Source organism: Apodemus sylvaticus, chromosome 21 (assembly GCF_947179515.1).
Source record: "Apodemus sylvaticus chromosome 21, mApoSyl1.1, whole genome shotgun sequence".
NCBI lineage: Eukaryota > Metazoa > Chordata > Mammalia > Rodentia > Muridae > Apodemus > Apodemus sylvaticus.
Genome location: NC_067492.1, coordinates 15330288 through 15402376, shown reverse-complemented (window position 1 = coordinate 15402376; position 72089 = coordinate 15330288). Strand labels below are relative to the sequence as shown.

Below are 72089 nucleotides of genomic sequence, written 5' to 3'. Positions count from 1 at the left end.
CACACTCTACTCCAACAGCAATCAGTTGGCATTTGCAGACTTCACAATGAGGATGAGACCCAACACTCCCAAACCCGTCTTACTCATCCTTTCTAACAGACATTTAATAAGTGTTTACTGGGTGAAAGGACAATTTTTCCAATGAATCACACAGCAAAATCAGCCTTTCTTTCTGTTCCCTCCCTCCACTCCCACCGCTGTTCTGATGTTGACGCGATCCTCAAAGGAGTCTGTGGGAAGCAACGTGATGTTCACTATGGGACATGAGACTGAGTGGAGGTAGATATTTTAACAAACTTCCATGCCTTTCAGAGAAATGACAAGAAAGGCAGGCACAAGAGTGATATCCTTAGTGTCCCAAAGCACTATAAGGAGGAAGTAAACAGTGTTATTATTCTATAAGCCTGAAGGGGGCGCCATCATGAGTTACTGAAAGCGCCCAAATGCCAATGGCAAGTGTGGTCACGTGGAGATGGGGGATCACAAAATGTCCCTTAAGACTGGGCACCTGTCTCTTCTCCCCTGTCACATCCTGAACACATGGGGTTTGTTTGCAATGGCTCTGCCAACTGCATTGCTCTCTTGGACAACTTCCAAATTCCTCACTGATAATAGTCTTCATGGCTAAGCCACCAAGGCCCGGGACTCCTCTCCAACTCATGGCATGCTGCTTCCCTAAGCTGTATCACTGAATATGTTCTAGACTCTTCCTTCCTGTGTGCTTTCTGTGCCTGAGGATTAGCCCCCGCCCCGGGTCATTTTCTAAGCTTACTGCAGTGAGCTTGCTTATGTGTCTCCTGTTGCCCTATAGAAAAGAATGTCTCTTCTCATTTCTACATCAACACATTCTAGTGTTTCTTTATCACTTTGAAAAGTACCTCTGTGCTATCTTTTTTTTTTAAGATTTTAATTATGCGTATACACAAGTGTGTGTGTGTGTGTGTGTGTGTGTGTATGTGTGTGTGTGCGCGCACCTGCAGAGACCAAAAGAAGCCACTGGATCTCTTGGAGCTGGAGTTATAAGCAGTTGTGAGCCACCCAGCATGGGGTGCTGGGAGCTGCACCCTGGAATTCTAGAAGAGCAGTATGAGCTCTTAATCACCAAGTCATATCTTCAACACCCATAACATCTTTTTAAGTCCTTTGTTTTACATGTTTAAGCCAAAGAACAGCAGCTGTCATCAGATCCTTACTACCAACCCTGCCTACCTTTCTGAGTCCTATTTCAAAAGAGTAACTCTTTCTCCTTCCTATCCCTGTTTTGGGTTCTGGCAAAAATCCTAAACATGCTTTTCCTGACCTTCTAGGCCTCCCCGTCCTTTCTATGAATCCTCTCCATCCCAATCACACCCCACTACCACCACCACCACTGCCACCACCACCATCACCACCATCACCACCATCACAACCATCACCACCACCACGATACCCAAACACCACCACACGCACAAGCCACAAAAACACACTACTACCTACCACACCACACACATACACACACACACACACACACTACACACAGAAGCTCATAGACCTCTCACTGCTAAACACAATCTTTTTCTTAGACTTCCTAAACTCAGAAAGGCATATCTTTCTCCCTTCCTCTTATCTCTTTCCTCTCAACAACTGTCAAGATTTATAGCTACCTCTACTGTTGCTTTTCTCCCAACCCCTCATAAAATGGTCCCTGGGCCTCAATAAATAAATCAACAAACAAACAAGAAGATGGATAATCTGTCCAAAACTAGCTCTCTGTTCTGCTCCTAACATACAGGTCAGCATCTGAACCACCACAGAGACATGGTGTGTATCTAACGGGAGGGAAAGAATGGGTGAGAGGAACAAGGGAAGGAGGGAGGAGGGAAAAAAAGAACAAAACCGCGCTCACCAGGACTCTGTTTCTTCCACCCACATCTGTTAATTTTGTTAAAACTTGTTCTCTAGAAGTTGAGAATTACCAGAAAATATGTCAGATCATTTGAGGTAGAGGAGAAAGTGAGGTAGAGAGGTACATTAGGGTTTTCTCAAGAAACAGAACAGATAGAATAAATATACACTAAATGAGGAATTTTTAAAATGATTTAAATAATAGTCTGAGTAGTCAAACAATGGTTGTCTCACAGCAGAGATACCAAGAACCCAGTTGTTCCTCAGGCTATGAGACTGAAGGTCTCAGCAGTCCCAATCTTGCTCTTTAGACCTGGAGGATTCCTGGCAAGCTGCTGATCTTCAACTCATGTGGGAGGCCTGAAGCTGACATCTACTATCAGTAACAGAATGCAGAGGTGGAAGCAGAAACAGCGTAGAAGGATTTGCCAGCAAGAGTGAAGGAAGCTAGGCAAAAAGTTTCCTTCTTCCATTTCAATTATCCAGGCTACCACAGGCACACATTTAGAGTGGGTGCTCCCACTCTAAATAATTAGATCAGGAAAATTCCTTTCAGGGGTGTCTATTGGTCTGCCTTTCAGTTGATTCCAGAGACCATCAAACTAACAACTGAGATTCACCATCACAGAAGGGCTTACTTGTTTCCTTTGGTAACAAAAGTTTTAGATTACATAAATGAAATTGATTTGCTCCAAACATGCATGACCATCATGCATTAACCACGTCTCCTTTACCTTGTACACAAAGATTATATGGCTACAACCACCACATCCACCTACAAGGTTTGCCACTGTCTTGAGTTTCACCAATCAGTCATCACTAGGTCTACTGTTTCCAGTGACTGTCTACCTGGGTCCGAGAGAGAATTCTTTACCAAAATGCCATGAGTACATCTGAGCACCATTTGAGGATACAACAATCACTCCTAGGCAGTCCTAGACTCTAATTAATTAACCGAGTGTTTCAGAGTGCTTCGTCTTGATGAAATATACTGCACTGTGTTCGCCCAGGCCTTCCTGTGTGTAGCATAAGGGCAATGTCAATTAGGAGCACCCCGGGCTCAAACTGCCTTTATAGGCACGGGCTCACTCTCCCCCAGCCTGTGATGTCACCCCACTACAGATCCCCTCCTCAGCTCCAGTTGCTTATTCCTACTCTGTCTCCTCCTGTTCCATTCAGTCTTTCATGCTGACATTTCCCGAGGCTTACTCCTACACGCCATCATTTTCTCAATGAGAGTACCACCAGCAATGTAACAACAAACACGTCCTGGGAGCCAGACACACTTCCAAGCAGTTTTCTCAAGTTTTCACATTCATCTTGCTAAACAAAGTGACGGCCCAGCTCATGCTATCTTCGGTTCTCAGTAGACAGATGGAGAACCGCAAAGAGGAATTCAATACCTCACCCACCTAGGTCACAGCTGGGCCAGAGCCAAAATCAGACCAAATACCATAAACCTAGCTCACAAATGTTCTGTTCTAGTGACTCTCCACTCAGGGAAGCTTTGCAAAGGTAGACATGGTTGGGAATATCTTGGTTGTCACAGTATAATGTGCCCCTGGAATCTTGTAGTTTATATAGGTCGGCTCTGATGCTGAATAGCCCATACCACATAGATCAATCAGCCTCACAGTATAGAATTAGCCAGCCCAGGGTATGCCCATCCTTTTATTCTCCAATCTTTGAGCAAACTTCAGACCAGCTGCAAAACAGATGCTTTCTAGGCAGGGTCTGAAAGACAAATTGAGAGACACAAGTACTCCTTAGAGACTCTTCATTTCTGCCAGGCTGGTAGCAGCTTTGTGACCAGGGTGACCTTAGTAACTTTCCCAGCCACAGATTTTTGTCCACTGTAAAATATACCTATCAAGGATATTGTACATACAAATCCTCTTTTTCAGCCTAGGTTAGTTACACTGTGCCTAAAACACAGCAATCCATTAAAAAAATTTTACAATAAAGGAAGACTTAGGATGCATCAGGAACATTTACCGAGTACCAGGTCCTAGGATAAGGACTGGAATGGGATTGGTGGGAAAGGTATATACTGTCCTGCTTCCAGCAACCTCATGCTTAAACCTGCTCCTATCACAGTGATCCACAAAGACCCTCATTAACGATTATCACAGAGGAGTTTTACATGTTTTCTCATTATTTGAATCAACGCACAGAGTTTATTCTTCACCTCTTCAAACAATATCACTGGGTCCCCTCTCTGTTTCTTTAGTTTTTGCACAAATTCTTCTTGCTCATTCTGACATTTGAGAGGAATATTCTATAATCCTCACTTTTTTGTTGTTTATCCCTCTAGGACTGATAGCCTGGCCAGAAGCATTGTGCGAGAATATGGAAAATCAATACATTGTGCTCTGAGTATCCCCCAAGAGAGAGATGCTTGCTCCATTAATTCAATGGACCACATTAAAGCCCCAAACTGAAATACTAGCAAATCCTTCCAACTACTGTGGGTTTTATCCAGCTACAGAGCTGTCTTGCAGGCATTAAACTATAATGAAATCTTGCAGCAAGAACTTCTGGTTTTGGACAGCTCAAACCATTTTATTTGGATGAATCTGGTACAGAACGCTGCAGAGAATTATTAACTCGTGTCCTACTGCTTTGGGAAGCACAGTACACTCTAAGACACACTATCTCATGAGAATCATACATTGGGCTGGAGTAACAGAGGGAGGCCGAACTGGGAAATCTGAACGTCTGTTCTTGCTGCCGGAGACAGTGTGAGTGCTAAACACTTCAATGTTACCTAAAGGATTCTTGAGCCTTTGGCACTTGATGGAAGACTATCTCTGCTTGACTCTGTATGTGGCGTGTCCTTAACGCAAAGTCTAAGGCTAGAGAGATAGGTCGGTCAGTGAAATGCTTGCTTTGCAAGAGTAAGGACCCGAGTTCAAAGCTCCTAACCAATGATTTTTGAAAAATTAAATAACATAAAAAAGCAGATATGACCATAGCATGTGCTTGTGATCCCAGCAACAGAAAGGTAGAAGTAGGTGAAGCCCTGGGGCTTCTAGACTAGCCATTCTAGCCTACATAGCAAGCTCCAAGACGGTGAGAGTTCTTATCTCAAAGTAATAATAATTGATGATGATGATGATAATGATGATGAAGAAGAGGAGGAGGAGGAAGAAGAAGAGGAGGAAGAGGAAGAAGAAGAAGAAGATGGAGATGATAGTGGTGGTGGTGGTAATAGATGCTGGAGAGAGACAGCTCAGTGGTTAAGAGCAGTGTCTGTCATTCCATATGATCTGGGTTTGTTTCCCAACATCCACAATGGCATCTCACTATAGAGTCAATACCAAGGAATCTAATGCTCTCTTAGGGCCTGTGTGGGCACCAGGCATACATCTGGTGCACAGGCAGTCTGTATAGGCAAAATACCTGTGAAATAATAGAATCTAAAAGAATAGAAATAATGCTAATAAAGTGGCACTTGAGAAATGATACCTCAAGTCCTTTGACCTCAGCATGCGCGTGTGTGTGCATGCACACTCACACACATGCATGCATGCACAGTGAATATAAAAGTAATGGAATAGCAACTTGGGGTGAGAATAGAAACTCAAAGCAGGAACCTGGTTTCCTTCTCAACTCTCCCTCCCTCCCACTCCCTCACTGCCCACCTGCACAGAGATGTTAGTTTTCCCTGGGTATCCCCTGCCTATAAAGTCAGGTAGCTAGGCTAGATCAGAACCACAGGTCAATATGGCCACTGGAAGGATTGGCCTGCAGGCATGCTTTCTGTAGCTGCCCAGAAACACAGGCACCAAAAAACAAAACAAAATAATAAAAAAAAAGAAATAAACAAAAAAAAACTAAACAAAGAAATGCAGAAAAATTAACAAGAGTCGTGGTTTTTAAAGTCAAGAGACTGCCAATCAAGTTAGAAATGTCCAGCTTTTGGGGAAAAGAATTTCAGAAAATGTTATCTTCTGTATCAACAGTCCCCAGGAACCTTGCTGGAAAGCCTGATCCTTATCTGACCGATCTTACAAACCCTGTGCTCCTGGACCACCCCTCTAGTCCCAATCCTCAGAAATAATGTTCATATTGACATTGATTTTTTTCAGTCTGCTTACAGTGAAGAACTACTGACTTTTCCAACCAGTGGTGGAGAAAGAAGATGTAAGAAACAGACAGTGTGCAAGCTATCTGCTTCCATAAAAGTGACACACAGAACACAAGCTTGTGCCGCCAACGAATCTGAGTCCATCACCGGCTCACAGATTACGTCCTTAAAACAATGTGGCATATACTGGCTGTTCCCATGGCTGCTACCCAGCTAGGATGTAGGCTTTGGGGTTTACACCTCCTCATGGGATGGGCTGAAAGACTTGATTTTCGTTCCATGGTGTATTCTAATGTGTGCTGTTCATCCTCTAAGGACATGTGTACAAAGAGGATTATTACTTTGGGTGAGTCAGTACTTACTATGAACTCCAAAGGACTGAACTTTCATTAGCAGCCTGCCAGAGCATTGTAGTCTGTCAGTTCACATATTCATAACAATCAGCCAGCCTGACTGCAGCTCCTATGCCAGCCCAGAGACTTCTCTGAATCACCAGGAGAGTGCACAGGTTTGCCCCAGCCTGAATAAGGACCTGGGCTGCCTTTGGAGGGGTAGGGGTGGAGAGAGAGGGACAGGAGTCAAGACATGATGAGGTATGTAAGGCCTAAGTCATGTTGTTGCATTTTTCTGACTCCGTGACAAACAAACCCTATCGCCTCTCTGGGTCTTAGATTCTCCACCTGTTGGCAAGCCACAGCCCCACATACTAGGGAGGATGCTGATTTTAAAACAAAGTACAGCATTGGGTCCGAAAGCCATAAAATCATAATTGCAGAACCAGGCATGGTGGCACACACCTTTAATCCAGCACTCAAGAGGAGGAGGCAGGGCAGACCTTTATGCTTTTAAGGCCAGCCTGGTCTACATAGTGTGTTCCAGGACAGCCAGGGTGACATAGTTAGACCATATTTCAAAACCAAAATAAACAAAACTATAGTTGCAAATAACCTTGGGATTCAACTGTTACTGTACAAATCGCCCTTCAAACTTTTTTTATTTCATTTAATTGAGATTGTGTCTCATTCTGTAACCCAGGCTCGCCAGCAATTTACAACAATGCTTCTGCTTCTCTTTTCCAGGTGCTAGGAATATAGTTGTGCAGCTAAAACCATGCCCAGCTAAAACTCTCATTGTAATTGATTAAAGCTGTACATATCGTATGGCTCGCTGGGATGATTTGATGTATATATTCTGGAATAGCAAGGAAGTGAGGTCAGGAAGGTGGACTCAGATTACACAGGCTCAGTTGTTGTCTGTGGTACAGTGTCTGCGAGTGGCCTTCTGTCTGATGGGAGCACCTCTCACATTTGAGGATTAAGTATTTCGATATATAAAGGGCAAATGTCGGCACGGGGACCCAGCGTAAACTGTCAACAAAATGCCATCACTGTTCCAGGATGGCACTGCAGATGGGAAGATGGTCTTCATTTCCAGGCAGCCTCATGAGCCCATCAGTCCTAGACTAATTACAGATCTCTCTGATGGCCTAGTAAGGAGCTCCCCAGGTCCTAGTTGGTGTCTGTTGGGACATCGCATCTCCAGTGTGCTCAGAGAGCAAAGCCAAGAAGCCTTTATGAAGCCTTGAATTCACTGTGAGCCTTGAAGCCCACTATGTGCTTACAACATACTCATCGTTAATCCTGCTGTTGTACCGCAGTGACCAATTCTAATAAATACCAGAGGTAAAGAAAGATGATGGATCTGTTAACAGAATTTCCCCCATGTCCTAATTGACTGGGCAATACCCATTCTGTGCAAATTAAAAGTAAAACACCATTTTCTGGGGCCACTGTGCTTAAGGAATGAACATGAGTATTTACATATATCAGCATACATATCTGCTCATACAGTTACCGCATGAGATATGTATCAATGGCATTTGTTTTTATGCATGGTAAATCAAAAGTTCAGGAATATAAATGTGCCCAAGGCTTCAATCCCAGCAGCAGGAGAAACAAGGACCCTGGAGGGTGAGATTCCAAAGCCGTTGCCCTTTCTTGCATGAGCAGCTCTGGTTCGATTGTCTGTTTACAGTCGAGGTCCAGTTCACTGAATCTCTGTGAGAAAAGAGTGTGAGGACCACCAGGGAGATTGTCCTGTTGCATAGCAACCCTGTGCTTGAGCGTGGTGACAGGAGATAGGCTCCTCAAGTTTTTTTAAAGCGAAATCACTAAAAATAGCCCGAGATATGACAGATAAACTCGGGGTCTGATAAGAGAAGAAAAACCGCATCTTGCAGGACTGAATGCCATGGTTGTGTTGTCCCTGGGGAACACACAATTATAGGACACTGGATGCCCGCCGCTATCCCCAAAAGCACCCTGCCACATTTCGCTCTCTGCTGAGACCCACCATTCATACAGGTCTTAGGAAATCTCTATCTTCACATTTTACTTTCTGATTCTGCTGCTGAATTCCAGGCAAACACTCTACTTGATTGCAAAACATGGCCTTCAGCTGCACCATATTAATCTCCTAGAAATTAATCACCTTGGCAGGAATCACCTGAGGTGTACACATTTAGAATGCTTACATTCATCACTCTGAGAGAGACTGTGCCAATTACGGTAGCCCCAACTATAAATCTCAAGCCTTGTGAAGAATATTAGATATTTAATTAGATCCCGAAGACCCTCTTCACCTAGTACCTGAAGAGTCTCCGGCTCCTCTTTGGAGACTAATAATTAAAGGAAGAACTTGCCCACACGGCCCCTCTCCTCCTCTGGGAAACTGCACGTGCCCATCAGAGTAATTACTGAACCCGAAGACTAGCCTGGCTGCAGAAGGCAGCAAATGCTGGGACGAGAGAAGTAACTAGAGGCATTTGCCCACAAGCAACTTCCCAGCTACTTGGCCATTTCTGTATTCAAACATTCCATACATATGTATTAACACAGAGTAATGGGATCCCACGATGTCCACTTCCTAATCCCCTGAATTTGTCTATTTAATTACATGCCCACAGAGAGAATAAGGATGGCATGTGGAATTCAGAACATTAATCCATTGGCTTTCGACTGGAAAGATTAGCCTGGATTATCCAGGTGAGTGCAACGTAATCACAGAGGTTCTTAAAAATGAAAGAAGGATGAAGGGGAGGCAGCAGTGGAGAGGAAACAAAGGTCCACAGAGATACATGTCTGACTTTAAAGATAGACAAAGGTGACCCAGGCCAAGGTACCAGGGAAGCCACTGCAGGAGTGTCCAATGTTTTGATATCACCCGTGTCATCATCAACAATGTTCAGCCAGGTGGTGGTGGTGCACGCCTGTAATCCCAGCACTCTGGGAGGCAGAGGCAGGTGGATTTCTGAGTTCGAGGCCAGCCTGAGGTCTACAGCATGAGTTCCAGGACAGCCAGGACTATACAGAGAAACCCTGTCTTGAAAAAAAACCAAATCCAAAAAAAAAACAAAAAACAAAAAAAAAACAAAAACAAAAAACCAATGTCCAGCTTGAGAACTGGCAATATATATATATATATATATATATATATATATATATATAAAACATTTGTAATTAAACCACACAATTCTGGCAGGAGAGTTGGCTCAGCATGGAAAGACTTTTGGCACACAGCCTGATGATTGAGTTCCATCCTGGGACCCACATGGTGGAAGAGGAAAATCAGCTCCTACTAGATGTCATCTGACCTCCACATGCACAGGTGCCAAACACACAACAACCACAAAATCATAATGCTTTAGGTGACTTTACTATTTTGTGTTAAGCCACATTCATAGCTACCTTTGCCTAGATTCAGCTCAAATGCCATATGTTCACAAGAGGAGCAAGGAGAGAAACTCTTTCCTCTGGATCCAGAGCCCCTAGCACCTACCAATGCACAGTGCTTCTAGGCCAGTGGGATCCCTTTTAAATATTTACCTTCCACAACTATATGAGAATAAAGGTGTGTTGCTTAAAGTCACATTTGTGGCATTTTTTCTAATACCAGAAATACATAGTTAATAGTTTCATGTCCTGTCCCAAATTCAGTGATGATGACACCTTCCGTCTCTGTAATCTGCTCAGACCAAGTACAGACTAGGGGAATATTAGATCTCCAGCTTTGACACAGACAGTTGTTTTAGATAGCGTTCTTTCTATTCCTGCAATGAAATACCATGACCAAAAAAGCACCTTGGGAAGGAAATGGTTTATATGACTTATACTTCCATGTCACTGTTTGCCATTGAAGCAAATCAATACAGGAACTCAAGTGGGGCAGGAACCAAGAGCAGGGCCTGATACAAAAACCATAGAGCGGTCCTGCTTATGAGCTCACTCTTCCTGGCTTGCTTAGCCTGGTCGAGGGATGGTGCCACCCACAATGGGCTGGACTTGAATCACTGATTAAGAAAATGTCTGGAAGAGGTAGCACTCTCAGCTCCTCTTGCACCATGCCTGCCTGGACACTGCCATCTCACCTTGATGATAATGGACTGAAACTCTGAACCTGCTAAAGAAGATACCACTAGCCAGGCGGTGGTGGCGCACACCTTTAATCCCAGCACTTGGGAGGCAGAGGCAGAGGCAGAGGCAGAGGCAGAGGCAGAGGCAGAGGCAGAGGCAGAGGCAGAGGCAGGTGGATTTCTGCGTTTGAGACCAGCTACAAAGTGAGTTCCAGGACAGCCAAGGCTATACAGAGAAACCCTGTCTCAAAAAGAAGAAGAAGAAGAAGAAGAAGAAGAAGAAGAAGAAGAAGAAGAAGAAGAAGAAGAAGAAGAAGAAGAAGAAGAAGAAGAAGAAGAAGAAGAAGAAGAAGAAGAAAAGGAGGAGGAGGAGGAGGAGGAGGAGGAAGAAGAGGAAGAAGAAGAAGAGGAAGAAGAGAAGAAGAAGAAGAAGAAGAAGAAGAAGAAGAAGAAGAAGAAGAAGAAGAAGAAGAAGAAGAGGAGGAGGAGGAGGAGGAGGAGGAGGAGGAGGAGGAGGAAGAGGAAGAGGAAAAGGACAAAGAAGAAGATAATACCACTAAAAAAGTCTTAGAAGACAAATTGAGAGATGACAAAGAAGTATGCCTAAAAACTATGTCATAAGAATCATTTATATCAAATGAAGCAAAGGAAAACATAGGTGACATAGATGTACTCCCTGAACATGCAGACTTTCTTGATTCATTAGCCTGGTAAAGCCACCAGCTCCAAGAGCAGAAAGTCTACAAACTAACATATTAACCCTTAAACAAGATACCTTAAAAACATCAATTAATCAAGATTTAGATGTAGTTGGATTTTGTGCATCTTCTAAGAATCTAAATTCTACAAGTATGGCTTTGACAACTTCAAATTCAGAAGACATCATTACCAATCATTCTTGTTTATCCAAACTTTACAAATAATTCCATGGAAGCTGTGTGAGGTCAGGAAAATTCATCACTCTTAAACACAGTTAAAGAATTAAACATAAATTACAGATCTTTTATAACCATTTTATGCCTACAGAAAATTCTAAGCCTGTCATTAATTCTTTTATACCAGCTCCCAAGGAAGTCATAGAAATGAAAGACACAGACATTGAAGAGTCCTTGTATGAGGATGGACACCAAAGTACTTCATTAGTGATTAGGGAAATGCAAATCAAAACAACCCTAAGATTTCATCTTACACCAGTCAGAATGGCTAAGATTAAAAATTCAGGAGACAGCAGGTGTTGGAGAGGGTGTGGAGAAAGAGGAACACTCCTCCACTGCTGGTGGGGTTGCAAATTGGTACAACCACTCTGGAAAGCAGTCTGGCGGTTCCTCCGAAAACTGGGCACCTCACTTCCAGAAGATCCTGCTATACCACTCCTGGGCATATATCCAGAGGATTCCCCACCATGTAATAAGGATACATGCTCTACTATGTTCATAGCAGCTCTATTTATAATTGCCAGATGCTGGAAAGAACCCAGGTATCCCTCAACAGAAGAGTGGATGCAAAAAATGTGGTATATCTACACAATGGAGTACTATTCAGCCATTAGAAACAATGAATTCATGAAATTCTTAGGCAAATGGATGGAGCTAGAGAACATCATACTAAGTGAGGTAACCCAGACTCAAAAGGTGAATCATGGTATGCACTCACTAATAAGTGGTTATTAACCTATAAAACTGGAATACCCAAAACATAATCCACACATCAAATGAGATACAAGAAGAAAGGAGGAGTGGCCCCTGGTTCTGGAAAGACTCGGTGAAACAGTATTCGGCAAAACCAGAACGGGGAAGTGGGAAGGGGTGGGAGGGAGGACAGGGGAAGAGAAGGCGGCTTACGGGACTTTCGGGGACTGGGGGGGCTAGAAAAGGGGAAATCATTTGAAATGTAAATAAATTATATCGAATAAAAAAATTAAAAAAAAAAGAAATTTTACAAACTGGACATTCATAATTGACACAAATAAAGGATATCTTTGGCAAAAAATGTCTACCCTACACTCAAAGATCAATGTTCTTGAGCTATAAGAGCAGCAAACTATAGGAAGATGAAAGTCTGTAGAAGCACTTATAAACCAACTACAATAGGAGAACTGGCTATCTGAAGAAAATAGCAAGATAATAAAGAACTATTTCACAATGTATGAAGTCACTATGATATAAAGAAGTGTTTAAAGCTGCTGATTTTTGCGTAAGCATTTTTCAGCTAAATCAAGTGATGTGAAATGAACTTTGTCCTGTAGATAAAGTTCTTTGAAGATATTAAAGTGCTCTATTATTACAAACAGCATATTGTTCAGACCTTCCAGAAGAGGGTGCTGGATCCCATTACAGATGGTTGTGAGCTACCAAGTGGTTGCTAGGAGTTGAACTCAGGTCTTCTGGAAGTGCTGTTAACCACTGAGCCATCTCAACAGCCCCAGCATACTGTTCTTAAAATGCTTGTTTAAAAGGGAGAAACTAAGCACATTCCTGTAATCCCAGCACTCTAGGAGGCAGAGGCTGGTGGATTTCTGAATTCGAGGCCAGCCTGGTCTACAGAGTGAGTTCCAGGACAGTCAGGGCTATACAGAGAAAGCCTGTCTCAAACCAAAAAAAAAGGGGGGGGGGGGAGAAACTAGAACAGTTGTTTGGCTGAATAAACAGTTTTATTACTTGATAATTTTCCTATTATAGTTAAAATGGTAACATTTATTTATAAAATAATGTTAAAAATAGTAAAAACTGCCCAGACTACATCAGTCCTATAAATGCTACTTGCATATTACTTGAACAAGCTAGTATCTCAACCCTTAGAAGGCTGGGGATATAGCTCTGTGATAAATCACTTGCCTGGTTTTTAAAACAAGGCCTTGGTGGTCTACCCTCAAGACTTGGAGGGAAAGGGAGAGCCTTGGTTCCTAATCTGTAAACTAAGAGAATTTACTATATCATTAATATTCTGTTTCTTTGAAGATACTTTGTTTACAGCAGATTTTCTGAACAATAATGTACACTAGTAGTTATGATGGCTAGAATTTAATATTAACTATTAGATTATACTCAATATAGTTTCTGTGTTGTGCAACCATTTAGCTCTAGTTATGTACCTATAATATAATGCAAAATACCACTATTAATTTCAGTACTTTACATATGTAATTCATTATAATATAGTCATTTAAATATCTTAACACCCTGTGTTTATGAACCCATATTTATAAACCAAAAAGCTCATTGACACTAATAGCTGGATCTTATAGAGGCATTTTCTCAGTTGAGGTTCCTTCCTTTCAAACAACTCAAGCTTGTGTCAAGTTAACATAAAACTATCCATCCAACAGTGAAGAAATGTGGTCAGGAGAGATATCACCACTGACCTGGAGACAATAGAGGTGAGGTGTCTCTGCACTGGCGAAATCCCAGGGAGATGAAGGAATTGGGGGAGGGAATTCCAGCCTGAGACAGCAGCACATACAAAGGACCTGAGGTAGAAGAGTGTGGTGATTCAAATGTAAGAGGCTCCCTTCTGCCACTAACAGAGGAAACACATTGAGGTGTACAGAAGCTTAAGACATCAGTAAAAGGGCTGTGTTGTTCTGCGTGTGGGAAGACCGTGGCAGCTTTAGAGCTCAGCGGTTCAGGATGAATTCCAAGAACAGAACTCACGGGGGCACATGCGTGTGTTTGTCTCTGTTGGCTTGAATATTTCAAGCTATATATGCTGAAAAGGTATAGTTAGTTCCTATGGCAGTTCTATTTTTAAGTTTTTGATGAACATCCATATCAGTTTCTACAGTGGCCGCATCAGTTTATCTTCCTACCAGTAGGAAATAAAGTTTGCGCCCCACCCCCTTGTCCTCACCAGCATTCGCCATTCTGTGATTTCTAGATGATGGCAATTCTAACTGCAGTAAGATGGAATCTTGGTGTAGATTTGGTTTACATCCCCCTAATAGTGAGAAGGTGGGAAGGGTAGGACTACAATATGGTCCTCAGCACACACCAACCTTAGCATGATCTGCTGCAGGACTCTTTGCAGCACCTATTTCCATGTGAGCAGAGAAGAGACAAGTAAAAATTAGACTAACAAATTGGCTTTAGCCAACAAGACCGGACAACACATTTTCTGATGAATGAAGTTGGAATTCATCTACATATCATCTTTCCTTTAAAGCTCAGGTTTTATCAAAATCAATGAAACTATACCGCTGCCTTTTAGGTATGGTCATCACAATCACACACACACACACACACACACACCCACAACTGTGGCTACCTGCCACGGGGGAGGGGGAGCGGCCTGAGAAGAAGAGAGACAGGAGTGGAACGGGGATAAGAGAAAGTCATGGTGGTTTTGCTCACAAAATATTCTGTACATGTATGTGATGATCAAAAGTAAATAATTAGGAAAAGAGTATCTCAAAACTTCCACCCATAAAAAATGTAATTTTCATCTGACAGTTGAGTATATCAAATACATTTAGAAAAGAGTTGGCCTGGAGAAAAATTTATGATATATAAACTCTTAGTATTAACACTAGATACAACATTGTATAAATTTTAGCACATTTCACTTTGTATGTAGGAAAATATTTCTTAACCTATGTTTGAGTTAAGATGAGCTATTCACAAATTATAGGAAGACAAAGAATAATTATTTCTATGTGATAATACTTAGAATTAGTTCTGTTTTCTACTTTAATAATCCCTGGCCTTCCAAGTTTTCTAGAAAGATCTGTAATATTGCTTTATCTGGAAAACCTTAATCTTAATATGTGAATTAATATATGACTACAGACCTTATATTGAAAAATCAAATAAAATTATAATAATGTCACAGACTAAAAAAAAATGTTAGAAGCTCATACATTGTATTAAAGAATTAGGAAGCAGTGAGGTTGTTTCTCCTTTAAACTTAATCTATAACTCCATTAATATGATAAAAGACTATTTTCCTAGTTTCAAGAGAGTGTGAAATAGATTTCTCTCCCTTAGGCGAATGACCTTTAAATGGAATCAGAGATTCAAACATAATAGAAAAAATCGCAAACACTCCTAAAGGCTTCTTCGCCTTTCACTTGAAATCCAGGCTAGAAGGGAAAGGAGAAATCCTTGAAAAGGAAGAGAAATGAAACCTTGGTGTATGCTCTGTGCGAGACAGGGGTGCGTGGATGAGAGAGAAGAGATGGCTATAGCTATTGTCCCCATTCCCAAACACCTGCAGAATCAGTGCCTTCTCTCGTGTGCTCAGAAGAGGACAGGAGCTCCTGCCGGGATCCAGCAGCCTCACTAGGCACACTTTGGACAGGTGCAGTGCTATTAGCTCACTTTCCAAAAGCATCCACAGAGAGAACCCCTCCTGTTAAAACACTAATCGTCTCAGGAATGACTTGGCAATGGGATGCCAGCAATCCAATCCCATGAAAGATAAAGACATAGAATTTTTGGCTGCCACAGTGCTTCATGCATGGTCAGATGTTCCAAGATGGGAGTGCCACAGGCACAACCAACTTCTCATTCACTTATGAAGCCATAGCTCCATGCTCTGGTGGCATTCATGCCGAGAGTGTTGAGATTCCGACACTGTTATGCACACACCGGTGTGGTGCCTTGCTTTTGAGCATGGGTCAAACGCAAGAAGAAATATGTGGAATGATTAGTACAATCTCATAAGAAATCTCAGGCTCAGGATCTTGGACTTGGGCTGATGTTATAATAGAGTAACACTTGGAAACTATAAGGGGGGTTACTTCTTGGGGACCAGAGTACAGACTACGACACATAGATGCCAAAGGTCCCTGTAACCCAGTAGTGTCTGCCTGTGCCTTCCTAATCATCTCTGTTTGAACATGCGATGTTAACTTATTGGTCAAGGGACTTTACTCAAAGGGGATATTGTTCAAGGTGTGTCTGACCTACATACACGGGCCTCTTTGAGTAGGCCAAATGTCAGAGTTATGGCCCTGCTGGCTTAAAGAAAACAAGGAGTCTGGAGATACTGCTGAACTGATGCTTCAGCAGTTGAGAGCACTTCCAGGGGTCCTGAGTTCAATTCCCAGCAAACACATGATGGCTTACAACCCTCTATACAGGGATCAGATGCTCTCTTCTGGCATGTATATATACAGACAGAGCACTCATATACATCAAACTAACTAAATCTTTAAACAATAACAGAACAATAAATCATGTTGTGAATGAAATGCCTAAAGTAACTGATAGGGACCCTTGGCAGTAGCCATAGGGAAAATGACAACTTTCCACCACAGGGAACTGAGTTCTTCCAACACCTTCAAAATGAAGAGGACACCAAGCTAGAAATCAATCCTGGAAGACACTGTTACTCTATTAATATCCTCTTTGCTGGGATGAAGTACCTGACAGAAGCCAAATTATGGGAGTTTTACTTTGTCTCACAATTAAAGGGATACAGTTCATCACAGTAGGGAAGACATGGTCAGTGGCAGAAGCTTGCTGCAAGGTTCGTCACACCTCACATGATCAGGAAGCTGGGAGTTTGGGCAGAAGTAAACCCAGAAAGCAATCCTTCCCCACTGTCACCTCCACCAGCCACGCCTCTTATCTCAAAGTTTCTACAACATACCCTCCACAGTGCCAGCAGCTGTGGCCATGTCTGTGAGAGATTATCTTGACTGATGATTGACATGGGAGGGCTCAGCCCATTGTGGGTGGCATTACACCTTATTATTCCCTAGGCAAGGGGGCCTGGGCCGTAGAAAAACTCTGAAACTCTGTGTTTCCAGACAAACTTAGATTCTAGGTCTGGATTCTCCTTTCTATTTGTGTTTGTGCGTGTTTGTGGGTGTATCTGTATGTGTGTGAGTGAGTGTGTGTGTGTTTATATGTTTGAGTGTTTACAGGTGTGTCTCTGTGTGAGAGTGTGTGAATATGTGTAAGTCTGTGTGTGTGTTTGCGTGTGTTTGTGGGTATGACCGTGTTTGTGGGTATGCCTGTATGTGAGTGTGTGTGTGTGTGTGTGTGTGTGTGCATGCACACGTGTGCTTCCACATTCAATAAAGTCCAGCTGAGTGCTGAGACCTTGCTTTTCTTGCCTTCTTATTCTCTAAATCAAGAGAAAAGAAATCCGTTCCTACAATTCTACAGGGCATCCCCCACGACTTCGCTAATAAATCTCTTGCCCTAAAAGACAAACTGCCTCAGTTCTCCTGGTTGAAAACCAATCAAGACTTTTGGGAGTTAGAGCTGCTTCCCTAAGGGCCCACTCAGGCCAGCTTCGGAACAGGAGCAAGAGGGGGAGGGAATGGGAGGGGCACAGAATGGAGGAAGGGACAGGGTGACCACACCTTGGACAGCTGCTACATGGAGAACCAACAATGATAACTACGACTGTGCTGTACTGGCAAGCACCAAGCTGACCAGTTCTCGACCTGCAGAAGTTTCAGCCTTGCAGCCCGTGACAGATTATTAAAACAGTTCATCTAAAATGACTTTTGAATTGCACAATAACATCCTAGCCTCTCCGCCTCCCTGAGTTTCAGGGAAATGTTTAGAAAGTGTCTGTGAGTCCTAAGAGAAAGACCCAGTATAAAATCTTCAAATCACTAGCACTTGGGCTGGCAGGATTATCCCCCAGCAGGGCTGACAATCACTGGAAACCTGCTTCTAATCTGCCAGGGGTTTTCACAGCTGGGGACCTTTCATGCTTTACTCTGCGATGGAATGGAAATGAGCTTTGTGCGTCTTTTCTTTTCCCTTTCATGGCCCATTTATCATATCAAAGCCCATTTGTCTGCATACCAGCCTCACCAAATTAGGTAAACAGGGTTCCCAGGAACAGACAGCTGTTAGCAAGAGTAATCACAAAGCCAAAGCTTCATTGTAGCAGCTGCCTCGTAAACACAGTCTTCACAAATATGGCAACTAAGATGCAGGCTGCTAATGGAGAGATCACCGGGGATGCTCTTATTGCAATAGAAACCAAAGCCCTAAATTCTGTAACTACCCAAGGCGGCCTTCGCGATATGGTCCCGCCTTCCTCTCCCAGCCCCTCCCTCCCTCCACCTCTCCCTCCCTACCTTCAGCCACCAGCTTGCTAGGGCTCCAAAGGAGCTTAATAGCACTGGTTCTTCCCTCAACCAATAGGACCCATTTGAGTTCTGCTTTCCTAAGGTCTACCTGTTCTATGTAGCCTCCATCTTGTGTCCTGTTTTAGTGCATCTACCCACTGTTGTGTAGTCTTATATACTTATTTCCCTGGAAGAATTGATGAAGGAGAACCATTCTTGGGTTTGATCTCTGGGTCTAATGTCTTCTCCACGGTTTGTGCCTCCACCACCCCGCCCCCTTTTTTACTGTGCTATATGAATAAATATACAGTTGTCCATTCAATTATTTGCTGTATATCTTGGGCTTAACAGCCTCTTTTCCATTTTGTGTGTGTGTGTGTGTGTGGGGGGGGGGGGGGGAACAGGTTCACAGGTGACACAATTTAGCCAGGATTGTGAAGCTACCTAACAAATAGTTGTGTGAGATTAAAACCCAAGTCGAATTGACAATTGTGAATTTATTTATTTATTTATTATTTATTTATTTATTTATTTATTTGGCTGAGGATCTATGGGAGGGTCTGGTGCATACTAGATGATTTTCTTTATATATATAAAACTTGGCACCAGACCCAACATTAAATGCATTCCATATGTGATTTGTCTATTCACTCCCCCTCCCCGTGCCCCCCAAAAAAGCCCAACTAGTAAAGTCTAACCATCATCTCTATTTTCCAGACAAGGGAAATGAAGCTCAGACAGGTAGGACTGGCAGAATCTGTCCAGGGCTGCCAAGCAAGAAAGGGGAGAGTCCCCAGATCTGAACGCAGCACTGTTCCTTATTGTGCGCCTTCATCCTGTATGTCACTACATCATGGCCACTTACTGACTCACCTCTATTTTGCTGCATGAGTCACATCCTCACTCAGGATGGCTATTAATGTTCTGTCCCTTTAGCCTAGTGCTGGGGATAGAACCAGGACCCCACGCCTGCTTAACAGTCTACCACTAAGCTACATACCACAGCTCAAGCCATTTTCTAGGAGAGCCCTGACAGAGGCATGTAGGTTTCCAGTGTTTCTGTCAGGTGAGGCACAATGAGGAAATCAACATTAAAATAATTAAAATGAGGGAAACAAACAAACAACCAAAATGTATTACAAATCCCAGAAGGGCTGAGTCAGCCATAGGATGCTTCTAGGTAGTGTGGAGACCACAATGATCTAAATGATTGTAGGGATGGAGAGAGAACATCAGAGAAGGGAGCCTTACTATCTGTTGGTTTTTCCACGCAGTTTGTCTGCCTACACTGCAGCACAGGTCACCTGTCTGCCCGCCACGCGGGACACGGGGATGCAGTGGAGATTCGAGCCGCAATGAGATCACACCAGGCCAAATAGTTCCATGTGGGGCTTTATTTAAGATGGGGAAAGGTGTAGTGGGCAGGAAGAAGGAAGGAGAAACGCTACCCAATTATATACGACTGATGACCTAAATTACAGGTAAAGGTGGGCCATTGAATTCTGGTTATATGGCGGCTGTTGCCTTGGCGACAGGCCTATAGTCACACTGTACTAATTGTCGCATATATGACATCACAGGTCTCGCAGGTCTTACTACCAACATTCCTACATTTCTTTCATTAAAAAGAAAAGGAAAAGAAGAGGGGGGAACCAATGGTGAAAAGGAGTGAGGGCACCGTGTCTCTTAAACTGCTTCCTGCTGTCTGGAGGTGTTATCAATTTCAGGGTGTAGCTGACTTTCACCATCCGGGTCCTCTTGGTACATGTTGGCATCAGGTACCTCTGTGGACAGCAGCTCTTCTATGGACAGCGGCTCTTCCGCGAACAGCGGCTGGTAATTCTGTAACAAAAGCTGATTGATAGTTTGGTTAGAAATTTTTTGTATTTCCCATTGGAGGAATGTAGAAACAAGATTAATTAGGCAGGGAGCAAACAATAACACCAGGAAGATAACTAGAAAAGCCGTTACAAAAGGGAGTATCCATTATAGGGTTTTCGAAAATGCCAAAACTGGAGGTCTCACAATCTCTGAAATTCTTTATGTCTGACTGAAGCTCCTGGATTTTGTTTCTCACTATCCCAGATTGGTTGACATAGAAACAGCATTCTTCTTGAAGGAACAGGCAAAGACCACCTTCTTCAGCTGTCAGGACATCTAGGTCCCGTCGGTTCTGAAGCACCACAGCTGCCAAAGACTTGATCTACTTCTGGATAGTAAGCACAGTTTCAGTCATTCCCTGGAGATTGATTTTAAACTGGGAAGTGAATGTATTGTATTGGGTCAGAGAAGTCGTTATTCCTGCCACACCAGTACCAACACCTATGGCTATTCCTGTAGTGACCAAGAGTGGCACAATCTGAACTGCCCTTTCGTGTCAAGCAGTTATCATATCTACAACTGGAATTGCCAGGGGCTCATTTCCCTGGATTACACCCAGCTCAGGGAAAAGGAGTACCAACGTGCAAACTCCTGACCAGGTAGCAGGTAGGCGATGATATACCTGGGTGCCGCAAAGAATTGGCATGTTCTGGATTGCAGGGCATTGCGGCAGAGATGATATATCAAGGCTTACGGTTTTATTACAGTCTAGGGAGCATAGTTTTCTTACAGAATATGTCCCAGAGGTCTTAAAGCAGTTTGGCATGCCAAAGAGAGGGACAGAGGTAAGGGACGGAGCCATGGTGACATCGGAGTCAGGACAGCTAACAAAAGGTGAGGTAAGGTTATTTGGAAGTATCACTGGAGAAGCTGTAAGTGACAGTTTTGAACCAATTCCTGGGGGTACACATAACCAACAATCTTTAAAGTGACCAGGCCTGGTGACATTAAGGAGCTGGTATGCTGAGGTCAGGGTTTGAAGCAACAGGCGAAATGACAAGTCAGTGCCATTTATAAGGGGTGCTGTCAAAGAATCAAGGACCTCAGAGAAGTGTTTAATTATCTCCCCTACTTTTCCAATATCTAGGGGTTGGGCGATTGAGATATATTTTCTCTGAATATGGATGGTACTTACTGGGGAACTGGGCTGGTTTTTACGATAGAGCTTACCAACAACTCCTGTCTCCCTCCTGGAATCCTACAGGTCTTGTATGTAGAAGAAAAGTGTCTTGCGGTGTTGATAGAAGAAATGATTGACCCATGATCCTAGCATATGTATCTGACAAGACCAATATGGGCAGCCCCCATATTCGTCTGGCCATTTTTACAATAATCCTTTGTCTGGTCAAAGAGAAAGCAAGTATAGAGATCATAATACTTAGATGGGATAACAGATACAGGGATGATCACAATTTGGATCGGTTCCTGGCATCCAACTATGGAGCAGTTTCCTGACCCTATTTGGAAAGACTGTTTGTTATCTGTGGGGGTTTCTTGAACCTTGAATCTCCAGATGTAAGGACTGCCCTGGATGGAAACGGAAGAACAGCAGGGGTAGGACAAGAAACCCATGTCTAATCCAATGAGGTTGAGCTCGGCTGCCAGAGTGGAGTCTCATATTCTGGAATTGGGCACAGGCTGACCCTTCATTCCAGGCTGACCCTTAGGACATATGAAAACCCAACACAAATAATCACCAATTTATATCAGTAAATGCTTTCCCACTGACTGCATGTGAAATAATAAGCTGTCCTTTCCCTCTGCAAACAGATGCTCTGATGTGTGAATATTCAAAGGAAGGTGTGATTCAAGATGATGGCCGGGCTGTTGGGAGAACTGAGCCATCACAGCCATCCTGGGCTTGAGGAGGCCTGGCCTGGGAAACCACCACAAGGATGAGGGATTGTCGCTAAAATGGGGGCTGGGAAGAAAGGCAGAACCAGATACCTGGCTGATGGAGCACTGTAACACAGATTCCTAAGGATTCATCAATGGACCCTGAAGAATGAACATTGCCTCAAGAGACCTATAGGGGGAAGGAGAAGAACAGGTTGAAGCCCCAGGCTCTTGGGAAGAGATTCTGTCAACTCACCTCATAGCTGAATCAACACCTTGTGTGCTTTGCCTGGCTTTGAGCTCATCATGTCTATGAAGTTGTAACACTGCCACAGGCAAGATGGAGAAAAAAAAATGAGAACTTTGCTTTCCTCGTTTCCAGCCCTGCTGCGACTGAATTCATTTTCCTCTAACCATTTCTGTTTACAAATTTCTTGTGAGATATGGGGAAACTGAGGTACTTTAAGCAAAGATGAGAGTGCCTAGTAACATCTAGGCCCAGCAGAGAGAAGGAGGCTGACTAACTGGGTGGAGTGGAGTTTTTATTGGGATCTGGAATGAACCAGGGAGGCAGTTCCCTGAGCACAGAATTAAAAAGTGAAGTTACCAAGTCATGGTGGGTCACAGATCTCCCTCGGGTTTTCTTTCAGCAATATTTGGCCAGAATAATAGGAGATGGATTTGCAGAAATGAAGCAGGAAGGAATGAGAGAATACACAACAACCTGTGTAAGCAAGTGACCCCAGGAACCTACTAAACACAATCAATTCCCCACTTGGAGAGGGCTAGTGCAGCCAGCATAGAGTGTGGGTCTTGGCACACTATATCTGGGGGTATCTGGCTCTTTCTTTGATGTCTTGTCATGAGAGCATCTTCTAAGCCTGTTCTGCCACTGCCATTCAGACATCACCTTGAACTTGCTTCTCTCTGAGAGAGAATTGGCTCTCAAGGATGGGGAGGTGAGGAGATCATTATCTGCTTCATCACAGTTTGTTCTCTGTCTTGCATCCCTTTGTCTGGTCCCAAGACTACTTACTTCTTGACTCGGGTGAAGAGAGGACATTGGATGCCCACATACTTCTGGGCATCATATTGAGTAAGAAGAAAGCTATCTTAAAATGGTTACAGATGTAAAGACTGCTATGGTTTGAGTCTCTAAACTCCTCCAACAGGCTTGTGTATATTAAACATTAATCCCCCAGCTAATGGTGCTCTTGTGGAAGGTTGTAGGACCCTGGAGTAGGAGGCATGGCTGGAATAAGTAGGTCACTAGGGACAGGACCTCCTTAGGAGTGTATCATCCTGCCTCTTCCTGTTATAACCTGACTAACAGAGATGGGGGTATTTTGATGAGACTCTTGAATTCCTTATCTTTGCTCTCAAACTACTAAGACGTTGGACCCTAAGGAACTGGAATTCCCTCAGGAATCTCAAGCTGGGAACAGAAAACACAAGATGCCTGGGCCAGTCACAGGGGAAACTGGGAAAAGATTTACCATTTGTTAACACTACCATATAAGAGACAGTGAAGTTCATGATGGGTGGGGCCATATCTTGACTGGGGTGATTAGCTATGCAGCTGCTGGCCCTCTATTTGAACCTAAATCTCACTTCAGGATCCTAAAGATGGACTTGGAGGCACTGTTGAATTTCCATCTTCCCAATGTGGCCACATTGAATAAATCTCCCTTTCCTGCCTTTTTCTATTAATCTGGCTGTTTAAATTATGTTATTGAGGATGGGTAATCAAATCTGGCTTCCTCTAAGTTTGCTGACACTATTGCACTCTGCATTCTGGTGTGCCAGGCTGTGAATGAGCCATGAGAGATGCTTCTATGGCTGTGGATGGAGCCATTCTGTCTGTTGTACCTTGATGTATTTTGTCACTATGAGGAGAAAAGTAGCCCATATAGAGGGAAATTGTTTCTATTCAATCCATTAGGAACCTGCTTTGCAATCCAAATTCTTCTTATATATCCCATGGTCATCTTCAAAAGCACGGAGAAAAGCTCACCTCCAAAGTGGGCTTTGAAATTGGCTGTAAAAAAAAAAAAAGAAAGAATCCCATCAATACAAAAGCAATGAATGTGGATGTCCTACCCTGCCTATCCCATGTTTCTGTAATATATGTTACTGTTGCTAGTAATTTGCTGTTGTTGCCTGCGATATTCACATGGTATATGGAATGGAATGCTTGGTGGACTCTTTCAGGGCATTAGAGGAAGGAAAAGTAGTGTCTTAGTTACTTTTCTATGTGACAAAACACCATGGTGAAGACAACTTACAAAAGAAAGCATTTCTTTGCACTCACACAATTCCAGGGGGTTAAGCATTATGGTAACATGAAGACATGGCAGGAGGAACAGAAAACACATGGGAATAGCAGGGTCTTATAAAACCTCAAAGCCTTCTCCAACAAGGCCATGCCTCCTAATCCTTCCCAAACAGTTCTACCAGCTAGGGGCCAATTATTCAAAGATGCGAGTCTATGAGGGATATCCTCATTCAAACTGTGATAAGTCATAGTCCTAGGGCTCATCTGGAGAAGGGGAGTTTGCTATGGGGAAACACCATTTCACCCACCTTACTTTAAATTGCTACACAAGTTCAGAGGAGGACAAGGCTTATGAAGGAAGCTATAAATACCTTGTTTTCCATGGGGCTAAACTAATTAGTCTGGTGGCTGCCCTGCACCTATTTGGGGAACAAAATGTTACTTTCAAATGTGAAGGATTACATTCAAAGAAACATGCTCCGGTTTTTATCCCTGCCTTAGAAGCATTGTCTGTGAAACAAAGCAGGAAGAAGATGCAATTGGACAGCCAGCCAGGGGTCTTGCTGGAAAGATGACTCACCTCCTCTGAGAATACCCTGCTGACATCATTTGAAAGGCCAGCATCCTCACAGAGCTTCTAGTTGCAGTGTGTTGTAAAGCCTTTTGTTCCTATGTAGATAACACTGAAGCAAGCTCATCTTGCAGGCAAAGCCCTTTAAAATTTGTAGCAGTAGATGTCATAGATGTATGTGTGTGCTTGAGCTTGTGCATGTGTGCCTGCCTCCCTCCCCCTCCCCTCCCCTCTCCCTTCCCCCTCCCTTTCTCCTTTCCCTCCCCCTCCCCTCTCCCTCTCCCTCTCCCTCCCTCCCTCTCTCTCTCTCTCTCTCTCTCTCTCTCTGTGATATGCATTGAAGAGTGTGGGTTGGTAACTTGACCATAATTCCAGTAAAGATATTAGCCCACGTCCCATGCTACCTTTCATCAGTAAAGAATGCTTCCCTCTCTGGAAACACAAAATATCTATATCACATCCATTCCATAAGTAGCTCTCCTAACTTGAGGCACCTCTCCGCTCTGCTTCCACATGCTGACTTCAACGTCTTGCAGACTCATCTCCCAGTGCTGGGTGCCCACTCTCTCTTGAGTCATAGTTACCTCCCTCCTCCTGAAATGACCCCCTTCCTTCTAGCTCAGTCTGACTGGTTCTTCACTTCCATATTCAATCAACAAATACATAGTCACTACCTGGGTGCTGAGGCTACAGGAGAATGGGAATGGAACATAGTTCCTTCTCTCTTGAAGCTAAATTTTGGGTATGTGTTGGGGAGGGAGATTAAGGAAAATTAGGTATGTATTGTTTTATTTGTTTATGAGCATTAGTTAAAATAAAATGAGGCAAGTAAGGACGTAAGAAATGAAAATACAGATTATTTTTGGCTTACTGTAGGAGTACCTCCCGTAAGCTCATCACAAACTGGGAATACTATTAAGTCAAATATTCATACACAGGCCAGGTATGATGGCAGACATGTATAATCCTATAACTTGAGACGATGATACAAGAGAGTCTTGAAGTTGAGGCCAGCCTAGGCTACTTAGTAAAACCCTATCTGAAAAAATATTTTTAAAATTTGGCAAACACCATTGTTTGGCAATACAGGGCACCATAAAGCTTTGGCTGTCTGTTCTTGTGATCAGGCAGGTCACCGGGATCTTTGTCTCCCCGCCGGCCCTAGCATAGAGAATATATTACCAGTTATCAAAAGGCCAGAAGAAAAAAATTCATAAAACTCAAATGTCAAAGTCCAGTTTTTCCTGAATGTGCACAGTTTTTGCATCATTATAAAGTTGAGCAGAACAATTTTAATTTGGAGACAGTGTATATTTCAAATTCTGTCTTAAATAGCAGCATCAGGCTCTCTGTGAGATGTTCCTTGGTTCTCAGAGGCAATAATTCATGCTAACTTCCTGTCCCTATCCATGGCTCTCACACAGTACTATCCAAACCCCTTCACCTGTACTGTGCACCAGTACAGGTTGCCTCTGGGTTCCTAGGGACCAAAAGAATTCTGCTAGGTACCTGACAGGAAATTCACGCTGAAACAAAGTCTGCTGTAATCTTGTATGTCTCTCACACAGTACTATCCAAAGTAACCCCTTCACCTATACTGTGCACCAGTACAGATTGTCTCTGGGTTCCTAGGGACCAAAAGAATTCTGCCAGGTACATGACAGGATATTCACCCTGAAACAAAGTTCCCTCTATTCTTGTTGTTGTTAATTTTATGAGTATTTTGCCTGCATCTGTGCATGTGTACCACATGTGTGCCTGGTAATTGTGGAGGTCAGAGGAGTGTGTTAGATTTGCCTACAACTGGAGTCATAGATGGTTGGGAGTTGCCATGTGGGTGCTGGAAATCACTTCTGAAAGAGCAACCAGTACTCTTAACAGAGTTAAGAGAGATGGCAGAGCCACCTCTAAGTGGTTCTTAACCTTCCTGATGCTGTGATCCTTTAAAACAGTCCTTCATGCTGTGGTGACTCCCAACTATAAAATTATTGTTCAGAATTGAAATGTTTCGAATGTTATAAATCACAACATAAATATCTGATATACAGGATACTGGTATGTGACCCCTGTGAAAGGGTCACTTGCCACCCCCACAAAGGGGTCGCAACCCACAGGTTGAGAACCACTGCTCTACAGTCACACAAAGTCAGTTCTAAAGCTGAACGTTTTAGAACAGACATACAGATTCCGAATGTGCAACAAAGGTTATCACATGCAACTCTGACACAATATACCTCTCCATTGCACAGGTAGCCAGAAGACATTTTGAGAAACAAAAATGTATTTTCCCTGCCACCACATCCGTAAATTAAATTCAGCTCAGACCATGGGGTAAGCACACAAAAAGAAGAATATGTGTTGATAGCAACTCATGGTCTAGGTTAAATAGAAAGATCTGTTTTATATAAGAAAACCCTCACGTAATCTGGTATAGTGTGGAATCACACAGGGGACTCACATGGCAGGATGTGTATTAATTCTTGTCCAAGGGAATTTTTTTTAAGGATGGAGAGATGAATTCATGGCTAAGAGCATCATACTGCTCTTACAGAAGAGCTGAGTTCTGCCCTGTACCCATATCAGAGGGCTCCCAACCACCTGTAACTCCAGATCTAGAGGACCCAGTACTCTTCTCTGGCCTCTGCAGGCACCTGTACCCACATGTACCCCTCTACACACACACACACACACACACACACACACACAATCTAAAGCGTCTTCTTTTTGATGAAGCAGGGTTTTTGTTTGTTTGTTTGTTTTTTTCTGATCTGCATTCCCTCACCAAACACTGTGGAAATGCCTTTAAGAATTTGCCCCCCAAGAGGGAGTTTTTCCTGAGGTCTTGCCGTCCTCTGTGGAAGACAGGAGCAGCCACTCTGCAGAGAACTTCAGGATGACAGGAAACTTTGAAGCTATAATATTTATATTGTGTTACTATAATAGCAACTTTATCACTTGTGACTGTTTAAACATAAATTAATTAAACGGGACCAAATTAAAAACTGAGTTTCTCAGCCATTCTGGCTTCAGGGTAAGTGCTTGGAGGCTGCATTTAGTCCATGGCTGATCACCTAAGCACAGATGGAGACATGGTCGTCATTACACAAAGTCCCACAGACTGTGATACCGGCAACAATACTCTTCCATGACAACTGGAAATGACACCAGGGAAACTCGCAGTCTCACCTGTCTTCTTAGTGATAGACACCACCTTCCTTACCCAGCAAGACTGTTTCGTGGCCATTCACAAAACATAGGCTACACAGGAAGCCGGAAGCCAGCAGCTAACTGACAGCATCCTTCCCCAAAGGCTGGTCCAACTGTCTGCCTACAATGTGATGTGATTATTGAAGTTATAAAATGAGTTGGCGCACATCAAATGGCATTCCTGGAAATAGACCAAAGATGGTGTGGTCTTTTACTGAGGTTCCATGTGACAACAAACTGGACAAGAGGTAAAGTCTAACTGCAGGTAGGAATGTGGGCTGTTGCCTGTGCTGATTTGCTCTCTGATGCTGTGATCCAGTACACTCACAAGAAGCAACTTAAGTGAGAAAGAGGTTTTTATGGCTTGTAGTTCCAGAGGGGATGCAGTCCTGTCAGAGTAGGAAAGGCATCAATCACTACAGGGGTATAAGCATGGAGGCAGGAGCAAGAAGCTGAAATAGAACAGGAAATGGAACCAGATTATAAAACCCTGAAGCCTTCCCACAGTGAAGTACTTCCTCTAGCCAAGACTCCACTTCCTAAAGGTTTCATAACCTTCCCAAACAGTTCCATCACCCAGATGTATGTATGTATGTAGTGTGTATCCAAATACACTAGCTTACAGGGGCCATTTCTCATTCAAACCATCACATTCCCTATTTCAATTACCTATGAAGGTCAAAGGGTTCAACTGAGGTTGAGTTAGGAGTTTGTGGGAAGCTGACTCCAAGACCAAGGTGAGATCACAGAGCACAAGCTTCCAGTGAAACAGCCTTTGTTTCTGCTGTGAAGCTGAGCTGTCCGTGAGTCCTGGAAAATCTTAAGCCAATTTCACAACTAATTTCCAGGCTAATTGGGAGCAGAAGGTGCCTCATTGGGAGACACAGTCGTACCACGATATGGTTGCTAGATGGAGACCTCCCTCAGATGACAAACATCCCAGTACACTCATCATTGGTAATGAAGTCTTCTTAATTGTTCTATTACACAAAGATTACAAGACAGAGAAGCAGTCGGACATCACCAATCTCTATCTTGTTTCCAAGCATGTACAGACCATTAATGGTGTGAATTGTGTGAAGGCAGCACGCAGAGGTGTGTTGGTCTGTGGCAGACCTGGCTCAAAGATTTAAAGCAAGCATATGTCTGCTTTATTATAACATGTGAAAATTCAGCACTCTTGGAAAAGTCTATGCTTCAAATCTCATTTGAAGCACCTGGAAATAAATCTCCAGCCTTTTGTAGCCCACATCTGTTCTGTGGGCATTTCCTTTATAATTCCTTTATGACCCATACTGCCCCATTTTATGTCAACTTGACACATGCTAGAGTCGTTTTGGAAAGGAAACCTCAATTGAGAAAATATCCTCACCGAATTGATCTGTGAGCAGACCCTGTGCTGTATATGCTTCATCGATGATTGATGTGAGAGAGTCCAGCTCACTGTGTATAGGGGGGGGTGTCACCTCTGGGCTGGTGGTCCTAGATATGTAGGAAAGCAGGCTGAACAAGCATCACTCCTTCATGGCCTCTGCATCAGTTCCTACCTCCAGGTTCCTGCCTCCAGGTCCTTTCCCTGACTTTCCTGGATGATAGACTTGAAGTTGTAAGATAAAACACACCCTTTCCTCACCAAGTTGCATTTGGTCACAGTGTTTATCACAGCAAGAAAGACCCTAACTGAGACATAATCTTTGAAAGGTCATTCAAGTTCTTTCTCCAGAAGTCTCTTTTCACTGAATGTTGGATTCTGATATCTAGTCTACTCATTCTTTTCTCTGTTCTTCTCCTCCTTCTCTTCCTCTTCTTTGAGATAGAGTCTCATGCATTCAAGACTAGTCAAGTTTGTTTTGCAGTCAAGAATACTCTTGAACATCCGATTCTGGTGCTGTCACCTCCCAAGTGCTAAATTGCTGGGATTACTGCTCTGGTATGGTAGAGGTCAAACCCAGAGCTTCATGCATGGTAGTCAAACACTCTACCAACTATGTATTCCCAACTCATTCTACTCTCCACTCTTCAAAGAGTACTCTTTGATTCAGAATCACCTCAGGGTCTCAGGGCAAACACAGATGCTCCAATGGCTCAGGGTCAGTAACCCTGAGGCTAAAGCCCTTCTGCCTCAGTGCAGAGATTCTCTTGAGAAGTGTTTGACTCCAAGATTTTTGCACCACCAACATCCAATGAGATGTCTCACCAAGAACCAGCCTTGAATCAAAACATGTGCTGGACCAAATTCACATCTTTCCTTTTTAGTGGGTCTCTAAAAGTAAGAGAAAGAGAGACTTCTGCCTGCTGTAGGCAGCAGTTAACTCAGAGACTCATAGCCAAACATAAGCATAGGTGACCACTGAATGCTCAGGTCTATATGAGACATCTTTATCACCCTTCCCTGAGGCTCAGCGAAAATTGAGGAAGAAGGAGCAAAAAGAATGTAAGAAAGAGCAAGTGGAGCATGTGTCCTTATTGCATGCTGGGAAATCCTCTGGGTATATGCCCAGGAGAGGTATAGCAGGGTCCTCCGGAAGTGTCATGTCCAGTTTTCTTAGGAACTGCCAGACTGATTTCCTTAGTGGTTGTACCATCTTACAATCCCACCAGCAGTGGAGGAGTGTTCCTCTTTGTCCATATCCTCGCCAACACCTGCTGTCTCCTGAGTTTTTAACCTTAGCCATTCTGACTGGTGTGAGGTGAAATCTCAGGGTTGTTTTGATTTGCATTTCCCTAATGGCTAATGATGTTGAGCATTTCTTAAGGTGCTTCTCGGCCATCTGAATTTCTTCAGGTGAAAATTAGGACACATATTCCACTATGTTCATAGCAGCCTTATTTATAATAGCCAGAAGCTGGAAAGAACCCAGATATCCCTCAATGGAGGAATGGATGCAGAAAATGTGGTATATATACACAATGGAATACTATTCAGCAATTAAAAACAACGAATTCATGAATTTTTTAGGCAAATGGATGGAACTGGAAAATATCATCCTAAGCGAGGTAACACAATTACAAAAGAATACACATGGAATGCAATCAGTGATAAGTGGATATTAATTAGCCCTGAAGCTCTGAATACTGAAGATACAATTAGCATATAAAATGATTCCCATGAAGAAGGAAGAAGAGGGCCCTAATCCTGGAAAAGCTTGATCTAGCATTGTAGGGGAGTACCAGGACAGAGAAAAGGGAGGGGGAAAGATAGGAGAATGGATGGAGAGAAGAGGACTTATGGGACATATGGGGAGGGGGGAACTGGGAAAGGGGAAAGCTTTTGGATTGTAAACAAAGAATATAGAATATATATATATATATATATATATATATATAAAATTTAAAAAAAGAAAGAGCAAGTGGACAGGGAGGGGCACTGTTCAATGGTGTCTTTTGGACACAACATGGCCATCGCACCTGTGAACTCACCACGATTGCCTATAAAAGACCTGTACACATGCATGGTGAGCCAACATTCAGCAAGCTATATTATGTAAGAAGCTCTCCACTTGAAGCCCACAACAATCCATTCTCCAACCCTGGAGCTTCTCCTAAGTTGGGCCTCCCTGTGTTGTTAGGGAATGGTACATTTTACTCCTTGGTAGCTAACCATTCTTCTTCTCTCTGGGGCTAACCATAGCACTAAGGTGTCAGGTGGCTCTATCAGTGCCTGTTGGACTCAGCAGGTTACAAAACAATAGGAGAAGACATGAAGGTGTAATAAAGAATGTGGGGGATGTGTCCTGGGGCCTTGGAGGGAGGGGTGGAAGAGAGGCATTGTGTGTGTATGATCAAGATGCATTGTTTACATGTATGAAGGGGGTGGTCCTGATGCTGAGGTCCTGTTCCCCAATTGGTTCTTGATTTGTCAGTAAAGAAAGCCAGGGCTAATTGTTGGGCAGAGGGTACAGGTGGGATTCCCGTGTGCCAGATGGAAAAAAGCAGTCGTAAGGAAGGAGAGGAGAATTTTTGACATGCTTTGAGATGAAAAGACCACAACACCCATGTGAGGTCTTGCGAGGACCTGGGGATTGTGGCCACTGCTACAGGTGGGTGGCCAGGGATGTTTGACAGTGGCTAGGTGTTTAGGGCTAGGTCTTTAGGGCAGGTGGAGAGATGGGGATAAAAGTATTAATAAGGGCACCTTTTTCCAGGTGGGAGACAGAAACGCCCAGCAATTGTGCCAAGAAGGCAAGTTGTAAAGGAACAAACTGTGTATGTGTCCTTTTGTCCACAGATTCAAGGGATGCTGGGTAGGAGCTGATATTATGGCAGGTTCCAGAGCAAAATAGCAAAAAACTACATGTTGCACATGTATGAAATGGTGAAAGAATAAATAAAAGATACCTACTTTAAAGTGAGACTAGAGAGACATAGCTCACCTGGCAAAGTACTAGTCATAAGAGAATAAGAACTGAGTTTGAATGATCATCACCACTCCCATAGAGTGAACACTACTTGGCTTAGGAGCTAGGGGGCGTGTCATGAGATGATGAGGCTGAGAAAAGGGTCTGAGTGGGTGGGAACCGGAGGGAGAACAAGCCTGGCTTCCACCAGCAAGCTGTGTGGTATTCATGTGTGAGGCTTGTTCTGAGCTTTCGTCCAGGAGCTTAGCTATTAGTGATTGACAAACCTTTAAATCAAGGAAAGAAAGGAGGAGACTCACATTCTCTGAGCATTATTTTTCCAGTGTCTTATCTTACTGTTTCTCTGCAGCCTACCTGGGTCCCACCCCACTGCCTGCAGCAACCAGGGAAATTAATTACTTCCCTACTGTGCCCTATTCCCCTGAGCTCTTAAATCCCTTTGCATTGATAAAGCTCTTAATGGTGTCCCTCTAATTGTGAGCTGTGAGCTCTTCTTCAGGTAGCCTTTGCTCCAGAGGGCTTGGGTGGCCTGAAGGTGAAGCTGACTCTGGGATGTGCTTCTTTGAGAGGCCTGTACGTGAGTGATGTGGCTTTGGGGGGCCAATTTTGACCTTTCTCACCAAAGTTTTTCTTCCACACTTTTTTTTTTAAGGAATTGTGTTCCTACTGGTAAATATGTGTAGAGCTGCTCAGAGAAGTCACTGCTTTTTTAAAAGGCTACCAGTTGATTACCTACTTGGTACGTACTCTGTTACCTACATGAGTGTTTGCTGAACACACACACACACATCTATCACGACACATTTCACAGTGTGATGCTACAGCCACTCTATGCTACAGCTTCCAGCCTTACGAAAGCCACAAAAATTGAAATTTTCCTATGTGTAGTATGCATGAACTTGTATTCAAGCGCACATGTATGTGTGGGTGCTTGTACCTTTGTGTATGAAGGCCATGCACAGTGTGTGTGTGTGTGATTCATGTGCATTTGGGCATGCCCATCAAGAGGACAACCATTATTCCTGATTGCTTTTAAGCATCTCACTGATCCCAATTGATTCCCCACCATGCATCCAGGGTCTCCGTAAAACCCAGATTCCTAGTTTCTCTTCGTTGGTGAAGAAGGTTAACTGCCATCTTGCTGTGAGAGGCCAGGCCTTTCCCTGTACTTCCAGCTGTATCTACAACTGCAACATCCCTTTTTTATTTTTTTACAGTGAGGCCCTATAAACAAGACTCTGTAGCCAAGCTGGCTTCTGCCTACAGTATTGTCTTTATCGCCTTGGGTGCCTTAGTCCAGATGGATGGGACTAATACCTGGCTCTACCATTTACTTGTTGTGTGATGTTAGGATTCTAACCCAGGACAAAGAGCTCAGGTGCATATTTTACACACCAAGGCAGACCTGACTGACCTTCAGGTTTTCCCAGCATCCCTCAGTCCCTACGTGTAACAGGCCATACCTCATCCTCTGCCCTGAACTTTCCAGTCCAGGGGCTGGGCTTCCCTCCTCACAAGGCTCTTGCCTAAATAATCCAGACATTTTGGGCTCTCCCCACTTCTCTCTTCTCTCCCCATTCTTTGTATTTTCTATCCCTCTGTGTGTGTGCTGCTGCTCTTTCTTTCTGTCCCCACTCTGCTCTGCCTCCCCCAAATCTCCTCGGTGACTTGGGCCTCGACCCTTGGGACCAGTGAACCTGTCCCAAGATCTGCTTCCTAATAAACCTGCCTTTATATATTCTAATCTAGCTTGAACTCACTCAGTTTGATGGCAGAGAAATAATTTATCATGTGGCAGTGTGAAGATACCTGAAACCTTTAAGTCTCAGCTGGAGTATCTTTAAGGGCAAAGAGTCAATCAGTAGAAATTTGAAGAAAAGAGACTTCTCAATAGAAATCTGAAGAAAGGAGACTTCTCAGATGGAATTCTCAGCCTTTCATTAAACTCTCTGAACCGTGGTCATTGTCCCTTCCTATTCACACTGTGAATGACTAAAGAGGAAGGTTGTATTAGCAGTCATTCCTCGAGACTGAGAGGCCTGAAGGTCAAGGCTCTCTGCCTCAGCCATGGCCCCATACTTCTCACAAGCAGCTATGCCATGGAAATTGACTGAGGAATCATTTATTCTCCCTCGTAGTCAGACACACCTAATTCACAAGCCATTTGCTTTTCTCCAGTGTGTTGAAATATGCGGGTTCAGAAGTCAGAATGATGTAGCCTCAAACCATAGCCCTGTGGCCTCAAGCATGATATTTGTATTTTCTAATCAAGAAAGAGAAGATGACAATACCATCATTGTAGAAATAACCCTATTCATTGTCACTCTGAGGAATTTTTTTCTCACTTTCACATGTCTGCACATGCACAATCATGCGTGTGTGTGTGTGTGTGTGGTTGTGTGTGTGTGGTTGTGTATGTGCCCTGAACTTGATGCTGAGAATGATCTTCAACCATCTTCTACTCTACTCGTCGAGCAAAGGTAACTCAATCAAACCCAGAGCTAACTGATATGGCCCACCTTGCTAGCGGTCTGGGAATACCCTGTCTTTACTCTCCCAGGCTGCAATTATAGCTAGACTAATATGCCTACCTGGCATTCATGTGGATTCTGAGGATCTTTACAAGCAAGAGTTTCAACCAACCTGGGAGGCTCTGCCAGTGCATGACAAATATGGGGGCGGGGATCACTCTCAGACAACCATTGAACTGAGCAGAAGGTCCCCAATGGAGGAGCTAGAGAAAGGACCCAAGGATCTGAAAGGGTTTGCAATGCCATAAGAGGAACAACAATATGAGCCACCCAGTACCCTCAGAGCTCCCAGGGACTAAACCACCAACCAAAGAGTATACATGGAGGGACTCATGGCTCCAACTGCATATGTAGCAGAGGATGGCCTTGTTGGACATCAAAGGGAGGAGAGGCCCTTGGTCCTGAGAAGGCTCGATGCCCCAGTATAGGGGAATGCCAGGACAAGTGGGAGTGGGTGGATAGGTGAGCAGGGGGTGTAGGGATGAGTTAAGAGTTTTTCTGAAGCCGGGCGTGGTGGCTCACGCTTGTAATCCCAGCACTTGGGAGGCAGAGGCAGGCGGATTTCTGAGTTCGAGGCCAGCCTGGTCTACAGAGTGAGTTCCAGGACAGCCAGGGCTACACAGAGAAACTCTGTCTCAAAAAAAAAAAAAAAAAAAAAAGAGTTTTTCTGAGGGGGAGGAACCAGCAAAGGGGACATTTGAAATGTAAATAAAGAATATATTTTAATTAAAAATAGAAAAAAATAGTTTCAATCAGTGAGCCATCTCCCCAGAATCCTGCTCTGAGGATTGACACTGAGGTATATGGAGTGCAACTATCAGTATTATTAGGATGTCTTAGTTTCAACCCTCCCCAGCTTCTCCTGGTATTGCACTGCTCAGATAACCAGATAAACCACAGGGTGCTGGGTCAGTGATTTTAAAAACCGAAACAGGGTTTCTCTGTATAACATCTCCAGCTGGCCTAGAACTCACAGAGATATAGCTGCCTCTGCCTTCCAAGTGCAAGATTAAAGGCATGGGTCATCATGCCCAGCCAGGTTTTAGTGTTTGTTTTTTTTTTTTTTGTATTTTTTGTTTTTTTGTTTTTTTTAAGTCTTAGGAATGGGGATTGGAGAGTTGGCTCAACAGTTAAAAGCACATATTATTCTTTCAGAAGACCAGAGTTCAGTTCCCAGAAGGCACACCAGGTCGCTTATATGCCTGTAATTCTAGCGTGTGTATACAAACAGGCTTATACCTATATACATAAATAAAAATCAACTTAAAATCTCGGGAATTGAGGTAAAACTGTTCCCTTAGCCATAATGGGATTCTCATGAGTCCTAAGTAGTTTGGAATTATTCTTCCATTAAAAACAATATACAATGAATTATATTTTTTACTATACTGATGTAAGGATGAATATAATTCAGTTTTTGACTCATATATTATTTAATTTTACATTCAATTTCTTTAAATTTTAAAAGAAGAAAAGAGAAATATAAAAGAAGTTGAAGACATGAATTTGGGAGGCAGACGTGGTTGGGGCTTCTGGGAGGAAAAAGAGGAGGGGCCTGAGAGGTGAATATTATTGTAATCATTTACATTGTACTCATGTGTATACGTGAGTAGATACATTGTACTCATGTGTGACATTATGGAAGAATATATGAATTGTAAAGCACTGTCATTGTGTGTCAGACAGTGTGCCAGTATTTGGGGGAGACTGCCTTGCTTCCGCCCCTGCCACTCCCCCCAGTTACCCCCCTGAGTTCCTCCCAGCCTCCCCACGCACATTTCTCTATCAGCTCTGTGTGAGGTGATGGCATATTTCTCCTGTGCCATGAGTTTACTCTCCTGGCTCTCCCATTGCTCGGCAGTTCATCCCTGAAGACAGGCACAATCCTCAGACAGCAGCATCTATGTACACTTGGGACCTGCCACCCTCCTGGGACTTAGTAGGTGTGTGCTTCTGGGCAGCCTACATTGTAGCAGGACACTGGAGACATTAATACTGGGGTGGGGGGTGGGGAGCAGAGAGAGCTATGTGTTAGACACTCTTTTGACCAGGAGTGAGGAGCTCCTCCTGGTTTTCCAAGCCCCCAACTCTCTGCCCAGCCTCCTTTTCCCTTCCCATCTTCTGAGCCTACTTACCTGAGTTCCATTCCTGGAACTCAGAGGGTGGAAGGAGAGAACCGACTCCTGCAGGTTGCCCTCTGACCTTCACACATGTGCGGTGGCACACACACACACACACACACACACACACACGCACACACACTCGTAAGTAAAGTGTAATGTTTTGGTTTTGGTTTGGTTTTTGGTTTTTCAAGGCACAGATGTTTCTCTGCATAACAGTCCTGGCTGTTCTGGAACTCACTTTGTAGAGCAGGCTGCCCTAGAACTCACAGTGATCTGTCTGCTGCCCCTACCTCCCAAGTGCTGCGATTAAAGTCATATGCCACCACGCCCGGCAAGTGTAATTATTTTTTTTAATTAAGTTCTTTTTACAATTGCTTATTGCAAATTTTCTCACATGCTTTATGATTTTGAAGAAGCCCACTCTACCAGACAGCAGTGTTTTTCAGTGTATTCAACCTTTTAAACCGGGTCAGCAACTCAGCACCACCTTTGGACCTAACTCCGTCCCAAAACTGCCCCACCTACAGGCCCCGCCCCTGTCGGGGTCTAAGACCTTCCAGTCTCTTTGAAGCGCCCCGCCCTCAGCCTCTCCTCCCTGCAGAGTCCCCGCCCTCACTCCTGGCTGGGGCTACTATGCGCACGCGCGCGCGTCAGAACTATTTGCTTCCTGAAGTCTCCAAACGCCGGTAAGAAAGGTTCTGCAGGGCGGATGCCGCGACCTCGTGAACTCCTGGAGCCTGTCAGGTAAAGCTCTCGGGTTTCAGGCCCTGGAGCCCGACCTAGCCAGGCTCCGATCACTGCACAGGCCTGACTCTGACACGCTGTTTATCCACACTGCAGTTCAGGCTCCCCAGGGCCCCCCTCCAGCCGAACTTTCTCCCTCTGCTCCTGCGGACAGAGTTGGGTTTCACCTAAGGAGATTCACACTCACGCAGGCGTGTCCTCATCCCCCCAAGGTCACAGCGGTTCCCTTTTGTCTTCAGGAACCCCCACAGTGGAACCTCAGAACCCAGAGAGTTCTGCATCAGCCATATCAGGTTCAAGTTCCTGGGTGGCTTCTTCCACCCATGATCGAGGTTCTTGGTCAACGTACTGCTCCCAGCCCGGGTTCACATACACTACAGAATGGGCCAGCCCGGTTCAGAGCTGTTACTCCTGTTTTGACGATATAGTCTCGAGACAGATTTTTGTTTTCCTGCTGCCGCTGGGCAGTTCTAGGGTCTGTTTAAAAGCCTTCTTCCTGCTTGGCTGGCTAATTGTCTCTTCTGGACAGGAGCCTATGAGCATTGGCTGTACTGTGTACTAGCTTTCATTGACCCTTTCCAGGACATTTGACTGGTTTGCAGCCAGCTCTGTCACATGGAGGGGGCGGGGCGGTGGTGATTAACACAGCTGAGGGCCACCTTGTGCATGAACTGGCCACTTACTCTTAACCGCTACCCTCAAGCAAGTTACAGATGAGGACTTTAAGGCTCCAGAAGATGATGTCAATATTTTTTTCCCATGGGTAGCCCAGGCTGATCTTAAACTTTTGGTAGTCCTCCAGCCTCAGCCTCCGGAGCACTAGGAGATTACAGGTGTGAGCTAGCTCTGGCTGACCTAAACATCTGCTTTTGCACAGTCATACTTCAGAATAATGAGAACTAATGTACGCTTTCTACAGCCACCATGACAAAGTCTTACTGAACTGTAAGACTTAAGGCATAGCAATTGGCCTTTCTTGGGTCTGAAGGCCCCATAATCAGGTCTGAAGTCCATAATCCAGGTGTCAGCAGGAACAAAGTCAGAAGTCTCTGGCAGTGCTCCTTTGCCCCTTCTAGCTGCTGGTGGCTTCTGATCATCCTTGGCTTATAGCAGCAGCTTTGGGGACACTAGTCCCATCTGTGTGTGTGTGTGTGTGTGTGTGTGTAGCCTTTGCCTTCAATGACACCTGTCATTGGATTGGGAGTTCTCTCTAAATCCAGGATGATGCACTCTCAAGAGCATGAACTACTTACATCTGCAAAGAACCCATTTCTGAATAAAGCCACATTCCCAGGCTCTAAGTTGACACGAATGAGGTCACTGTCAACACGCTGTGCAAACAAGGAGCATGCTATGATATGAAGCATAAAGCTTGTCCGACCGAGGGGCTCAGAAAGGGCCACAGGAAAATGGCGCCCTTTGTGGCGATGAATCTAAACTTTTGTGTAGCTATCAGTAATGGTTCTCTCAAATGTGACAGTCCCTAGAGCTGCCACGGTGGCGATCTTGTCACTTTGGAAGTTGGATCAGGCACTCATCCTCAGGCCTCACCTCAAAGTTACTGAGTCAGGTTTTGGGGTAAGTCTCCCGGAGTCTGTTGGATGCAGACATGTAGCAGATCCTGTGGCTGTTTGAGTTTGAGAATTAGTTTGACAGGGTATCTGTCATGGCAGAAGGACCAGGCAGGCCTCATAAAGAGTTGTTGGCACACCTGTCCTGTCTGCATCTAACAAGAGTAATTCCTCCTCCAAAGCACTAGGAACAGAACCGGGGCCTCCCTTGCTAAGCAAACGCTCTACTACTGAGCTACATCCAAAGCCCCTCATTTATTTTTTATTTTGGGACATAGTCTAGAGTTCAAGTTCTTGAACTCACTCTGTAACCAAGGATGCTTCAACCTCCCAAATAGCTGGGACTACAGTGCGGTCCAGTTTACTTCCAGATGTCAAAGTTTAAGTGTCAGGTTATTGGGGGAATGTTTTACCATACATACTTGCTGTTTGGTTTGGTTTGGTTTGGTTTGGTTTGGTTTGGTTTGGTTTTTTGAGGTAAGGTGCCCTGAACTCCCAATGGAATTTTAAATTCAGTCTGCTTTTCAAAGCCAACACACATATGCAATGTGGATTTGGAGTTTTTTTACCTCAGTTGGTTTTCCCAACACATGCCTTTTAAGTGCTGTGATTTCTGCCAGGTTATTGGAAAACTATAATGAGACTCAGAAGTGAAATCCAAGATACATACACACATGGCCCCCCTCCCCACACACAAATAGATTGACAGGGCTGGGTGCTTGCTGCCACAGCTCCGCTTACTTGCTATTTTGATTTGTTTTCCTCTCAGAAACAATCTGATAGATGATGCCAAAGCCCGCTTGAGAAAGTTTGATGTCGGGAACAGATATGCCCACTTGTCCTCTAATAAATACTCTGTCCTTCTGCCACTGCTGGCCAGAGGAGGGAAGCTGTACTTGCTGTTCACAGTCCGCTCAGACAAGGTAGGTGACAAGAAGCTCTTGTGACATCTCAGGGCTTTTAAAAACATCCTCTGTCACTGCGTCTTCAATTCAAGGCTGCCATTATCAAATGAACTTTCAGTCATGATGATGGACGCACAGGACGAAATGGACTTGGTTTATATGGTGATTTTAAGACACGGGCTTGTTTGCTCTGTAGCTCAAGCTGGTCTTGAACTTATGACAGTCTGCCTTTCTCTGCCTCCCAAGTGCAGACTAAGTTTTGGTGTTCATTTCTTTAGTGTGTGTGTGTGTGTGTGTGTGTGTGTGTGTGTGTGTGTGTGATTATAGAGACCAGGGGAAAAACAATGAGTGACTGCTTCTGTAACTATCTGCCTTGTTACCTTGAAACAGAGCCTCTCCCTGAACTTGTAGCTTGTGGTTTTAGTATAGGTACGGCTTGTGTGCTGCCACAATCTCTCTCCACCCCACCCAAAAAATGGATGTTCAGATATGCACAGCCATGTCAACCTCATAAAATGGAGATACAAATGTATAGAATCAAACATTTTAATGCACTGAGCCACCTCTTCAACCCAACATAGCATCTTGAAAAGAGGTTTTAGAAAAAAAGAAGATAAAAAGAAAACTATCTTTTAAGAAATGGAAAGCACTTTTAGACCAGGGTTTCTTGATGTTGGTGCTTAAACAGCCTTTGGGGCCAAAGCACTCTTCATTGAGGAGTCTTCTTGTGCACTGTTGGATATGTAGAGTTGTCTTGACCTCTACCATGTCAACGGCACACACAGGCACTTCTGTGTGATGATATCATGTCTCCAGACAGTGCCGGGAATCCTGGCAGAATGGGGGTGGAACATTACCCCATCAGTAATGACTCCGTTAGACTAATCCACCTCAGGTAAACTAGAACCGACTGTCAGTGGCCCATGTTGAGTGCAGGGTTGAAGTTGTGCACCTTCTCAATTGACAGCCATAGCAGGCTCTGTGTTCCTGTCTCTCACGTAGTTGCCCTTCCTTACTGTTAGAAATATTTCCCAGAGACAGTTGAAGAAATGGCCATTTCAAGGTTATCCCAAGATAGAAATAAAAAGGACACAAAATTGCACGGCCTTTCAAGCAGAATAATTAAAAAAAAATAATCTCACTGATAGCATATGTATATAAATAAAGGTGTCAATAAATACCCTGATTCACACTTTTTAACATAATTTACTCTTATTTCATGTGCATTGGTGTTTCTGCCTGCATGGATGTTCGTGTGAGGGTGTCAGAAGCCCTGGGACTGGAGTTATAGGCAGGTGTGAACTGCTACGTTGGTGCTGGGAATCGAACCCAGGCCGCCAGTGCTCTTCACTGCCGAGCTATCTCTCCAGCCCCCAAATACCCTGATTTCAATAGAACCATGGCAGTCCTCTTCACTGTAGGACAGGCACGTGATACAAGTCCATGCTGTGATCAAAATCCAGTTTCTCAAAGGAGAGAAACACTCAGCTGCAACCAGGGGCATGGGATCTGTTCTCAGCTCTGCTCCTAAGCACAGATGAAGTGCTTATAACCCCCTCCCCCTCCCCCTCCCCGTGTGTGTGTGTGTGTGTGTGTGTGTGTGTGTGTGTGTGTTGATTATCAGAAAAACAATAAAGCCAATATAAGACTAAAGCCTCTGGCCAGTGGTACTGATTTGATAACAACAGTTATGCCTGATGATCATAAAGGTCATTTTTATTATTTACTTTTAATTTTTAAAGATTTATTTCTGTGTGTGTGTGTGTGTGTGTGTGTGTATGAATGAATGAATGAATGAATGTAACTGTACCACTTGTGCTCAGTGCCCACATCGGTGGGAAGAGAGCATTGAATACACTAGACCTGGAGTCCTAGGTGGTCATAAGCCACCACATGAGTGCTGGGAACTGAACCTGGGTCCCTTGCAAGAACATTGCAAGCCATTTTAACCACTGAGCCATCTCTTCAGCTCCTCAAGGTCATTTAAAAGATAGTTAAAATCCCCTTTACTCTGACTGCAAGTACTACCTATCTGTGAAAGAGGGAAGCAGAGTGCTCTCTGCGTCTGCTCCTGGGGACTGCCCAGGGCCTCTTGCCAAGATGTAGCTCTAACATGAGCCTCATCCCCACTCCTCCTTTTATATTTTATGTAGAGACAGGGTTTCCCCAAATTACCCAAACTGGCCTTGAACTAGATCCATGAGCACACCTTGAACTTGCTATCCATCAGCCTCAACACCCCAACCAGCTGGGATCACAGGCATGTAGCACCAGGCCTGCTTCTGGAAGGCTTTTTTTTCCCTTTTAAACTAATGTGTTGTTGTTTAATGTGTTTGTGAGGGGCGGGGATATGCATACTATGGTGCAAGTGTGAAGATCTGAGGACAACTTTGTGGAGGCTGCTCTCTCCTTCAACCTTTATGAGGCTTCCAAGGATTAAATGTTGGCATCAGGACCTCACCAAAAGTGCTTTATGAGCGGAGTCATCTCACTGTTCCCGGATCAGAGTTTTTAATGTCTTAAAACCTCGTTTTTCTCATATCTAGAGATAGGACTGTCTTATGTCAGTGTGCAACAGAGCCAACTGTCTCAGTGTCTGGCACATGTCTGTGCTCACTGGCATTGGCTGTTCCTTGTTGCTTTTCCTCTTTGCCCAGTCCAGCATAGCTAAGGCCTCCTTTCAGAGACCCAGAGTCCTGGAGCCTGGGGTCTTTCAGCTGGCTGAAAGGTTTCAGGGTTCTAGGATTCAAGGGATCATTAGGTGGAATGTCCTTTGGGGTAAGGTATGTATTAGAAGAGTTAGTAATGTCATGGGCAGACAGACAGACAGCATGGTAGAGGCTCTGATGCAAGATCAGATCTATGAGGCGGAGTAGGGGTCTCCCTTCTTATAGATCACAGAAGAGGGGATGTTTTGGTGGTAGTCGGATGAGTTCCAGGCTTAGGAACTTGGAAAGGATATAGGGTTTTGCATTGCCAGGAAGGATTGCATGACTGTAGAACAGGTATGAGGTGAAGAGAAGTGGAGGGGCAAGTCATTTGAGCTATGTTCCCCTCATCCCGGTAGAAGCAGGCTTCTCCGTGGCACTCTCACACCCTGAGGCAAGCAATATCACTGAGGAAGGAGAATGTTTTTACGTGTGTGTGTGTATGTGTGTGTGTGTGTGTGTGTGTGTGCACGTACATATATATTCCTGAATACAACTCCCTCAGTCCATATTATGTTAGTCATACATGTCTTGGGGACTGACCATTTGTTTTTGGGTAACAGCTGATATGTTCTTCTCTGTGAAGACAATGTCCCCTCTTCTCACTAATCCTTAGTGGCCTGCAGTTCTCTGTTGAGGCCTCTTGGGCTTTCCCCCCTCCTCTTTGGCATGTCTCTTAGCATCATCCTTGGTCAACTCAAGTTCAGGCCATCATGTTGGGGAGAGTTTACGAATGTTTCGTATTCGTGTCAGAAGCTACATTGGGTTTTGAGACAAGAGTCTTTTGCTGGCCTTGGACTCATCAAGTAGACTAGGATAACATATATACATGAAGTAACAATTGGTGCAAAAAATTGTAAAAAAGACATGAATTTGAAAGAGAACAAGGAGGGGTGTGTATGAGAGGGTTTTGGGAAAACTTGAAAGGGAAGGAAGAAGTGCTTTAATTCTATTATAATCTTAAAATAAATAAAAGCCAAACAAAAGAACCCAGTGTAGATGGCAGCTAAGGAGTGGTACCCAAAGTTGACTGTTGGCCTCCACATGTACATGTAAGCAAGTGGATCCATTCAATCACACATGTACACCCAACAGACATACATGCAGCTTACACTATCTATGGAGGGAAAAGATTATGAGCTCCCTTGAGTCAAGAGCCCTTGCTGGTTCCAACAACCTGTGAACAGTTTGTTTTATTTTTATTTTTTATTTATTTATTTTTTGTAATGTGCTTGCGCCGGCACAGCAGAACACTTTCTAAGAGTAGACAGAGTTCTCAGGAATCCAAAAGGTCCTTGTTCCCTAATAATTGGAGTTGAGGTGGAAGGCCACTTGAATTGAATTGGCATGCTCTGGGTCTCTTTGAAGAGCTTTCAAAACACGTTTTAAATCAGGTCTGTATTTCCATCAAGCCTGTAAGTCCTTGAGGATGCCCCTGTCACCGGCCACTGTAGTGTTGAATGTGCAAACGATAAATTACATGTTAGAGGTGATGTAACAGGAAGTCTGCTTTTAAGTCTTTTGTAAGACATGCTTGGCCCATACTGGGGCTTCTGAGTGGAGTGTTTGTGAAGCTTACTTGGGTAGGAAAGGGTTGTTGTCAGGGTTGGGTTTGGAGAACAGGACAGTACCCCTGTCCTCTCTACTTTGGACATTGTAAAGAATTTTTCTCTGTGTCTGGAGCCCTCAGCAGCCTGGGTGGACCAGGTAGCCCTGTCTAGAGGTAGAACTCTGTTCTGTCTAGATGTCTTGAGGTTCTAGGACCAACTCACTTTCCTTCACAGGCTGGACTGTGGTCATGCCATCCTCAAATCGATTTAATTTCTGATCTGCTGGGTCAGGATGAGGCCTACCTCGTGGTGGGTAACCATTTGAGCACTTGCTGTTGAATACTGGTAATACAGAAAAAGATAAACAGCCCCTAGGCAAGAGCCCGATTGGGCAAGACAGACTGGATAACTGTATAGTTCAGACAGAACAAAAAAGTATGGAGTTTGAACTGCTTGTGATTCACTAAGGCCTAGGATGTACCAGACATGCCATTTTGGAAAGTGTTTAAGGTGTTAGTAGTGAATTACAGTTTTCATTTTTCCCACTCTCCATTTGGAATTGTTCCCAAATTGGTTGTCGCAGAGCTGTTTACCCATCTGTTACTAGAAGTGGTCGGGATGAGTCTTGTTGCTAAGGAATAGATATCCAGCCACTTACACAAATAAAATCTTACTAAGATCAGCACCCAGGTTTAACTGTGCAGGGACCTGCTTCATCTCTTCTCTCTAAAGCTGGGGGCCTCTACTTAGGCAAAACTAACAGCAAATAAATGACTAGATAATTTTTTTTTTAGATTTTTTTAATTTGATATATTTTTTTATTTACATTTCAAATGATTTCCCCTTTTCTAGCCCCCCACTCCCCAAAAGCCCCATAAGCCCCCTTCTCTCCCCCTGTCCTCCCACCCACCCCTTCCCACTTCTCCGTTCTGGTTTTGCCGAATACTGCTTCACTGAGTCTTTCCAGAACAAGGGGCCACTCCTCCTTTCTTCTTGTACCTCATTTGATGTGTGGATTATGTTTTGGGTATTCCAGTTTTCTAGGTTAATATCCACTTATTAGTGAGTGCATACCATGATTCACCTTTTGAGTCTGGGTTACCTCACTTATGTGTGTGAATGCATGTATGGCATGTTTGTGGGTGTTGATGCCTGGGCACACAATATGTGGGTCCCAGAGATCCAACTGAGGTTGGCAGGCTTGCATAGTAGGCACCTCTACCTCCTGAGTCATCTCCCTTGCCCTAAAGATTCACAACACATCAAGGGATAGGATACACGGTTATTACACAGTAGCGGAGGGACTATTTTAATCTTTGAGTCAATGCCTTGTGGGCTTTAGGGTAATAAAGGAAACTTACTCTTTGGCTTCAGCTCTCTGACTTAGTTAACTGTGTCCCACAGAAGTCTTTTACCAAACATTACAAAGAAATCTTTCATCAGTGACAAAACTTCCAGAATCTTTGTGGGGCTTAGAGTGATTGTCTTTTTGTTTGTTTGTTTTTATTCTTTTGAGATAGGGTTTCTCTGTATAGTGTTGTCTGCCTGAAACTCACTCTGTAGACCAGGCTAGCCTCGAACTCATAGAGATCTGACTGCCTCTGCCTCTCAAGTTCTGGGATTAAAGGCAAGTGCCACTACTACTTGGCTGGAGTGGTGTTTCTGTAGTTGATAAGACTGTGGCAAACCCTTTACTTTTGATGTTACAGGGTTAAACAGGACCCCCTCCCCCACTCCTTTTTATATCCTTAACTGATCTGACTTAGCACAGTGGTGCTCAACCTTCCCAATGCTGTGACCCTCTAATACAGTTCCTCATGTTGTGGCCACTCCAGCCATAAAGCTATTTTCATTGCTACTTCACATCTGTAATTTTGCTACTGTTATGAATCATAATGTAAATAGCTTGTGTTTTCCAATAGTCTTAAGGTGACCCCTGTGAAAGGGTGGTCATGACCCCTGAGGCTGACAAATGCTGACTTAGCAGATAAGGGTATACAGGATGCTAATGAAGAAAACAGAATCAGAGTTAAGTCTGTCACTTTACAAAAACATCTGTTTAGAGAGGTAACAGATCTTATCAGGAGGTTTTCTGATCTGTTTTATTTTTAATTTTTTTGTATACTGCTGTTGTCTTTTTCAGTACTCAGTACTACTGAGTTCCTTCCTTGCCTGTTTCCTATATGGAAAACAACTTAACTTCTGAGTAGGCATAGCGAGCAATAGAAAAAATGGACACAGGATGCTCTGAAAAGGGCCAGGCCAAGGCCAGGCCTGGGGAAGATGCTAAGTCCCTATAGGTTAGTGTAGAGTGTTTGTCAGATACAAGCCCAATGGTATGATAGAGTCTGTTTTATGTCAGTATTACAGCTCACATTTAAAAAAATATTTATTCATTCATTTAATGTATATGAGTACAATGTAGCTGTCAAACACATCAGAAGAGGGCATTAGATCCCATTACAGATGGTTGTGAGCCACCATGTGGTTGCTGTGATTTGAACTCAGGACCTCTAGAAGAGCAGTCAGTTCTTGTAACTGCTGAGTCATCTCTCCAGCCCACCAGCTCACATCTTAAAAGTCTAGGATGAAGAATTGCAGTTAGTAAGAAGATGTACTGGCTGGTTTGTGTGTCAACTTGACACAAGCTAGAGTCATCAGAGAGGAAGGAGCCTCAGTTGAGGAAATAACCTCTATGAGATCCAGCTGTGGGGCATTTTCTTAATTGGTGATCAGTGAGGGAGGGCCCAGACCATTGTAGGTGGTGCCATCTCTAGGCCGGTGGTTCTGGGATCTATAGGAAAGCAGGCTGAGCAAGTCAGGGAAGCAAGCCAGTAAGCAGTACCCTCCATGGCCTCTGCACCAGCTCCAGCCTCCAGGTCCCATCCCTGGCTTCCTCCAATGATGAACTATGATCTGGAAGTGTAAGCCATCAAATAAAACTTTTCCTTCCCCCCACCTCACCCAAAAAAAGACATGTTCAGTAGACAGCCGATGGTTCAGCCTTCCTCTCCCTACTCGGGTATCTGTCACTGATGAGAAGATGTGTGAGGCCATGGCTGCCGAAACAGATCCCATAGAACTCTTCATTCATAGCAGGGAAGAACTGCTGCGCATGTTTTCTGTTTTCAGATGACTCGCCCAGGGCTGGGAGTGAAGCACACTGCAGAACATTTCCCTAGTATGCACAAAGCCCTGGCTCAACCCTCAGCACTGCCAAATTAAATGAATGAATGAATGAATGAATGAATGAATGAATGAATGAAAATAACAAGCTTGCTAAAGCAGAATAATTAGCTACAGAATACTAAATAAAGTTCATAACAGCCTTAGTCCTCTCAAAGGATGGTGACAAAATACCTTATCCTGGATGGGTTATGAACAACAAACATTTCCTTTGCCTGTGGAGGCTGGGAAGTTCAATATCAAGGCATCTGGTGCTGTCTTGTCTTTCTACTTCACAGATGACTGTTTTTCCCTGTGTGTTCATGTTGTGAACAGATCAAGAGGTGTCTGTGCACTTCCTTTATAAGTGCTTTAACTCACTGATAGGGCCTTGCTCATTGTGCTTTTCCGAGAGCCCCAGCTCTGCATGCTATTGCCTTGTGGACCAAGGGTTCCAACATTTGAAGAAACAAATATTCAGGCTTCCAGCGTTCCTTACACAGCTCTGTCACCCCAGGTGCTAAAAATGCCAACAGGACATCTCAGTTGAACTCTGGACATCGAGACCTGACATTAGAGGACGTCATTACATTACCCTGCCTGGGAGCTTGGCACAATTTCACTCCTGGCAGCCTCAGCTCATGTAACCGCCCTGTGGTTCTAACTGTGTGCATGCACGATCTTTGCACACAGTTGGCAAGAGAGCTGGCCCAAGAGCCCTGCTGAATCAGGCTCTGCAGTGACATAGACAGGTGAGGTTGTAAGAGAAACTGGGCTGGGCTGGCCAAAAAGAAAGGGACAAGGGGTGCACCTCTCAGAGATGAGAAAGGAGGAAATAACTGAGGTGCCACACACAGAAACACAGGGTCCTAAAACCAGTTAAGGACTGGAGTCAGGGAAGTGGGTGTAAAAAGAGAGGAAGAGAGCTTCCCCATTCTCCATATGAGTCAGCAAAAAGATGGTGAAATATAGGGTACCAAATGTGATGGCTCCTTGATTATACTGTGTTTTAGCAAATGCTATCTATCTATCTATCTATCTATCTATCTATCTACCTACCTACCTACATACATACATACATACATATATACATATATATGATCATGTGTGTGAGAGTATGGACATGCCTGTGCCGTGGCCTGTTCTAAGGGAGCCAGAGGGCAACTTTTGAGAGTCACTTCTCTCCTTTTACGTTGTCACAGGACAGGTTCTCACATGACTTTATCTCTTAGTTTTCCCTGCTACAGGATCCCAAGCACTGCTCTTGAAGCTTATGCCAGGTAGACTCACATTCTGTAGAACGATTACTGATTAACAGAGGGAAGCCTGTGCTTCTGGCCTGTTCTGCCTCTGCCTATTTGTAAGGATTCTGGAACTGAAGGCGCATGCCATCAGATCCAGCTTTTTATGTGGATTCCAGTGATCAAATTCAGGTCATCGGGCTTGCATAACAAACCCTCCCACCAGCTGAGCCACCCCAGTGGCCCTGGAGCTTCTTAATAAATAGATGGTGTGGTGACTGAGATACAACGCCTAGAATGGAACTGTAATTTATAACTCACTGTGTGAGATCCATCAGGTAATTTAACCTCTGGGTGTCTTACCCTTTCTGGGAAAACGGAAATAATGGTAATCTAATGTGGTTTGTGTGCCCATTAATAGAAAAACTCTGTGATCTGTACAAACAAAGGAATACTATTCGGCCATCCAGGAAGGAAGCACGGGCCAGTGACACAACATGGAAAAACATCACAAATGAGACACATGAGGTCACATGCCATGCGTTTCCCATGAAACAATCTGGAAATCCATTCAGACAGAAAGCAGAGACCAGGGAGTAGGGGGAGGGGAACCCTTAATGGATGTGGTTTCCTCTTGGAATGGGGAGAGTGCTCTGAAACTAGTTATTAGATATGGTTGCACATCATATAATAATAATGAACACACCATTCCATCTGATCCCCAGCACTGCCTAAAACAGAGCACAGTGGTTCAAACCCGCATTCCTACACTGAAGAGATGGAGCAGGAAGGTCAAAGATCAAGGTCATCATTGACTACGTAGCAAATTTGAGGCCAGACTGGGCTGTCTGATACCCAATCTCAATTTTTCCCCAAACATAACAGCTTATAGAAAAATCCTTAAGAAACATATGCCCTGAGTATGGTAAGCACCCATAAAGGATTTAACAAAATCTTCTGTTGATAATACTGCCTTTCTGTTGATAATCTCCTTTCTTTTAGCTTTTATAACCCTCATTGGTGATTGTCTATTTCCATGTTTATGTTGTTTTTTTACGGGCATGTAGAGAAAAAAAATCAGAAATGAGAGAAATCTGCAAGATTATTACTATAAGATGTGTGTGTGTGTGTGTGTGTGTGTGTGTGTGTTTGCATGTGTGTAGAAGTCAGTGGTCAGCATTGGATGTCTTCCTCAATCACTACCTAATTTTTTTGGAAAAATTTTATTGACATTTTCTTCTAACAGTTTGAGAAGGTGGGGTTGGGGGCAGAAAGGAAGTTTTGTAAGGATCAATTAGTCTAGGTAGTACAGATATCAGTATTAGAGGTTTAAAAAAAATTAAGCCATGCTTAATGATGTTCCATACAACCCAGATATTCTGCTCTTTTTAACTAAAGTATTTCAAACTAACAAATCACAGAGATAGTTCCACATTAATATTCCTAGCAACACTAGTCACAATAGATTACAGAATCAACATTAGATGACTACTGGCGGAGGAATGGATCAGGAAAAATGTGGGATGGAGATTTTATATATATAAAGTGAAAATTAGAAGAAATAAAATAAAAACAAAAGCATACCATTTGTGATAAAATGAATGTACTGTTTTCATTTTCTTAGTTCTTCCATTTTATATAGACACATAGGGTCATGTATGTTTGTGTGTGTATGTGTGTGTGTATACATATATATATATATATATATATGTATATATATGATATAAAAACTGCTTAGGGAGACAAAGGGAATGCTAATAGGTGAGAAGAGAAAAGAAAGCAAGGGTTATAAGAGAATTATACTCTATATACAATGTATATATATATATGTATATATATATATATATATACATAATATCTTGAATAAATAGCAACACTTAAAACAAATCAATGAATTAAAATCAGAAAAAAATTATGAACTTGTGAGTTTGCCAAACAAAATAAGCCTGCATTTTTAGGCATATTATCTATGCAGTATTATATTTCTTCAAGTACATATATTATTTATATAGTTAAATTATGATCTCCATTGGGGATATTCTCATGGCTTATAGATACCAGGTATGATATATTAAAAATCTTATCTAAGGGATATGTGGTAAAATATAAAATTAGTACACACACTACACGAATAAGTAGCAAACTTGAATTTAATATTAATATTGAGTAAAAATGTTTTTATAGTTTCACGATGGGGGAATTTTCTAAACAGACATTTTCCAACCTTTCTAATAAGGTTATTGGTGTTTAAAATAATTAATAAATTAAGTTGTGTGTGTGTGCATGTGCACTTGTATATGTGTTGAATGGGTGCACCCATGTACCGTGTACCCATAGCACTCATGTGAGGTCAGAGGATAACTTTCAAGCACTACACTTCCCTCCTTCCACCATGTTGAGTTGGGATTCAAACTCATGTGTGCCCTTCCCTGCTGAGTCCATCTTACCAGCCCTGGTATTTTGGTGTTTTGTTTTGTCTTAAGGATTCAAGGAAAAACTTATCTTGGACTCTGTAGATGCTGAGTTGATACTAACAAGTTGTTGAATCCCTAAAGGATCCTAAAACTGAATGCTCACTTTGAAACTTTGTTCTTTCAATCCTCCCAGCTGAGAAGGGAACCTGGAGCAGTCTGCTTCCCTGGAGGAAAGAGGGACCCGGTGGACACGGATGACACAGCCACTGCTCTCCGTGAGGCCCAGGAGGAGGTGGGGCTGCAGCCCCACCAAGTCGAGGTGGTCTCCCACCTGGTGCCGTATCAGCTTGATGTAAGGACTGGTGTGGGCCCTCCTGAACTCTCCGGGCCTTCCCCATAATTCCCAAGAGCACTGGGCACAGAGCCAGGAGAGCTGGGTCCTTGTTGTAGTCCTTGTGAGCTCTGTGGTCCTTCTCACTCCATCCAGGAAGAAAGAGGGAAACTACTGCAGTGAGTTTCAGACTGGTGCAATGGAACTCTGGGTGTACTTAGAATTGTTCCATTGATGTTCAAGGGTGTATAGTTTTCTCTAGGACACATTGATTTTAAGAACTCAGTTGAAAATGATGCACTGTTATGCAGCATATTAAATGGTGTCCCCTTGGAGGGTCCCAATGTTTTCTGTTTAATGCCATTCATTTTTAATGCACACGTTGGGACTTCTTGTCACAGAACTGCCTTTCTCTCCTCAGCATCATCTTACGTACTGCCCTGTATTGAGTGTTAGGTTGCTGTGGTCTTTGGATCTGTAATGATATCTCACACTTGATGTTATTATGGAAGTTTTAAGATATACTGGATGTCCTTTGGTTCCAGTACCTCATGGTTAGGGAATTTTAAAAGAAGATTTTACTTTTATTTATGCGTATGTAGTGGGGTGACTTGGCATCCAGAATCCCACAGAGGCTAAAAGAGAGGATCAAATCCACTAGAACTGGAGTTCTGAACAGCTGGAAGCCACCTGAGAAGGATGCTGGGAACCCGAACTCTGGTCCTCGATGGGAACAGCAAGTGCTCCTCACTGCTGGCTCTCCAGCCCCTGGGCCCCTCGTGGTTAGACTAGGGTAAGATGTGGGAGAAGAACTAGAGGATCCAACGAGCTGCCTAGAAAGTGCCACTGTTTGTCACCTCACTCCTGCAGGCCTGTTTAACCTTCTCCAGACACCCATCTCACAGTGTACCTGCCTCTGGGTTTCCCCAATCTCTTTTTGATGACCCAGGAACTTCAAACTAGAGACCATACTTGTGTTTTGTCACAGCAGTAGAAATGAAACTAGAACACAGAAGGAAGATATACTTCAGCTCATAGATTCGGAGGTATTGATCCCCTGGCTGGTTGGTCCCATTGCTTTGGGGTCCGTAGTAAAACCGCTCACTCTGGCACACCCTGTCGGAGTTCTCTTGCGACTTCTTCATCCATCCTTCCATCCCTCTATGTGTTTTTCATAGCTGGCAGCTCTCTGCTAAGAACTCGCCATTGGCTAGGTGGAGACAGCTTGAAGGACATCACACACAGAGGGTCAGAAGTCCCTGGACTGACACCAATGCAAAGCCATCCTCCACCAGTGGCTGGGGCTGATCATGGAAACCCAGTTTCTTGTCTCTAGCTAGAGTATTCTCCACAACACCCTGCCTGCCTCCTTCACCAAGCTGTTGCTCTCCATCCTTAGCCTCTCACCAGTTTCTCCTAGCACCATTTTCGTGAGAAATTCCTTGCATCTAAGCCCTTGGCTCAGTATCTGCTCTAGGAAATCCCATGACCTCTGAGAGTGTGCCCTTTTGCAGGACCGAGCAAGGCAGAGGATCTTGGTGACCCATGACCTCAGATTTACTGCCCTAAGGCCATTCTGGATCTCTGTTCCTCTTGTCTCCTCTCTATCAAAGGTTGTCATTCACCCTGAGTATAGTTAATAGTATTGCCTGCTTCCATTCTTAGACATTCTTTGGCTTCCTCCCTCCACAAGAGGTTTACACAGGCCTGTTTAACCTCTAGACACCCATCTCACAGTGTACCTGCCTCTGGGTTTCTCCAGTCTCTTTTTGATGACCCAGGAACTTCAAACTAGAGACCATACCTGTGTTCAGTCCCTGTCTCCCTTGCAGGCTTTCCAGTAGAGGTGAAGACCCTCCATCCAGTAGATACTCAGGGCCATTTGCCATCATTTGTACTTCCTAAATAAAACATCACAATACAAATATGTGTATTATAAATAATTCTGTATCTCTTTTCTCTAAATAGAAGTATGCCCCAAGTAATATCATGTTACTTTTCTGTTGATATGACAACATTCCCCTGTTCACAGCAAGAGGAAAGGGTATGAGACATCATTCCAATGTATGACTTCAACCAGAGTTTAACCTAAGTGTCTGTCAGTGAGAAGTAGCCACGGTGGAGTTTGGAGTTGTTTGCAGATAGTGCTTCCGCTTTGCTCATGTATCTTTACTTGCGTGGAAGTATCTATAAAGTAGACATACCCAAATTTGATTCCTAAGTCAAGTGGATCATGATTTTAATAACACCATTTCATAGTCATTACAATAATACCAGCATGTGTGTATACACGCACGGATAAACACACACACACACACACACACACACTTTGTGATTCTTCTCAGATGCCAACACAAGTGGAGGATCTTTCACACATGGAAGACATATTTGTGTCTGGATCACCACCCCCTCCCACTTTATATGGTATATCATAGCTTTGATCTTCCCTCTCCTAGAAGTGGCCTTAGTTTAATCTTTGAAACGGTATCGCTATACTTTTTAATTTGTGAACTTTGGTTTCTGTTTTCAGAATGATGCGCTGGTAACTCCCGTAGTGGGTTTTCTAGACCACAACTTCCAGCCCCAACCTAATGCTGATGAAGTAAAGGATGTGTTCTTCGTGCCTTTGGACTATTTCCTCCATCCCCAAGTCTACTACCAGAAGCACATCACACACTCTGGCCACCATTTCATCATACATTGCTTTGAGTACACAGACCCTGAGACTGGTGTGACATACCTAATCAAAGGAATGACCTCAAAACTGGCTGTGTTGGCTGCCTTAATTATTTTGGAAAAGAGTCCTTCCTTTGAGATTGAGTTTGATCTCTGTGACCTGATACCATCTTGTGAAAAGACCTTTCTTCGTAGATATTCTTTAAGCAAGCTGTGAAGACACCAAAACCCAAAAGAACATACATTATGGTTTTTGTGTGAATTTATGCTCAGAACAACTGCACCAGCAAGTGGCATCTGACAGGTGTGACTATTTTCCTACAATGTGTGTCTGTAAGGGCCTTGCCTGACTTGTTGTTGCTGCTTTAGAACACTAAAAGTTTTTTCAAAACTGGAAAAAAATGCACTGGCAGGGAGAGATGGCTCAGTGGTTAAGAGCACTGACTGCTCTTCCAGAGGTCCTGAGTTCAATTCCCAGCAACCACATGGTGGCTCACAACCGTCTGTAAAGGGGTCTGATGCCCTCTTCTTGTGTTTCTGGAAACAGCTACAGTGTACTCATAAATAAAATAAATCTTTAAAAAATGTCACTATTACTAGTCATGTTAGGGGTATCTGTCACATAATAAGCACTTAATAAATATTTGTCAAATATATGTCTTACCATATTCATCATATTTAAAGTGCTTTTAATTCATTGTTTTATCTCACAAAAACTTCTAGCTAACCATTCAAATCTTCCCTCCTGGAACTAGGGAGATAGTTCCACCAATACAGTGTCTGTCTTACAAGCATACAGATCTGAGTTCAATCATTCATGTACAATGACCCAGGTGAAGTGGTGTACATTTGTAATCCTCATATTGGGGACACAGAACCAGGCATCTCCGAGGCTTTCGGTCCAGGTACCCTTCTCTACTTGGCAAGCTCCAGGCCAATGAGCGCCTCTGTATTAAAAAAAAAAAAAGAGTTGGTAGTGCCAGAGGAATGACATATAAGATTGACCTTCATATACATGTGCACACATGTACACATACACACACACACACACTTTACCCTCCCTCAATTCCACGACAGTAGAGGTTAAGCTGGGTCAGCAGTCTCCCCAGGATCTTGGCCATCAAATAGATCCCTGGAATTCAGTTTGCAGCAGGTGATGTAGGAGAAAGATGACTTTTCCAGTTATGTTCTATTTAAAAGAGAAAGGCAACTCCCCTGGAGCCCCACTTTCTGTCTTCGGTGAGCTACAGTGTAGATATATCTACAACCCAACCATGACCAGGTAAGTGAAGAATACATAGGTAAGGGAAGGGCAGAAAGCAAAGAATGGTCAGCCCCTGGATCTCTGAGCGACTCTGAAACAAAGCTGCCCATCACGGGTCAGTGATGGACAACAGTAATAAAGTTGTCATCTTTCTGCATTATAACTTTGGGCCCTTTCATTACATCACTGCTGTAACCCTAAAAAAAATATACTCTAACACTTGAGAAGATGAGTATTCATCCAAGCACAAGGGATTGCAAGCAAAATTGATAACCCAGTTCTTGCTCTTTGTATGAAACCCTCTGTCATGTGTGCAGGAGGGGGACAGGACTTCCCAAGCACCAGAAACAGATGAACAGGAGAGGTCCATGCACCTCCAAATAGAACCAGCCATCTCCCAGTATGCTGCTGGCAAAAGTAACACCAATTTCAAGCACAAATCCCAAATCAGAGAGACAAGCATTCCAGACTGCATGCTTTGAGATCTCCTGCCTCCTCGGTGGCTATTGCCACAGACCATGCCTCAGTCCCAGCAGGGATTTCTTTGTTTAATTAGGATATTAACTGTGCGGAGGTCAGAGAGGCTGGTAAGTGAAGCTGTATAATCACAACTCTACGATGCTAATTTCGCATCCTACTGAGAAGTGTTATTAGATTTTCATAACTATAGCTGAAACCCTCCCTAAACCGATCAGTCTGCCAGAGAAGTGTCCATTGCATCTGAGTTTTTGGTTTGGTTTGTTCTCCCCACCCCCCACCCCACCCCCCACCCCACCCCCCCACCCCACCCCCGCAAAGTTGGCAGAGGCAAGTACCCAGTCCACTGCTTTATACTCATAAATGCTTAAATGGTGCAAATCTGGATCCAACCAGGAAAACAGATGTTGGGCGAGCATCCCCATTAACATTCTGTAACTAGCCCTGCATGAGCAGGCCTGAGCCATTTCTGAACAATTACAGAGGCATTCACAAATGTGTATTTACAATCTGACAGCAGTGTAATTGCTGGTTAGATGGCTGACCGCTCTGGCAGTGCAGGATGCCTCCGTTCACACTATTGATGTGAACGACACGGGCCTTGCCCGCTTTCTGGAAGGCGTTGGGGCAGCTGAACTCTACGACCTGAAGACACCCACATTAGAGTGTGGGTATTTATTAATAGCAGCATTATGGTTCCTGTCCTTTATTAATATTTTATTATAGCTACATTCAAGGCTCTATTCTAAACATCAAATCTAGATCAAAGTCAAAAAGTTTTGGGGGCTGGAGAGAGAGCTTCGTGAGCAAAGTTCTAGTCTTTGAACCCATGGGATGTTTGTTTGTTTCTTGTTTTAAAAAAGTTATACAATTGTTTGCAATCGTCGGGCTAGAGAGGTGAAACCAGGCAGAGCCTCAAGAGGCTCACTGGCAGTCGGCAAAACCAAATGGGCAGACTCCAGGCCACTGAGAGACCTTGTCTCAAAATAGAAGAGACAGTTCAGTTAGTAACATGTTTGCTGCCCAAGCATGACAAGATGGTTCAGTGATTGTTAAGTTAGTTGTTCACTGCCCGAACATAAGGAAATGGGTGAGTAAGGTGTGTGCTGCCCAAACATAAACATCCAAGTTTAGATCCCCAGGACTGATATAAAACCTGGACATGGCAGTATGAGTCTGTAAACTCACTGCTGGGGGCAGAGAAAGTGCATGCTAGGGGCTTGCTTGCTAGACAGTGTAGTTGAAACGATGATGACCTTCAGGTTCTATGAGAGACCACCAAAAATAAAACAGAAGTGATTGAGAAAGACTCCTGGAGGTCAGTACCTGGCTTTCCACGTGCAATCATGTGTCATATGCACACCTGAATGCACACCATCACACCATGCCCATATGTACACAAAGATGACTGGCTGGCACCTATGAAATGATGCCCCAAGGCTGGCTGGCCTCTGGCCTCCAAATGCATATACATATGAACATATTCTCTCTCTCTCTCCCTTTCTCTCTCTCTCTCTCTCTCTCTCTCTCTCTCTCTCTCTCTCTCTCTCTCTCTCTCTCTCCTCTCTCTCTCTCATTATTGACATGGTGTGGATCTCAAGGAATCTACAGTGCTACTGACCAGATTAGCCTCAAGGATAATAGCAGCCAGGATAAGAGCAGTCAACGCCAGGAGGACCTGAGCCTTCCTTTTGCATCCCTGCATCCTGTCATGATTGCCATAAAAACCATCTGTTAGAACGGATGTAGACACAGAAGAGCTGTTTGCCAAGTTATAAAACCATCCAAGGTGCCCCTCACTAGAATAATGAGTAAAGAAAATGTGGTGTGCATGTACAGTGGAGTTTATTTTGTTCATACAGAGGAATGAGATTGTGCCATTGGTAAGAAAACAGATGAAACATAATGCTAAGAGAACTAGGACTCAGAAAGAAGATGTCCTGTATGTGTGTGTATGTGTGTGTGTGTGTGTGTGTGTGAGAGAGAGAGAGAGAGAGAGAGAGAGAGAGAGAGAGAGAGAGAGGGAGAGGGGGGAGAGGGCTGGAAGATTACATAAAAATAGAAGTAGGTATATCCTGGCTAGTTTTATGTCAACTTCACACAGCTTACAGTCTCAACAGAGAAAATTCTCACACAGGATCAGGCTATAAGCAAGCCTATAGGGCATTTTCTTAATTAGTGATAGATGGGTGACTGCCCAGCCCATTGTGGCTGGGGACAACCCTGGGAGGGTGGTCCTAGATTCTATATGAAATATGGCTGAACAAGCCATAGGGAACAAGCGACTAAGTGGCACCCCTCCATGACCTCTGTATCTGCTCTTGCCTCTAGGTTACTGCCCTGTTTGAATGCTTGTGCTGGCTTGCTTTGAAGATGGGCCATGATATGGAAGTGTAAGCCCAAGAAGCCCTTTCCTCCCCATGTTGCTTTTGGTCATGGTGTCTTGTCATAGCAACAGTGACCCTAAGACAGGGGGATATTTGGGAAGAGACAGGAGAGGAAGAGGACCAGGTAATGCAAGTGAATTGGTCAAAGAATGTTAAACAAAAATTGCATTATGAAACCTGTAGCTTCACGCCCTTTCTTTTCTAGAAATGTCTCAGAAAAACCAGTGCCCTAGTCCACAATTCCTAAAAGAAGTCACTATTTGGCCCATCGGAGACATATGCCAGGATTCCATCACCCTAGGTCATACAGGAGTCAGTGTGGACTGTTCACATAACTCAAAACATCTCCTGTCTCCACTCTGATTTTGTAAGTGGTTCTGTCAAGGGGACAACCTAAACTCCACATTTCTGTAGCCAACAGCACTGGTAAAGAACAGGAGGCTTAAGTGTAGGTATCACCTCCATCACCACCAGCCATGACTCAAGCCTGTTTTCCATTCTCCAATGGATGAACATTCTGTTTAGGGATATTGTCCTGGTTTGCTTCTCTGTTGCTGGGAAAACACATTGACCAGAAGCAACTTGGGGAGGAGATGGTTTATTTCATCTTATACTTTCAGGTAATAGGACATTATGAAGGAAAGTTAGAGTAGGAACTCAGTGAAGGAACCTGGAGGCAGGAACTGAAGCAGAGACCATGAGGAATGGTGCTTACTGGATCGCTCTCTGTGGCTTGTTCAGCCTGCTTCCCTATACAACCCAGGGTTCCCTGCTTGGCTGGTACCATCCATACTGAGCTTGACCCTCCCAGATCAATCATAAATCAAGAACAGTGCTCTACAGACTGGCCTGCTGATGGAGGCAATTCTTCAACTTAGGTTCTTTTTTTCCCATATGATTCTAGCTTGTGTCAAGTTGGCAAACACAAAGCCAAAAGGACAAAAAACACAACCAACTAACCAGCACAGACGTCAAGATATGAAATAAACCAATACACACAGGAATCTGAAGTTAGTAAGGGCTTGTTTTCTTATTAGCTACTAAGTATGGCTGTTGTTTTTGTGGTAATAGGATTGAACCTAAGCTCTCATACTTGCTAGACAAGTACCGAACTCTAAACTACATCTCCAGACTTATGATTTGTTCAGCTTTGTGCTTTTATGGCTTCATTGAACCCTCATGTAATTTTTTTTTATAGCAAGTACAGATATGGTGTTGTCTTAGGGCTTTATTGCTGTGAAGAGACACCATGACCATGGCAACTCTTACAAAGGAAAACATTTCATTGGGGCTGGCTTACAGTTCAGAAGTTTAGTCCATTGTCATATGGTAGGAAGCATGGTGACATGCAGGCAGACATGGTGCTGGAGGAAGAGCTTAGAGTTCTACATCTGGATCAGCAAGCAACAGGAAGAGACTGTGAGCCACCAGGCCTGATTTGAGCTTCTGAAATCCCCAAAGCGTGTCCCTCCAACAAGGAAGGCCACACTTCCTAACAGGGCACTCCTGATGGACCTGTGGGGGCCATTTTTATTCAAACTACCACAGGTACTTATTTTTAGATGACAAAACTAGAAAGTTATGGTCAGAATTCATAAAGAGTGAAGCCAACATCATGATCCAAGTATACACATTTCAAAGTTCGTGTTGTTTCTATTCTGCTCACTTACTCCAAGATGAGGAGGGACTAGAAGGTTAAATTTACACTTTCTCGGATTCACCACATGTGTGAAGGAAAATACATTGAAAAGTTAACGAAGCAGACAGAGTGCGGGGTTTATTTTTGCCTAAATCATGTCCTCCAGTCTATTTGGCTGGGATTACACACAGTGAAATGAGTAATTAGCTAGGGTGGTTTTAATTAAAATGAAACATAGCAATTAATAAAGACAGTGCTGGCAATACTTGCTAATTTCACAATTCATTCATGTCACCAGAGCTTCGGTTAAAGAATCTGGATTGGGTCAGAGTTAGACAGATGGCTCAATGGTTAGTAACAAGCACAGCTTCTGCGGGGCAGCTGAGGATGAGAGAGAGAGAGAGAGAGAGAGAGAGAGAGAGAGAGAGAGAGAGAGAGAAACAGAAAGAGAGACAGAGACAGATACAGAGAAAAGAGAGAGAAGGAGAGAGGGAAGGAGGAAGAGACAGAGAGAGGCAGAGAAAGAAGAATGAAAACTTAAAACTAAACCTTAACAACAATGAACTGAAATGATGAAATGACCCCACCCCTTAAACAAGGTGATTAAATATAACCCAAGTTGCTGCTGCTTTCTCCCTCATTCCCGATGGATTTATTGAGAATAAGATGAGTTTTCAGTGAACTTAAGGGATGGTCATCCACCAACCATCCCATTATCTTAGCTGATCCAGCCACAGCGGGTCATCCTCTTTAACTGCCTTCAGTTTAATTTACTTCATGACACCACTGTGCTGTTATGTGTATCAGTGCGACATGCTTCACGCATAGCTTGGCTCTTCTTCTAGCCCAACACCCCCAAAAGGAATGATTTCCATCCTGTGAGACCCCTCAGTCTGACTTCCCCTGACTTAGGGTCAACGGCAACAGCAAACCTGAGAGTAACCCCCTCACTTGATGGCTTCTTCGGACCTTCTTAAATAAATGCTGCAGATCTATCTTGTTTTCCCAACACTGACTATACCAGAGATGATGATTGCATGAGAAAGAGTGTGGGGTGAGCCCTGCCAACCAGAGGTGAAAGGTTAGGGGGTCAAGAATTGGAGCAAATGCGGCTCTGCTCCAAGCAATGGCTGCCCTGTTAGAGATTCTAATTCATAAATCTGGAAGGAGAAGAAATATTTTCTGAAGCAATATAAAGATCTTCTTTTGAAAGTCTCATCCTCAAGTCCATAAATTTTTATTTAATCGGAGTGGGGCTGGTCTGATGTTCCTTGAATACCACTTCTCTCTTCTTACAGCTTCAAGGACTTATTCCATACTTCATCATGACCTCCTTGGCAGGGCCATGCCATTTTTCTTTTTTTTTTTTAATTATATATTTTTATTTTCTATATTCTTTGTTTACATTCCAAATAATTTCCCCTTTCCCATTACCCCCTCCCCATATGTCCCATAAACCTTTTTCTCTCCACTCATTCTCCAATCACCTCTCTCCTTTTTCTCTGTCCTGATACTCCCCTCCAATGCTAGAGCAAGCCTTTCTAGGAAAAGGACCCTCTCCTTACTTCTTCATGGAAGTCATTGGTTATGCTAATTGCGCCTTGGGTATTCAGAGCTTCTAGGCTAATTAATATCCACTTATCAGAGATTGTATTCCATATGTATTCTTTTGTGGTTCTTTGAGAAAATCAACAAGATAGATAAACCCTTAGCCAAAGGGCACAGAGACAGTATCCAGATTAACAAAATTAGACATGAAAAGGAAGATATAACAACAAAAACTGAGGAAATTCAAAAAATCATTAGATCCTACTACAAAAGCCTATACTCAACACAACTGGAGAATCTGGAGGAAATGGACAGTTTCCTAGACAGATATCAGACACCAAAATTAAATCAGGATCAAATAGATCATCTAAACAGTCCCATAACCCCTGAAGAAATAAAAGGGGTCATAGAAAGTCTCCCAACCAAATAAAAAGCACGGGACCAGATGGCTTCAGTGCAGAATTCTATCAGGCCTTCATAGAAGACCTAACACCAATACTCTTCAAACTATTCCACAAAATAGAAACAGAAGGAACACTACCCAACTCGTTCTATGAAGCCACAATTATGCTGATACCAAAACCACACAAAGATCCAACAAAAAAAAAGAGAACTTCAGGAGAATTTCCCTTATGAATATCGATGCAAAAATACTTAATAAAATTCTTGCCAACTGAATCCAATAACACATCAAAACGATCATCCACCATGATCAAGTAGGCTTCATCCAAGGGATGCAGGGATGGTTCTATATAAGGAAATCCAACAATGCAATCCACTACATAAACAAGCTCAAAGTAAAAAACCATATGATCATTTCATTAGATGCTGAAAAAGCATTTGACAAAATTCAGCATCCTTTCATGCTAAAAGTTTTGGAAAGAACAGGAATTCAAGGTCAATACCTAAACATAGTAAAAGCAATATACAGCAAACCGGTAGCCAACATCAAGCTAAATGGAGAGAGACTTGAAGCAATCCCACTGAAATCAGGGCCTAGACAAGGCTGTCCTCTCTCTCCATATCTTTTCAATATAGTACTTGAAGTTCTAGCTAGAGCAATTAGACAACATAAGGAGGTCAAAGGGATACAAATTGGAAAGGAAGAAGTAAAATTATCACTATTTGCAGATGACATGATAGGATACTTAAGTGACCCAAAAAACTCCACCAGAGAACTCCTACAGCTGATAAACAACTTGAGCAAAGTGACTGGTTATAAAATCAACTCAAGCAAATCAGTTGCCTTCCTATACTCAAAGGATAAGCAGGCCGAGAAGGAAGTTAGGGAAATGACACCCTTCACAATAGCCACAAACAATATAAAGTATTTTGGTGTGACTCTAACAAAACAAGTGAAAAAGATCTATACGACAAGAACTTCAGGTCTCTGAAGAAGGAAATTGAAGAAGACCTCAGAAAATGGAAAAATCTTCCATGCTCGTGGATTGGCAGGATTAATATAGTTAAAATGGCCATCTTGCCAAAAGCAATCTACAGATTCAATGCAATCCCCATCAAAATCCCAACTCAGTTCTTCACAGAGTTAGAAAAAGCAATTCTCAAATTCATCTGGAATAACAAAAAACCCAGGATAGCTAAAACTATTCTCAACAACAAAAGAAATTCTGGGGGAATCAGTATCCCAGGCCATTTTTCATTTCATTTATTGTTAATATGAGATTTTAAGTTTCTGATTATTTTTTCATCTTTGCTTAACTCCCATGCATTTCCTGACTCTGGGTCTGTTTCACGTCTTCCTACCTGCCTTAAGTTTCTCTTTTACACCTGCTATATTTCATGGGCCCTGGAAGGCCCCCTGGGGAGTGACCTGCATTTTTTTGCTCCACTATCAATTTGTTCAGCCCTAAATCAGGCTGAATGATCCACTGAAGACAGTGATAACATTTTGTGAGCATTCTTAACCTGTTGTAAGCATTCATACAACCATCACAGCGAGTTAAATAAATGCCACAGGAAGATGTACCTGAATCCTATATGAATAGAGTATATATGTATACTTTAATTGAATATATATTTAATATATATAACACATTTATAAATATATATACTTTAATTGAATATATATTTAATATATATAACACATTTATAAATATATACTTTAATTGAATATATATTTAATATATATAACATATTTATATTATATTTATTTTATATATTATATAGTTTATCTTATATAATTATATTATTGTATATATTAATATATTATATTATATTGATATATTGTATTAGTAATATATACTGTATACTATGTACTACATAGTACACATGGCACAAGACACATGACACACTACATACTGTATGTTACACATTACATATTAATATGCCTGAAATATAATCATAATTGATATATTAATACATATTGAAATACATATTACAACAAATATGGATACAGTAAAACATGAAGAAAAAGGAGAAACAAAGGCTAACTAGAAAGGGTTGAGGAAGCACTGACACCTGTGCTTGTGAATGTGATCTCACTTGGGAACAGTCTTTGAGGATATAATTGACTTAAGGATCTAGAGGAGGGAGGGTCCTAAGGTCAGTAACCATCATCTTTATAAATAAAAGGAGAAGCAAGCTTAGGGCACCGGGAAGAAAGCCGCACGAAGACAAGGGCAGAGCTCAGAGTGCTAGCCCACAAGCCAGGGGATGCAGGCAGCCACCAGGAACTGGCAGCAGCATCCCGTAGAGAACGTGGAGGTGTGGCTGCAGTTGCCTCCATTTCTGATTTCTGGCCTCCGGTGTGAAAAAGATTACAGATTTATGTTGTGTGAAGCTACTGATATTGCGATAACTTGCTAGGAAAAACTGCATGTTCCCCTCCCCCACCCCCATTTCTTAAATAGCTCCTTATTGATCACTGCAGCTTTGCCCTCTGTCTTGGGATTAGCAGGCGATGGGCCACTGTTGACAGACTAGAGATTGCCATGGAGCCTGAACTCAGCTAATCAGATTTAATTCTACAGAAATCCTGGGATTAGAATCCACTGGCACCAGGGCCTGTTTGCCAGATGTCTAGAAGGGATAACAAAGTCAGCGTCCAGACACACAGAAAAGCTGGGAACGAGTAAACCGGCCTCTCTGAAGGAGGAGGTGCAGAATTCCTGAACCTCGGCATTTATTACACAGAGAGGCCAGATGGCGGAAGAATTGAGGAGGTGGGCTTAGCTGACCTCAGTAGGAGCAGTCTCTATATGAGATCAATCTTTCTACCATAAACATCTTGAAGAGAACACTATGGTGGACATTTTCTACACACTGCATCAATATTCACACTTGGACTAGAAGGGAAAGCTTGGCTATTTTCTTGAGCCCAGGGAAGGATTTGTCATTTTCCCATGGGTCTGAGGCTTTGTCGCTGGACATCATTGTACCCATGACAACAGCACACATCCTCTAAAGACTGTTTGTACTCAAGACTTCCTCAGCTTCCCATCCTTCAGTATCCAATGTCACCAAATCCTGCACACTTCACTCTCCAACAGTCCTTGTCTCATGTGTCCCGTATTTACTGAATCAACCGAGATTAAGCTGTCAGGAATGCCTGCAGACATCTGTCTAGTAGCTATTGCTTAATGTTATCTCTTTCTATAGTAGCACTTCTCAACCTGTGCACTGTGGCACCTTTAGACGGGTCACATATCCAGATATCTAGTATATCAGATACATTATGATCTGTAACACAATTACGATGTTATGATATACATAATTATGATGATATAATGTTGCTTAATGTTAAGCAATATTAAGACGTAGCAAAGAAATAATTTTATGGTAGGGAGTCACCATACATGAGGAACTGTATCAAAGGGTCGCAGCATTGGAAAGGGTTAGACATCATTGCTCTACAGTCATAGTTATTTTTAAACATTTACATAGCATCACATTATGTGTGTGCATGTGTGTACATATGTGTGCATGCACGTGTGTGAGTGTGTGTGTGTGTGTGTGTGCATGTTTTGGGTCACAGCGCACAGGTTGAACTGCTACTATAGAGGAAAGATAACATTAAGCAATAGCTACTAGACAGATGTCTGCAGACATTCCTGACAGCTTAATCTCAGTTGATTCAGTAAAGATGGGACACATGAGACAAAGGCCTCTCTCATTGCTTTTTGCAACTAGAAATACTGGTAGGATTCACAAATTCTCTCCTCTCACCCCCGTGTGACTCTCCAGCTGTGTGCTGTGCTGGGTACCATGCATTCTCTCTCTGTTAATCCCACCCCATCAGAATTGGCCTTGGTTCTGTTCATGGACGCCATAGGACTCCCAGACAATCTGATCCCTCAAACCCAGAAGTGTTTCACATTTCCCTATATCTTTCTAACTAATTCATTACTTCCTAATCAGTGCCCTTTTGTCAGCTTCATTAATTCAATTTCTCTTGGTATCATGGACGTCCCCTTCATACCTCTTGCATCAGGGATGGCAAGATACTCTTTATTCATTTCTTTGATTGACACCCCCACCTCCAGATTTCAAACTTCACGATAGCAGGGTCAGGTCTCCAGTTTGATCCACTACTGCACCATAAGCCTTGTAGTTGGTCAGTGGTTGAGGGTCAATGGACACCAGTTAAGTTTTAAAAGAGCAACTTAATGAGAGATAGCTCTTTTTAATCAGATGGGAGGTTTCATTTGTTATTAAGTCATTGGAATAAGAGAAACTCAATCAAGATCTGTCTAGCAGACTATACCCAGTTCAAGTCAACCTCAGGCTGCCTAGCACATCACCACCAACCATCACTACCTCCCTTAAATACTTTATGTAAAATGCTCCCTAGAAGGTAGGCAAGAATGAGTAGCTTCTGTCTTTAACCAGTGCTTATCTTGTAAGAGAGCCATTTTCACCCTCCATTTTCTTTGTGTGCAATGACCTACCAGAAGAAAAGAGCTAGATCTTCTTCATCTGTGGTGGTTTGGCTGACTGAGAAATGTCCCCCTTAGGCTCCTGTATTTGAATACTTTGTCCCTGTTTGGTAGTGCTGTTGGAAAGGTTGCGGAACATTTAGTACTTGGAGACTCAATGGAGGAGGTATGTCACAGGATGGGTGGGACTTGTGAGTTTATAGCTTCTCCCCACACAAACTTGCTATCTCTGCTTCATATTGTGGGTAAAGGTGTTGTCGACCAGCTTGCCCCTTCAGCTGCCTGATACCACTCCTTCCCCACTGTTATGGATTTCCCCCTTTGGAACCGTAAGCCCAAATAAACTCTATCCTCTGTCATCTGAAATAAGGCATGGTGTTTTATCCCAGCAACAGAACATTATAACACATGATCCTTCTAGAACCAGTCTCATCCTTGGATCTGAAGTATTTCCCAAAGTTTTCATTTCTCAAAGGCTCTATTATTCTCCTGTGATGCTGTTGAGAGGTGGTGGAGCCTTTAAGAGGTAGGGCCCAGTGGAAGGAAGCAAGGTCATGGGGAACAAGGTCTTAAAGAAGATATTTGGACCCTGATCCCTTCCCGTGTCTCTGCTTCCTAGGTGTGGTGAGCTAAACAGGGCTCTTTCCTCCTATGTACTTATGCTTTATTCCGACAAAACAGCCCAACAAAAGCAACTTTTATTTTGGTTGATTTTGGCACACGGTTCAAGGTTACAGTCTAGGCAAGAGAGTCACAGCAGCAGGAGTGTGAGGCAACTGTCACATCATATCTAGTCAAGAAGCCAAGGACAATGAACTCAAGCTATGCGCAGCTCTCTCTCCCTCCACTACGCAGAGCAGGGTCTCCTGGTTCTCTTGTCTTAGTGACAGATAGCTAACTAAAACACTTGGTGTAGATTTGGGGAGCGTTCCGCATCAGTTCCAGATGAACTAGATCCTTATATTATAACTCTAGTGTGAATCTCAGCATCCTTGAGATTTATTCCAATGCTTCAGGGCTTCTCTTTCTTTTAATAACCTTCAGTTTCATTTCCAGCTTCAGTGGCTCTTACTTCTGCATTCTGTATCTCAAATTCTTTTTATCCCCCTTTTACATTAAGGTCAACCAAAACCCAAGATAGAGAGCACTTCTGCTTGATTTCATTAATATGTTTTTTAATGTGACTCAGTGGTGACTTAGAGGCCCAGGAACATTAATGACAATTTATATCAAATTGCACAAGAAGAGAACTTAGATCTAAGTAAATATTATATTTTCTCATCTTCAAAATGTTCTGTCCCAGAAGAATTCTGGGTCCTGATTGGGCAGATATGACATCTTTACCCTTCTCTTTCCTCTCCTATTTACATCTACTGCTAACGCCATACTCATTTCCTTTGAAGCGGTGTATCTATTTGACATCTGGTATCTGTGCCCATGAGGATTCATTCTCTGCACCCAGGAAGCTTAGCACTGAGTTGCCTTAATATAAGCATTTGTTTGTGCTACAATGATTCCAATTACATTTTTCTCACTTCACTGGATATTTTCTAATGAAATGACAAGGGTCAAGTGAGGACAGGCTTATGTCAGAACCCAGGAGCGCTGGATTGGAAAATATACTTATGCAAAATATAATTTGATGTGCAAACATGTGGCTTTTTTTAAACAATGTTTTCTGTGGCCCAGGCTGGCCTTCATACCTCCTATCTGTATTCCACTCCATGTCTCCTTATTCTATCAGCAATTCATAACCAAATTCACTCCCTGCCTCCTATCTCCCTGCAGCACCTTCTCCCGGGCCCTAACACACTTCCACCTATGCATCTGAAGGTGACTTGAATCTCTGAGTTTCCTGTCTCTACTTCCCAGTGACTGGACTTAGAGCTGTGCACCAGCATGCCCCTTTTCTGCAAAGAGAGCAATGAACCTGAGACACAGTAATGAAATGAATGATTTCACGTGATAGATGTGAGATTTCATGAGTAGATGTGAGATTTGAAATAATTTGTGGCAGTGGAGAAGGCAGGGCATCTGAGCAGCAGTGAGGGAAAAGACAAGGTATTGGCTCCGTGATGGACACTGGAGGCAGACTGTGATAAATTTCTACCAAAGAGGGGTAAGGGTGACTTTTAAGACAAGGTAAGAGTAACAGTCTTAAGACAAAGAAACAGCACTTGGTTTTCAGCCCATCAACTGGACCTTGCCTCTGGTACTATCCATTAATAAGCTGTTGACCTTGGAAAATAAACCTATATTCACTGAACTTCCAAATCCTTATATGTAAAATCAATCTGAAGTATGTGGTCTCTCACTTCTGCTGAAATTCCATTCTGGATTTGTCCAGCTACATGTGGGAGTTTGGAGGCAATTGTGCTTGATGTTTTATATAGGAAAAAATGTGACTGAGGCCAAAAAAAAAAAAAAAAAAAAAAAAAAAAAAAAAAAAAAAAGAATTCCCCTTTCCCCCTACCATTCCTACCATTCAAAACCAGCAGCAAGCCAAGAGTTTATTATTATGTGAAAATACCATTTGGTGGGGTTAATTAAAAATTTGACATTCAGAGATTCAGAGCAGGGATTTGAAGAAGGAATGTGCAAGCCTAGAACTCTGGGTAGCATTAAGCAGGCCTTTCTAAACGTTGGATCTTATTAAGTATAGTGTTAGGCATTAGGAAGGAGACATTTGGAGGCCAATGTTCCAAAGCCAGGTGCTAGTTGGCTTTGCACATTTTGTTTGAATTATAGCATGTTTAATAGGATTTAGCTGCAGAGCCCCTGCTTAACAATCTGTTTCCTTGGCAATGCAATCCACAGTGGGGCAAAGGCCATATGGAAAGCATGGGCTATTTGGTAATTTAGTAAGCAAAATAAAGAGGATAGAATTTCATTCAATGTACACCTTTGTATCCTCCCCCCCCGCCCCCCCCCCCCCGGGCACATGAAAAAAGGGGGTGTGTGACCAGTGTTAAGTATGTGTTAGGTTCTTAATAAATGGAAAACATTGTTATTACCTGAAAACACTTTTATACTCTACTCAGTGCTATGAGAGATATCCAAACATGTTATTCTCTTTGTCTCCAAATGTTCACCAAAGGAAAGTATTCATTCTGTATTTCCACAGGTATTACCTCAATCTTTTCTGCGTCCACGTCTCCTACCTGCTCTCCAGCACACACATTCAACTGCAACTTGTAGAGATGCATCCTTTCATGCCTCAATGGGCGCCTGCTCCACCCCCTACCACTCACAAATTTGCTAGCCTACCTCCCCCAGAGTCTACTCTTTCCTGCACTCCATACTCTACTCAACACTCAGAATGTGACAGAGCATCTTGTCACATTCTGTGCTGCTTCTGGTGCCTTAAAGTTGAGCGAAATGGGCTTTGGCCTTCTTCTCTTCATTACAACATGGCATGGTCTTGACTCTGCTTAATAATGGCTCTTTGAATTCTGCAGAAGCATGCTGGTCTCATTTGCTCCATTGTATTCTTTTCAGTCAGTGTCCCATCTCCTCACAATGGTCTTCACCCATGGTTGGCACCAGTCTCCTCACAGCCAGCATCCATTTAAACTGCTGGCAATACTCTTGTGCACACTGAGAAAGTCTTATTCTGCGATCACTTCATTGTATATGCACATTTTCATTTCCAATATTCTACATACCTGCTATTTTGACTACTTATTGGTGTTTCCTCTTATTGCTCACTTCACAATACAATCCCTATGAGCATGGCAACCTTTTATTATATTATATTTTTTACAGAGTTTTTTATAGGATATATTCTTTATTTACATTTCAAATGTCCCCTTTCCTGATTCCCTCCCCCATCCCCCTACTCACCAATCTACCCACTCCCAATTCCCTGTCCTGGCATTCACCTACACTGGGACATCTAGCCTTCTCAGGACCAAGGGCCTCTCCTCCTATTGATGTCCAACAAGGCCATCCTCTGCTGCATATGCAGCTGGAGCCATGGGTCCTTCCATGTGGACTCTTTGGCTGGTGGTTTAGTCCCTGGGAGCTCTGCGGGGTACTGGGTGATTCAAAATGTTGTTCCTCCTATGGAGCTACAAACCCCTTCAGCTCCTTGGGTCCTTTCTCTAGCTTGTCCATTGGGAACCCTGTTCTCAGTTCAATGGTTGGCTGAGAGTGACCCCCTCTGTATTTGTCATACACTGTCAGAGGCTCCCTGGTGACAGCTATATCAGGCTCCTGTCAGCAAGCACTTGTTGGCATGCACAATAGTGTCTAGGTTAATCCTGGAATCATATTAACAATTAGGTAACCTGGGAGTAGTGGTGCATGCCCTTTAACCCCAGCACCAAAGAGGCAGAGGCCAGCAGATCTCTGAGTTTAAGGTCAGCCTGTTCTACAAAGTGAGTTATAGTACAATATTATAGGAAGCAAGAGTTGAAATTCTGAAACCCTAATTCTCAGCAGCTGAGTCCGACTGGTATGGTCAAGTCTTCCATACATTCCTTTCTCTGTCTGAGTAATGACATAATAGAAGATTCATGGCTATGAGACCGCTTCATTTGTTCTCCCCCTTTTTTTGTCCCTTGTACATCCCTAAGAGGGTGTGGGTTGTTGATTGAATGTTCATTGGCTTTTGTTTGGTTGTTGTTTAGTTGTTGATTGTTGTTGGTCACCATTTGTTAAATAATCATGTGCAAAGAAGAAAGAAAGAAGGAAAGAAAGAAAGAAAGAAAGAAAGAAGAGGAGGAGGTAGAGAAGAAGAAGAAGAAGAAGAAGAAGAAGAAGAAGAAGAAGAAGAAGAAGAAGAAGAAGAAGAAGAAGAAGAAGAAGAAGAAGAAGAAGAAGAGATATCCTTATAGCAAAGATCAAAATTGCCACAAGGAACTCCATGACCCTAATCAGAAGGAAGTAGTCTAATGATAACATCACCCTCTCTCTAACTCCTGATTGTATTCAGGGATCACTTTCCTTTCTCTCTCTCTTTTTCTCTCTTATCTAGTGTTATGGGGTTGAAAGGGTGAAAGAAAAGAGGTAGAGAATGGTGGAGAAAGAAGAACCCACAAAGTAGTGAAAAAACAACTACACCAGACCCTCTCCTAAGATTTCAGACATGTCTCCTTCCTGCTCCTAACTGTACTCATCTTGGGAAAAGTATGCTAGAGTATAGAAGAGGTGGAAGGTTGACTGGGGGCTGACTGGGGGCATACAACTTTTTATGAGCTGTCATTGAACTATCTGATCACTGGTATACTTATAAACCAGTATACCTTATAAACTTGTTACCCAGCAAGCTGGGCTGGGCTGACACCTTCCCTTGGTCTGTTGTTGCCTTAGCTGGAATAAGTGTTTTTGTTTTGTTTTGTTTTATCTTCCCAGGGAAAGCCACACAATAACTT

At 43.2% G+C, this 72089-nt stretch overlaps 1 protein-coding gene and 1 pseudogene across 1 annotated transcript; both read left to right on the top strand.

Annotated features, from left to right (window-relative positions):
* Positions 1-10901: 10901 nt before the first annotated feature.
* Positions 10902-12550, top strand: LOC127672095 (THAP domain-containing protein 5-like; annotated as a pseudogene).
* Positions 12551-37833: 25283 nt separating this feature from the next.
* Nudt7 (nudix hydrolase 7) lies at positions 37834-55172 on the top strand. The gene is made up of 4 exons (XM_052166983.1): positions 37834-37943; positions 40284-40437; positions 51691-51849; positions 54359-55172. The coding sequence occupies exons 1-4, from the start codon at positions 37909-37911 to the stop codon at positions 54719-54721; spliced, it is 711 nt and encodes a 236-aa protein (XP_052022943.1). The 5' UTR covers positions 37834-37908; the 3' UTR covers positions 54722-55172.
* Positions 55173-72089: the final 16917 nt, after the last annotated feature.

Coding starts and splice junctions, on each gene's coding strand:
- Nudt7 (XM_052166983.1), top strand. CDS start 37,909: ATGCCGCGACCTCGTGAACTCCTGGAGCCTGTCAG. Junction 40,438..51,690: donor TCACAGTCCGCTCAGACAAG/GTAGGTGACAAG, acceptor CAATCCTCCCAG/CTGAGAAGGGAACCTGGAGC. Junction 51,850..54,358: donor TGGTGCCGTATCAGCTTGAT/GTAAGGACTGGT, acceptor TTCTGTTTTCAG/AATGATGCGCTGGTAACTCC.